General features: G+C 38.2%; 1 protein-coding gene and 1 non-coding gene across 2 annotated transcripts; one reads left to right on the plus strand and one right to left on the minus strand.

Moving 5' to 3' along the window:
- Positions 1 to 31,922: 31,922 nt before the first annotated feature.
- On the plus strand, positions 31,923 to 45,218 carry TLR4 (toll like receptor 4). Its single transcript, XM_054502255.2, has 3 exons — positions 31,923 to 32,328; positions 36,324 to 36,490; positions 40,138 to 45,218. The coding sequence occupies exons 1-3, from the start codon at positions 32,236 to 32,238 to the stop codon at positions 42,368 to 42,370; spliced, it is 2,493 nt and encodes an 830-aa protein (XP_054358230.1). The 5' UTR covers positions 31,923 to 32,235; the 3' UTR covers positions 42,371 to 45,218.
- Positions 35,758 to 35,864, minus strand: LOC129044854 (U6 spliceosomal RNA). The gene has a single exon (XR_008504829.1). It is a non-coding gene; the product is annotated as a U6 spliceosomal RNA (small nuclear RNA).
- Positions 45,219 to 72,089: the final 26,871 nt, after the last annotated feature.

A 72,089-nucleotide genomic window follows, 5' to 3' on the forward strand; every position in this document is an offset into this window, starting at 1 on the left:
AGATTTATCAGTTCATTGATAAACGAACTGCTTTATGTTCATTGACCATCGTTAAAGACTTTGGAGACTTATAAATAAAACCTAGGGAAAGAAAATTGAAGGAGGAACATATATTTACCAAAGGTAAATAAGATTTGGAAGAGGAAGGGGTGGGAGCCAATGGAGATAATTAACATGCTCATGAACATATGAGAATTTATTAGCTAGCTATTGTTTCAGTAATGATGCATAAAAAACCACTCCCAAATCTCAATGGTCTACAATGAATATTTATTTCTCCCTCACAGTTATCCAGGTCAATTAGGAGGCTTTAGTTCAAGCTATGGGTTGATTTAGATTGGCTCCATCTATCTTTCATTCCAGAACTTGGGTTTAAGGAACAGTGCCTATAAGGGTACTCTTATGGTACAGGGCAGAAGTGCAAGAGACAAAGCTAAACAACACAAGCCAGTGCAAAGCTTATGGCTGCTATGGTTTAATTTTCCTTCACATACATTTTACTGGCCAAGCAAGTCACATGGCCAAACCCCAAGTTGTCAGAGTGAAAAAACTATAATCCATCCTCAGCGAACAATGCAAATATTAAAGGGGAAGGAAAACCATATTCCAATAATACACTCAGGAAGTTCATCTGAAGTTTAAATAACTAAACCCTACTTAGTGAAAGGCAATGTAACTATCATTACTGGAGGAGGTAAGAAAAATTTTGATAGGAGAAAATATTAGACTTAATGGATAAACACATCACCACTGGGTGGTACTCGTATTCCAGGACAGCTTTGTGAAGAATAGATCTGTATTAGGATGGTCAGAAGAATAAATTTTTAATACAACATTTACAAGTTGAATTTTTATAACACAAGCTGTGAATATATTTTCATTTCTACTTCATTATGTTAAAATGTGTAAAGTAATTAAAACAGTGCCTCAAACTGAATAATGCTATGAGTGTTTGCTACAATGATGGATAATGATGGTGATGATGATGATGTCAAAGTTGTAGGGCATATTGCTCTTTGTATATTTCATTTCTCCTGAATTAACTCAGCAACAGGTTATGTAAGATAACCCAGAATCCTTATACCCTAGTGAAGGCACAATACCTTTTTTCAGGTTGCGGGTCCCAGGATCAAAAGACAAAAAGTAATACCTTCTGGTAGTACCAGACATTTTTAGTAACAGGATTTTTCTCTAAAGAATTAAAAATAAGCTACAAAGAGGTTTTGGGATTTAATGAGAAATGTGCAAGAAAGATTTGTTTCTTTGCCACCCACATTCAGTTTTAACTGCCAAGTATATATTGTGGTTGGGAATACTTTCTACATAAAGGGACAAAGTTTAGGAGAGAAGTTGGTTCTTACAATATTGGCAAAAATATGGCTAGGAATGACCCAATCTGGGAAGGGTTCATTATGTGCAGCTACATAACATATAATCTTCTAATTAATTTATTCAAGCAAGGTAATATCTTTAAAAAATTGTGTGAATCTTAAAAATATTCAAATTAAGTAGTTAATGTCAAAAATATTTAGCCAAATATTTTTGTTCCTGAGTGATCCACACATAGCAAGAAAAGAAAATACTTTTTTTTAAAAAAAAAAAAACAACTAAATATCAAGTACCTGATAGCACTGGGGGAAAAAAAAAGAATTCTTGGGATAGTAAGGGATCTATTCATCATGATATTCCCTTTCTGTTTGGAATACTAAAGGAGAATTTGTTTGGAAAAAAGAACACCCTTCCAATTCCCAATTATCATAGTTTGGGATTAAAGCCAGTATGATCTGTTCTTTATGAATGTGTCTAATCATAAAAGTATCCCAGAATCTGAGAATGTTTGCACTAGCAGCCCTTGATGACCAACCTGAGACAATGAGGTGAGAGAGTTTATGTTACTTTCTCAAGTTCACTGTTAGTGAGTAACCTGGCAGGGACAAATGACTCAGATCTTTTTATGCTAAGTCCAGGGTTCAGTTTATATGGTTTTTTCTCTCAAATGCTTATCTTTGAGAAGAATTAGCTTATGTTATTGTTTTCCTCGTCAGCAGAATGGAAGCATTGGATTAGACCAGTGGCTTTGCCAAGATTTTCCCTTCCACTTAGTTACTGAGATCCACTTCTTTTGAATCATTCTTCATAGGAAAAAAACGTTTCTTCTCCATTTTTGATTATTTTGTGCAGCAATTTCAAAGACTTACCGATCAAAGAAATCAAGGAAGGTATTGGATAGGAAAACTTTTGAGGGTTCCACATATAGCAGTTTCAACAATAATCAGATGTATTTCCTACTGGCCCTTTTTGCATTCAAGAATAATTATTTTTCTGAAAGAAAAAATTTGTTCTGAAATTTCTCAGAGAGCTGAGCTTTGGAAGCCATTCCGTTTAGGAAGATGGAGTCATGTCCTTCCTGTTGCATTTAGATAAATGTGGCTAATAGACAACTTTTTAACACATGCTTTCTGGTACATAAATCAGCACTTCCAGGTTTGAATCTCAGGGATTCGTAGTTTCAATTGTTGCCAAATATTCAACATTTGGCTCTCTTGATCTTTAGTATTAAACTTTTTTTGACTCCATCTTCTTTCTTTCAGCCACTGTTTTCATTATCTAAAAACAGACACTTAAAGAAATTAGTGATAATCAGTCTTTTCATAAAGCTGAAAAAGGCCTGAGATATTGTTTGGTTTCATTTTCAAGAGTGGTTAAATAACTGCTCAAGACTTCCATATGAATAATTTCTCCATTTGTAAGTTTTTATCTTTAACTTCTTGGTTTTCTCAATGCCACAAAGCCCTCTTAGTGACAGGTATTGGGAAAGACAAACTCTTTAGGCCTTCCTTCTTCCTTTGAGGACCAAAGACCGTTTCACTTTTAATCATTTTATATATTGTCTCAACACCGCCTGCCTCTTTATTAACCACCTCTGTGAAATCTATTGCTATTAATCATCAAACACATGTCTGAGTATTACTGGCAATTATCTCCGAATGTTTGTTACCTGTTGGTTTTATTACTTGTTTTCCCCCAGAAGAATAGATTGTTTCAGGTCCATGACTCTGTTTTATGTGTATGCGTTTGTGTGTATGTTTATATTATTAAATGTGATATACATTACATTTTAATTTATATTTTAAATTTAATTATATATTAAAAGTAATGGCAAAACTGCAATTACTTTTGCACCAACCTAATATTCTTACATTTTAAAATTTTTCTTTTAGATCTCAATTATCATTGCATGAGGTAAAACAATATTTCAACCAAGGATTACTAACACTTTGTTGCCTATGAAAGTACATTCTTCCTGTTGCATATGAAGGCAGAAAGTCAGTTACAATCTATGATTCCCCTCCATTTCATGTTATATCTACTGCAACAATTTTTTGAAGTCTTCCATAAGCTCACTGATTTTATTCCTCCAGAAATAAGAAGAGTGTGCATCTTGGAGTTTGTTTTGTTTTATTTTAATTTATTAGATACTTGGGGAAATCAGAAATGAAAGACACCAAAATATGTAATCATTACTTTTTCAGTCTGTTTTTCTTTTCTTTTCTTTTTTTTTCACTCTTTAGATACTGGAGATAACTTGTTCACTCTCTATTCTTCTAAGGGTAACTACACAACAGAAGGCTGTATACTCTCACTTTTGGTTGGGTTGGAGTAGAAATATAATTTCTGTGTCTTAATGGTATTTTACTCATAAATAGTGCCTGAAGTGTACTAAGCATAGAAGAACAAATGAAATAAACGCTCACTCTTCTCTGAGGAGGATATTTCACTATAGTGGAAGAGGGCCTATTATCAAAGAACTTTCAGAGATATTGTTAGGAGAAAAAAAGGGATGAAAAGAAAGAAACTTATATTTGTTGCATGTCTACATGTACTAATTTAATCTTTCCAACAATAGCTCTTATGTGTAGGTTTCAATAAATCAGAGAATTTGCTCAAGGATGCTCAGATGGTAAGTAACAGAATTGGTATCTAATGTAGGTCTGCCTGAATTCAAAGTCTACTGCCTCAAGATAAGGTACTGTGTATAGAAAATGTATACATGTAAAAATTAAAAGAAACATAGAGAATGTTCTTCTAGTACTCAGAAAAGGAGTTTTGATACTTGTAGATGGGTTATTTAGAAAAAGCTTTATGGAATGACCTTGAAACTGGATAACATGTAGAATGAAAAGATCTAAGTAACTCTAGTTTGTGCTCTTGTGTACACATGCATTGGAATTTTCTGAAAATTCTCTAGGCTTCAGTTTTCCATTGGAGTTTCTGAAGTCTATGGTTTATTTTAGTATTAATTGCTTAGGAACAAGGAGCATAGGCTTCTGTGAAGATGTGTTGTCTTCTTGTTATTGAGATATTGCCTGGAATAAGTACTGTTAATGCATGCACACAGTTATTTAAACTACTTGTTATTCTAGGAGGATATTTTTTCTTTGCTTTGCTGAAGACCTCTACTATTGAATATTTGAAAGATGTTTAGTTTCCAAAATATTTCTACTACTAATTTATCCATTTAGTCAGTATCGATTTATTGGGTGCATCCTTCCATACCTAGCACTGTCCTGTCTACTCTGGGATTTGCAGAAATGCACTATGGGAAATAATAGGCATGGTCCCATTTATCAAAGATCTTATAATTTACTCTGAGTTATAACTACTGCAGCTTATATTTATTGATTTTGCTATGTGTCCAGAACAATTCTAAGCAGAGTTCCAGATTTGTTATCTCATTTAATCTCATACTGTATAAGGAAACTACTGTTCACTCTACAGAAGAAGGTCAGGCACAGAGAGGCTTACTAACATCACTGAAGCCACTTGGTTAGTAAGTGGAAAAGTGGTAATCCAAATTGCACAAGTGAGAAAAGTTGATAGAAGTATTTAGTACTGCTGCAAGGTAACGGACATTACAAAAGAGAATCAGAAGAATACAGATGAAGGAGATTAAAAGATCAACTCAGGATGAGGAAGTGGAAGCCCATTATCCTCACTGATGCAGTAAATAGTGTTAGAGCCTGAACTAGAACCAAGATTTAAGACCTTATTTTGTACAGTTGGCTGATTGTAGCACTTCACAAGCTATGATATAATTTGCTAACCAGTGGTAGAATTAAGAAGTTCTGTGCAAATAGAAAATATCTCAAAAATCTCTGACCAAAAGCCTATACTTACCCATTTCAGAGGAGATGAGAGATATATTATGAGTGGGCTTAGGAGTGGTGGGGTACCTTTATTTCTATCATTGAGGTTGAATACAACTTTGAAACTTAGTCCTTCATGTTCAAATTTATTTTTTTCTCATTATTCGTCAGCGGACCATTCAAAGATATATTTCCCTGAATTTGGTTTTTTACCTCTGTCATGATATAAACACTGTGGACTTTCCTTAAGCTGGCATTTTAGGTGGTAAGTACCTATTCAATTTCAATGAAAACAACATCAATGTAAATCTGATGAATATCTATCTATTTAGTCCAGTCCTAAAATACTTTCACTTTTGCAGAGGCAGCACATAGGAATAGGACTCCATTTGGGAAAAACTTAAGAGTTAGTCGTATACCTTGGGCTCTCCGTTTTACTTTTGAGCTAGCATTCTACAAAATAAAGCTTTTTTTTTTTTTTTTTTTTTTTTTTTTTTTTTTTTCTGTTATCTGAGTTCTCTGTCCCAGGGTTCATTTTCTTACTTAGTCTGTTTCTCCATGCATCTATCTGTTGGCATGGGGGAGGGGCAGTTAGTTAACTTAATAAATAAAACAGCGTGAAAGGAAAAGGGAAGATGATCTCTTTCTAAAGTAACTGCACTGTTACTTTAACAGGTAAGCTGACAGCTAAAATAGAAAATAAAAAATGTACATGTGAGTACAATAGAAGTCTGATTCTCACACCACGATTGAGGACAAAAAGAGAGAAAGTGAGAATGAATGGTTGGCAGGGCTTATGATGAGTCAATGAATGTGAAATCTTTCTCAAAATGAGTTGGTTGGTAGAGCTTATTATGAGTCAACAAATGGGCATTTTGTCAATTGCAAATTACCATATGAACTTCAGGGAAGTAATGGGAATTTCCTGTAGGATATGTGGGTAATTTAGGATGCAAATCCAGGTTAGTAAAGTTCTTTTAAAAATCAGATAGTAGAGTGCAGAGCTTAGATTATGAGTCCCTATTTAAAGATGGGGTAATAAAGTTCCTGAAAGATCTAGTGATGTGCCCACTTAAATCTCCTGACACCGGAGCTAGGGCCCTTTCTTCTAATCTCAATACCACCAGCCAAGTACACATCCAAGCTAAAGGGAATGCCCAACAGGGTGTGGTGGGATGGATCATATAATTTCAGTCATGGTACAGCGTCATTATTTGCTCTAGCCCCACCAGTAGTGCTCAACAAATAAAATTAGGGCTATAGACAACTCTAAGTTATAATTTGAGGAAAAGAAAAATAAAGATAATAATATTTTACATATCTAGCACACACCTAGTGCGTACTAGGCTCTGTATTGGATGTTTTCTTAATCCTTTTTATGTCATCCTTTGGACAACCTCATAAAGACTGCAGTTTTATCCCAATTCTATAGATGGAAATAGAGTGGTGGGACAAAGTTACACAGTTGGCAAAACGTGAAGCAGAGATTCAAACTCCAATCTGTCTATTTCTAAAACATGCTCCATTTCAATTCTGCCATGATGCCTTCACTTGAGTGGAATGTGAACATTGTACTGCTATATGAATGCTATATTAATTGTTGTCTAGTTCTCACCATTTATTTCTCTCACATTTAAACATTTGACCAAGGGTTATGGAATCTTTCCTGACTAGTTCTGGGAGGAATTATACTCAGGAGAACATTACAACTTCCTCCCTTTCTCCTTAGAAATACATTCTTCCTTCAGTAGGTAATGTCACATGAATTTTGAGCAAGGAAGAAACTCTAGATGAAAATGTTTCCTAAGGTTAGACTTTGGATTCGATGAATGCATATCCCTTGAATATTCTTATAGGGTATCTTCTCTTCTTGATATCAGTGGGATTCTGAAATTTTATTGGCATTTGGCAGACATTGCGGCTGGCAAATGATTGTTTAGAAGTCTGGCTTAATTTGGGAGATTCCTTACTGTAAACCCAGGAGAGATGCATTCTGAGATCTGGGGGAAGTCCCAAGTGCTCCAGTTTCCTTTGTATCGTTAGATATTGAATTTTCAATCCCCCATGTAGAAATGTGATGCCTTTTGTTGTTGAATTATCTGTTATTGAACTTTTATGTGTTTGTATTTGGAGCTGATAACTTCTGACAGTCTCTGCTTAAATGAAGATTATGTTTTGTGCAATGAAGAAATTCCCTTTCTCTCAGAATTATTCAGTCTATCTTCTCATTTTCTTTTTATCTTGTTCTTATATCAACCATTTAATTGAGATGTTAAGGTCCCTCACAGTTCTGAGTGGCAATTTTAAACCAGATTTCTCCATAGACTTAGAAGCTAGCAGCATTTGTTAGATGAGGCTGATCCAATTATCTAGGCTGAAAACGCTGGAGAGAGAAGATTTTCCAAGCTGTGACGTTATGTCCAGGCTTCTCTCTTTGTTAAAAATAAACATTTCTAAGTTATACGCTCTTTGTTTGAGTTGGTTGTGTAATTGACGGGGGAGAAGGGGGATGTCCTTTAGGAAGCTGAAATGGAGTGTAGCACCTTATAGCTATAGTTATCTTCTTCTCTTCATATTTTTTCCTTTAATTAAAAAAACTGTCTTGTATCTAATTTTCAAATTTTCTGGGGATTTGTTACCCCTTTGATATTATTTTATCACATTCTTCTTTACATAGCATGCCAGAAACTCTGAGGAGGAAAAATTAAAATTTAGTTTAGCTCCTTCCTTTACAGGTGAAGTCACTGAAGTGGGGATGTAGCTGCTGTTTTGTGCTCAAGATCACATAGCAAATGTTAGCGACAAAGACATGAAAAATAGAATAGTTTTCCTGTTCTGTCTTTGTGTGTGTGTGTGTGTGTGTGTGTGTGTGTGTTGTTTTCCATATCTACTTTTATTTATTTACTTGTTATTAGTTAAAATCCTGAGGGGTACAGCATCACATGAATTCTCCATCCAATGGCCTTAGCAGGAAGGTTGCTTAAGAATTTGGCACGAATCCTGCCACTGTTTCCACGGGCATGAGTTACCTTTAACCAAATTACACTAGTTTTGCACGATTTGCTGCCAAGAGTCACTGCGCTGTTCTTTGCTTTGTATACATTAGAACACCTCTTGCCCAAACAGAATTCAGTTTCATCTCAGGCATAAATACCTACAATTTTAAGAAGAGCTATGTGCTTCCTTTGTTTCTGAAGCCTCTGCATATAGCCAGCAAAATTGGCCTTGTAACCATAGTCTTCTGGACCTATTTGCCTTCTAGACGTCCTGTTTCTAGCAGACATAGGCACCCATTCTCTGAGCATCAGGAGACCAGCACCATCAGTCCCTCATCTCCTCCCTCCTGTCCTCTCGTTTTCTGAAGCTGATAGAAATCATTTCGTGCTGTCTTTACTCCATTCTCCTCCAAGATTAGTGAGCTGTTCTTCTTAGTTTCCCAATATGATACTATGACCATTTCATTATTTCTGACATTCATTTATTCAATTCATTCATCAATCTTATTTGTTCATATGATGGACAAATAAGCATACGTCCATCATATGCATATTTGTTAAGCATAAGCATAACAAATATGATGGACAAATTTGTTCATATGATGGAAGAATATGAGCATGTCATTGTGCAAATCTCCCTCTGCAGTTGTTTTTAACATTTATATGTTTCCACTAAATAGGATTATTGAATGTAAGTATTCTTTGTCTAACATAAGAAAACAGAAATACAGTGAAAGGATCTTTGAGGGTATATCAGACAATCAGACTTGGGAATAAACAGGAGCCAAAACACTCTGGAGGGGAGAAAGAAAAGATAAATTTACAGTAGACATACAGGTAAATTATTAGGAAAAATTAGAAAATGGATAAGGCAAAAATCAAAGCAGCTCTGGGTAAATAAAAGGATGATTTCTGGAGGAGATAGCATTTGAACTAATCCTTCAAAGATACGGAGGATTTGTATATGTTGAGGAAAAAGGGGAAAAGCATGTATATATATATATATATATATACACACACACATATATATATATTTTGCAAGAACTCAAGATGACCTTTGGGAAATTCAACACATGAACAATCAAATAGTTGGGTGATGTTGGAAGGTAAGTCACTGTTTGATGAAAGGCCAGTATGAGGGTATCAACACATGTCAGTTGCTCCTCACTGACCAAACGCCAATTTCTTTTGACTTAATTTGGGTCAATTATGACTGTTTTGCACTTCTATCTTTTTTTTTTACCTTCTTCCTCTCCTTTCTTCCTCCATCAAGTGTCTTTCTTGCTGCTGCTGTTCTTTTCTTTTCTATACCCCATTTACCTCCTTTTTATTGCTTTTTCTTTCCCATCACTTATGCTGTGATTACTGTCCCTACTCTTTGGATATTAACTTTGGTGCAAAAAGTTCCATGTTTGAGCTCCTATGCTTGAGTTCCACTTTTGATATGGCAGCATGAGGAGCTCCGTGGACATGTTCCTCTCAGAAACTAGTGAAAATTAGTAAAATACACACACACACACATACACACACAACCATTCAAAGTCTGTGAAAATGGTTCAAAGGGCAAGTGATGAAACATTAAGAAAATGTGCTAAGACTTGGTGGAAATAGTGAGAGTCTATATTATCTGAACCCAGACTCACTCACTTCTCACTCCCAGCTCAGTAAGACAGAAACTGGACTCTAGGCTGATCCTTTCCAGAACATGGACCTCTGTTACCCCACAACTCCCAGCTGAGGAGCTACCTAGGGCAAGATGTCACCATTTCTCATATTACTTCCCCCTACCTGTTTCTGAGGCTAAGTTCTGGGCAAGTGAAGGCAAAGGTGGATGTTCCTTTTTTTCTGCTCAGTCCCCACTAAATAGAATGAGGGCTCTACCTTGGACATTCATCACTAAGTACTAAAATTCCAATCACCCATATCCCATTTGTTAAGGCAGTGAGTGGTTTCATGCTGGGAGAGGCAAGCCTAGAAGACCTGAGGCTATCCTCATCCACTGAGCACTCAGTTTCTAAAGTAGGGGGTGTCACTCATAGAGAAGTATACCATACCACTCACTGTCCAGAGCTGGTTTGGAAATTTTGCCTAGGTGGGAGAAAAGGCCTTAAAACAGATAGTTCTTAATCTCTTCCCCAAACAGACTGTTCCTAATCTCTGACTTAATTTGCAAAAGAATCAAGATCTCTCAAAGACAGTAGAGATTGTGATAAAATGTAATTGAGATGATAGTGGAAAGTATATTGGAAATACAGGCTAAACTGTAGGCCAGCTAGTTTTCTGGAGATAAATTGAGAAAGAGACAGCTGAGAGGGACCCTTTTGTGGTCAAAAGGGATCTTTAGCAATGACTTTAGAACTATTCCTTCAAAGGAGGCTGAACTTTATTGGATTAGCCTATATAGGAATTTATGCTCCAGGGCATTGTTGAAAACAATAGAACAGGAGGCCAGCAATTAGTGGAGTTTTACAGCTGGATATGGTCAGGAGCGAGACAGGCAAAGAGAGCCCTGCTAACTCCACTGTCTTTCTCTAGTGAATGCTGGCACACCTATGGCTCTACCCACTAAGAAACAACATCAGAGGCTTAACAGTGTAGGTGGGAGTAAATGAATAGATTTTACTAAAAAAAAAAAAAATGCAACCAGTTACAAAACAAATATACCAGCAAATTACAATAAGATTCAATGAGAAAGGTAACAGACCTAGAGTTGCTACAATATATTATCTGAAATATTCTGTTTTCAACAAAAAACAATGAACCATGAAAAAAAAGAAGAAGAAGAAGAAAAAAAAGTATGGCCCATACACTGTAAAAAGAAAAAGCAACCGAAGCTGCCTAGGAGAGTAGATGTTAGATATAATAAAGTGTTCAAAGTGGCCATTATAAATATGTTCAAAGAACTAAAGGAAACCATGATTAAAGATGTAAAGTTGATATTAAATAAATAATATCAATAAAAAGAGAAATTATTAAAATGAGCCAAATACAAATTCTGGAGTTGAAAAGTTTAACTGAAATAGAACATTCACTAGAGGGGCATGAGGATAACTTTTCATAGATAGAAAAAACAGTTAAGAAACTTGAAGAGAGATCAATAGGAAAGATTTCTTCCAAAGAACAGAGAGAAAAAGAATTGAAGAAAAATGAAAAAGAGTTTTATACATATGTAGGACACCATTAAGCCTACCAACATGTACATAACAGGAGCACATAAAGGAGAGAAAAAGAGGAAAGGAACAGACAAATAATATTTTTTAAAATGACTCAAAATTTCCCAAATTTTTTGGAAAAAAAACCCCAAAACTACACATTTAGGAAACTCAATAAATTTCAAGTAGGATAAATGCAGAGATCCACAGATGGACACATTATAGTAAAAATGTTGTAAGCTAAAGATAAGGAAAATAGTTTGAAAGCAATAAGAAAAAGATGATTTGTCATTTACAATGGATCGCCCCCCGCCGCCCCCACCACACACATAAGATTAACAGTGTACCTCTCATCAGAAACAATGGAGGCTGGAAGATAGTGGAACAACTATTTAAAGTGCTCAAAGGAAAAACCTGTTAATCAAGAATCCTATGCAGAGAAAAGGGAATATTTGTACACTGTTGGTGGTATTGTAAATTAGTATAGCCATTTTAGAAAACTGTATGAAAGATTCTTAAAAAACTAAAAATACAATTACCATATGATGGAGCAGCCCCATTTCTGGGTATATATCCAAAGGAGTTGAAATTGTGCTGAAGATATGTCTGCACTCATTGTTTGCAATAGCCAAGATTTGGAAACAACTCAAGTGTCCATTAACAGATGAATTAAGAAAATGTGATCTATGTAAATAATGGAATACCATGTAGCCTAAAAAAAGAAGAAAATTATGTCATGGGCGGCAACATTGATGAGCCTAGAGGACATTATAGTAAGTGAAATAAGATAAAGAGCAACAAATACTGTACAATCTCACTTATATGCAGGATCTAAAAAAGCCAAATTTATAGAATTAGAAAGTAGAATGGTGGGTACTAGAGGCTGAGTGGGAGTAGACAAAAAAAGGTCAAAGGATACAACATTTCAGTTAAACAAGAGAAATATGTTCTGGTGATCTATTGCACAGCATGATGACTATAGCTAATGTATGGTATATTTCAAAATGGCTGAAAGAGAGGATTTTAAATGTTCTTACCACAAAAAAAATAAATATTTGAGGTAATGGATATGTTAATTAACCTGATTTGATCATGCCGTAAGGTATACATGTATTGAAACATCACATCATACCCTACAAATATCTAATTATTGTTGTCAATTAAAAATAAGACTTAAAAAATAAAAATGCCCAAATTTAAATACTTTAAAAAAGAATCCTATATTCAACAGAGCCATCTTTCAGAAATGAAAGGGAAATACAGACATTTCCAGTAAACAAAAACTGAAAGAATTTATTTTTTATTAGCAGACCTAACTTACAAGAAAGGAAGCAAGTAAAGGATGCTCTTCTACTGAAAAGTGACTCTGGACAGTAATTTGAGTTCACATAAGAGCACGAAAAGGTAATTATGTAAATATAAAAACCAGTAAAAATGCATAGCTTTTTTTCTTCTTTTTTCTTAAGTGACTTAAGGAATTTTATAAAATAACATACATGTAATGCATTTTGGGCCTATGATGTGCAGAAATGTAATATATCTGACAGTAAGAGCACGAAGGAAGAAGATCAGAGGAAAGTGGTATAGGGCTAAGGAAATGTGGTATAGGACTCCAGATGAGAACTCTAAAGCTCAGATACAAGTGACGAGAACCAGAAAAATTAAAAGAGAAGGTTTTTGTAACAAAAGCAATAGTTACATACTTGTTCTCATTTATTATCTTAGCTGACAAATGTCATCTATAAGAAACTCACAGCCAACAACATATTGAATGATGAAAGACAGAGTAGTTTTCCCCTATAAGCAAGAACAACACAAAGATGTCTGTTCTTACAACTTCTATTCAATATTGTACCTGCAGTTCTAGCCAGAATAATTAGGAAAGAAAAAGAAATAAAAACATCCATGTTGAAAAAAATGAAGTCAAGACATCCATATTTATAACTGATAGCATCTCATGTATAGAAAATCCTAAGGAATGCACTAAAAACTATTAAAACTAGTAAATGAGTCAGCAGAGTTGCAGAATTTAAGATTATACATAAAAATCAATTGCATTTCTATATACTTGAACAGTCTGAAAATGAAATTAAGAAAACAATTTATAATTTTATAAAAAGACCATAAAACCTAAAGAAGAAGAATAATAATAATAATAAATAAATAAATAAATAATATATATAATATAAAATATAAGTATATATCAATAAGTATACATTTTAAAAGTATAAGTACAAAACTTATACTCTGAAAACTGTAAAATATCATTGAAAGAAATTAAAGAACATCTAAATGAATAGAAAATACCTTATGTTCATGGATTGTAAGACCTAAAATTGTTAAAATCATAAGATTTCCCAAATCAATCCACAGGTTCAATGCAATACCTATCAAAATTCTAGCTGGCTTCTTTGTAGAAATTAACAAACTAATTCTAAAATTCACATGGGATTTCAAGAGACTTGAAACAACCTGAAAAAGAAGAATATATTTGAATAGCTGATATTTCTAGAATTCAAAACTTACTGCAAAGCAACAGTAATCAAGACAGTGTGGTATTGGCATAAGGGTAGACAAGTAGATAAATATTACAAAACTGAGAGTTCAGAGATAAGTCTATGTGTCTATGGTCAACTGCTTTTCAGCCAGGGTGCCAATATCATTCAGTAGGAAAGCAGTAGTCCTTTTACAAATGATGCTGGGAAACTCGATAGTCACATGCGAAAGAATGATTTCTTACATCACACTATGTGCAAAAATTAACTCAAAATGAATCAAAGATCTAAATGTAGGAGCTATGGCTAGAAAACTTTTATAAGAAACTAAAGAGCTTCTGTACAGCAAAAGAAACTACCATCAGAGTGAACAGGCAACCTACAAAATGGGAGAAAATTTTTGCAACCTACTCATCTGACAAAGGGCTAATATCCAGAATCTACAATGAACTGAAACAAATTTACAAGAAAAAAACAAACAACCCCATCAAAAAGTGGGCAAAGGACATGAACAGACATTTCTCAAAAGAAGACATTTATGCAGCCAAAAAACACATGAAAAAATGCTCACCATCACTGGCCATCAGAGAAATGCAAATCAAAACCACAATGAGATACCATCTCACACCAGTTAGAATGGCAATCATTAAAAAGTCAGGAAACAACAGGTGCTGGAGAAGATGTGGAGAAATAGGAACACTTTTACACTGTTGGTGGGACTGTAAACTAGTTCAACCCTTGTGGAAGTCAGTGTGGTGATTCCTTAGGGATCTAGAACTAGAAATTCCATTCGACCCAGCCATCCCATTACTGGGTATATACCCAAAGGACTATAAATCATGCTGCTATAAAGACACATGCACACATATGTTTATTGCGGCATTATTCACAATAGCAAAGACTTGGAACCAACCCAAATGTCCAACAATGATAGACTGGATTAAGAAAATGTGGCACATATACACCATGGAATACTATGCAGCCATAAAAAATGATGAGTTCATGTCCTTTGCAGGGACATGGATGAAATTGGAAATCATCATTCTCAGTAAACTATCGCAAGAACAAAAAACCAAACACCGCATATTCTCACTCATAGGTGGGAATTGAACAATGAGAACACATGGACACAGGAAGGGGAACATCACACTTCGGGGACTGTTGTGGGGTGGGGGGAGGGGGGAGGGATAGCATTAGGAGATATACCTAATGCTAGATGACGAGTTAGTGGGTGCAGCGCACCAGCATGGCACATGTATACATATGTAACTTACCTGCACATTGCGCACATGTACCATAAAACCTAAAGTATGATAATAATAATAATAATAATAATAATAATAATAATAATAATAAAATAAAAAATAAAACTAAAAAAAAAAAGAAAACATAGTGATAAATCCTTGTTACCTCAGATTTAGTGATGGATTCTTAGATAAAATTCCAAAAGCGTTATGTGAAGAACAACAAGAGAAACAACAGATAATTTGGAAATCGAAAGCTAAAAGCATTTGTTTCAAAGGACACAATCAAAAAAGTGAAGACAACTCACAGAATGGGATAAAATATTCACAAATCATATATCTCATAAGAAATGAGTATCCAGAATATACATAGAATACTTCTAACTTGATAATAAAACAACAAATAACTCAATTAGAAAATGGACAGTGAAATTGAATGGACATTTCTCCAAAGAAAATATACAAATGGCCAATAAAAACTTGCAAAGATGCCTGGCATCATTAGTCATCAGGAAAATGAAAATCAAAACAATGAGATACCACTTTATATCCAGTACAATAGATATAAACAGACAATAGCAAGCATTGATGAGGTTGCAGAAGTTGGAACCTTGATACATTGCTGCTAGTAGTGTAAAATAGGGCAGTCACTTTGGAAGACAGTCTAAAAGTTTCTCAAATGATTAAACAGAGTTACAATATTACCCTGCAGTTCCACTCCTAGGTGTATATCCAAGACAAATGAAAACATGCCCACATGAAAACGTATTCACAAATGTTGTATCAGTATTATTCATAATAGCCAAAAGGTGAAAAGAAATCAAATATTCATCACTTAGTGAAAGGATAAATAAACTCTAGTGTATGCATATAGTGAAATATTATTCAGCTACAAAAAAGAATGAAGTAACTTATGCATACTATTAATATAACACAGATGAACCTTAAAAATATTATGCCACATAAAGAAGCCAGTCACAAAATGCCACATATTATATGATTCTATCTATATCAAATATACAGAATAGGCAAATTTATATAGAAAGAAAGTAGATTAATGTTTGCTTAGGGCTGTGATAATGAGATCTTTCCATTATCACAGTGGAAGTGAGTGAGAGTTAAAGGGTTAGGGGTATCTTTTTATGGTCATGAAAATGCTTTAAAGGTAGCTGTGGTTATAGTTGAACATATGAATGAATATAATAAACACCATTGAATTGTACACTTTAAGTTAGTAAGTTGTAAATTTCAATAGCTGTTTAGGACATCAGTGACAGTTTAGTAATATGTCACTATCAAAGTGACTCCCAGCTTTGGTATCAGGATGATACTGTTCTCATAAAATGACTTAGGGAAGATTCCCTCTTTTTCTATTGATTGGAATAGTTTCAGAAGGAATGGTACCAGTTCCTCCTTGTACCTCTGGTAGAATTTGGCTGTGAATCCATCTGGTCCTGGACTCTTTTTGGTTGGTAAGCTATTGATTATTGCCACAATTTCAGATCCTGTTATTGGTCTATTCAGAGATTCAACTTCTTCCTGGTTTAGTCTTGGGAGAGTGTATGTGTCAAGGAATTTATCCATTTCTTCTAGATTTTCTAGTTTATTTGCGTAGAGGTGTTTGTAATATTCTCTGATGGTAGTTTGTATTTCTGTGGGATCAGTGGTGATATCCCCTTTATCATTTTTTATTGCGTCTATTTGATTCTTCTCTCTTTTTTTCTTTATTAGTCTTGCTAGCGGTCTATCAATTTTGTTGATCCTTTCAAAAAACCAGCTCCTGGATTCATTAATTTTTTGAAGGATTTTTTTTGTCTCTATTTCCTTCAGTTCTGCTCTGATTTTAGTTATTTCTTGCCTTCTGCTAGCTTTTGAATGTGTTTGCTCTTGCTTTTCTAGTTCTTTTAATTGTGATGTTAGGGTGTCAATTTTGGATCTTTCCTGCTTTCTCTTGTGGGCATTTAGTGCTATAAATTTCCCTCTACACACTGCTTTGAATGTGTCCCAGAGATTCTGGTATGTTGTGTCTTTGTTCTCGTTGGTTTCAAAGAACATCTTTATTTCTGCCTTTATTTCGTTATGTACCCAGTAGTCATTCAGGAGCCGGTTGTTCAGTTTCCATGTAGTTGAGCGGTTTTGAGTGAGTTTCTTAATCCTGAGTTCTAGTTTGATTGCACTGTGGTCTGAGAGACAGTTTGTTATAATTTCTGTTCTTTTACATTTGCTGAGGAGAGCTTTACTTCCAAGTATGTGGTCAATTTTGGAATAGGTGTGGTGTGGTGCTGAAAAAAATGTATATTCTGTTGATTTGGGGTGGAGAGTTCTGTAGATGTCTATTAGGTCCGCTTGGTGCAGAGCTGAGTTCAATTCCTGGGTGTCCTTGTTAACTTTCTGTCTCATTGATCTGTCTAATGTTGACAGTGGGGTGTTAAAGTCTCCCATTACTATTGTGTGGGAGTCTAAGTCTCTTTGTAGGTCACTCAGGACTTGCTTTATGAATCTGGGTGCTCCTGTATTGGCTGCATATATATTTAGGATAGTTAGCAAAGCCGGGCAGAGACACAACCAAAAAAGAGAATTTTAGACCCCTATCCTTGATGAACATTGATGCAAAAATCCTCAATAAAATACTGGCAGACCGAATCCAGCAGCACATCAAAAAGCTTATCCACCATGATCAAGTGGGCTTCATCCCTGGGATGCAAGGCTGGTTCAATATACGCAAATTAATAAATGTAATCCAGCATATAAACAGAACCAAAGACAAAAACCACATGATTATCTCAATAGATGCAGAAAAGGCCTTTGACAAAATTCAACAACCCTTCATGCTAAAAACTCTCAATAAATTAGGTATTGATGGGACGTATCTCAAAATAATAAGAGCTATGTATGACAAACCCACAGCCAATATCATACTGAATGGGCAAAAACTGGAAGCATTCCCTTTGAAAACTGGCACAAGACAGGGATGCCCTCTCTCACCACTCCTATTCAACATACTGTTGGAAGTTCTGGCCAGGGCAATTAGGCAGGAGAAGGAAATAAAGGGTATTCAATTAGGAAAAGAGGAAATCAAATTGTCCCTGTTTGCAGACGACATGATTGTATATCTAGAAAACCCCATTGTCTCAGCCCAAAATCTCCTTAAGCTGATAAGCAACTTCAGCAAAGTCTCAGGATACAAAATCAATGTACAAAAATCACAAGCATTCTTATACACCAATAACAGACAAACAGAGAGCCAAATCATGAGTGAACTCCCATTCACAATTGCTTCAAAGCGAATAAAATACTTAGGAATCCAACTTACAAGGGACGTGAAGGACCTCTTCAAGGAGAACTATAAACCACTGCTCAAGGAAATAAAAGAGGATACAAACAAATGGAAGAACATTCCATGCTCATGGGTAGGAAGAATCAATATCGTGAAAATGGCCATACTGCCCAAGGTAATTTATAGTCAATGCCATCCCCATCAAGCTACCAATGACTGTCTTCACAGAATTGGAAAAAAACTACTTTAAAGTTCATATGGAACCAAAAAAGAGCCCACATCGCCAAGTCAATCCTAAGCCAAAAGAACAAAGCTGGAGGCATCACACTACCTGACTTCAAACTATACTACAAGGCTACAGTAACCAAAACAGCATGGTACTGGTACCAAAACAGAGGTATAGATCAATGGAACAGAACACAGCCCTCAGAAATAACGCTGCATATCTACATCTATCTGATCTTTGACAAACCTGAGAAAAACAAGCAATGGGGAAAGGATTCCCTATTTAATAAATGGTGCTGGGAAAACTGACTAGCCATATGTAGAAAGCTGAAACTGGATCCCTTCCTTACACCTTATACAAAAATCAATTCAAGATGGATTAAAGACTTAAACGTTAGACCTAAAACCATAAAAACCCTAGAAGAAAACCTAGGCATTACCATTCAGGACATAGGCATGGGCAAGGACTTCATGTCTAAAACACCAAAAGCAATGGCAACAAAAGCCAAAATTGACAGATGGGATCTAATTAAACTAAAGAGCTTCTGCACAGCAAAAGAAACTACCATCAGAGTGAACAGGCAACCTACAAAATGGGAGAAAATTTTCGCAACCTACTCGTCTGACAAAGGGCTAATATCCAGAATCTACAATGAACTGAAACAAATTTACAAGAAAAAAAACAAACAACCCCATCAAAAAGTGGGCGAAGGATATGAACAGACACTTCTCAAAAGAAGACATTTATGCAGCCAAAAGACACATGAAAAAATGCTCATCATCACTGGCCATCAGAGAAATGCAAATCAAAACCACAATGAGATACCATCTCACACCAGTTAGAATGGCGATCATTAAAAAGTCAGGAAACAACAGGTGCTGGAGAGGATGTGGAGAAATAGGAACACTTTTACACTGTTGGTGGGACTATAAACTAGTTCAACCATTGTGGAAGTCAGTGTGGCGATTCCTCAGGGATCTAGAACTAGAAATACCATTTGACCCAGCCATCCCATTACTGGGTATATACCCAAAGGACTATAAATCGTGCTGCTATAAAGACACAGGCACGCGTATGTTTATTGCGGCACTATTCACAATAGCAAAGACTTGGAACCAACCCAAATGTCCAACAATGATAGAATGGATTAAGAAAATGTGGCACATATACACCATGGAATACTATGCAGCCATAAAAAATGATGAGTTCATGTCCTTTGTAGGGACATGGATGAAACTGGAAATCATCATTCTCAGTAAACTATCGCAAGAACGAAAAACCAAACACCGCATGTTCTCACTCATAGATGGGAATTGAACAATGAGAACACATGGACACACGAAGGAGAACATCACACTCTGGGGACTGTTGTGGGGCGGGGGGAGGGGGGAGGGATAGCATTAGGAGATATACCTAATGCTAAATGGCGAGTTAATGGGTGCAGCACACCAGCATGGCACATGTATACATATGTAACTAACCTGCATATTGTGCACATGTACCCTAAATCTTAAAGTATAATAATAATAATAATAAAAAAAAGTGACTCCCTGACTTATATAAGCACTGGACCTCAATGTTGGCAATAGTTGTAATGATAAGAATCACATTGATTTGCTGTATTTCAGATGTCTTAGACTGTTTTCTCTCTGTGTGTGTCCTTTCCTAGGGTATTTTGTGATGGCTTTCCCCATTAAAGGTTTCCCCATTGCTTAATTGTTTGTTGATTTGTCTGATGGTACAGTGTAATGATAAAACTGGAATTTTTTTTAAAACTGAGTTTGAATTCCAGCTTTGCTGGATTTAGCTATATGAAAAAGTGCATGTGTATATCCAAGTTTTAGTTTTCACATTTTTTAAAGTGATTTCTTTAGCCTCATGGCAAGAAGAGCTTCCGTTCTTGGCAATTTGATTCCATATAATGGTAGAACATGATCAAACCCATACCAATTGGCCCAGCCAAGTTTTCTGGCATCGGACTTAATAATGATATTATCCTTTGTCTTTGCACTAATGGTGATATTGATAGTGGAGTGAGGTGGGCAGGACATGCTGTGGACTAGCATTTTCAGAGATATGTTCTCAATTGTCTACTTTCCTGTGCATCTGTTTTCTTTCTCTTTGATTTCTTATACATGATTTACCACTTTTCTTTTATAATGCCCTTCTCTTCAGACTTTTTAGCTTGTTAATAAAGTCAGTTTTCATGTTTTGACCGCAGAACCCAACTCTCTCCTTATCATCTCATTGTATTACCCGTAGCACAGTATCCTCCCTGTTTGCATGGGGCTGATTTGTCTGCACCTGCAGTTCACAGAGGCATGACTGAAATCTGTAGGTGAGACCTAGTCCAGCTGACATAAACTCACATTTTTATTGGGCACATTATACTTCCAGTTCACAGACTGAATCTTTTAACAGTTTACATACTGTTGATCGTAAGTAGGAGTATAGATATTCCTTTGCACCCCACAGCCACCATGACCAAAAAACCTAAAATAAGTTGATCAGGAATGCTGAATTATGAGTTTCATTTTCCCACATGAAGGACAGAGCAGTTCAAAATACAGAATTCCAATCTTACCATTGCCTCCTGTGTAAAGAGAGATGGAAGGCACACATACAGATTCTATAGATCAGCATTGAGCATTCTGCAACCATATGTTGCCCTCAGCTTTGCCATATGGCTCTGAGTCTAATTTCAAACTCACTTTTCAGCACATTTAAAGGTGAGGGATTTGGATACGAATAAACTACCTCTGTGGCAACCACTTTTCGAGAACAGAAGGGAGATTTTGGAATGGCCAGTCCCCTGGCATGTGCTTCTCAGTTGGGCTGAGACAAATCGAATGTTTGTGATTGGCGGAAGTGACGCAAATGCCTATTGAGAAGCTCCAAGGTAGCTGGGCCTATGGGCTTCACTGTGCAGCCTTGATAATGGCGTCCAGATCACCTCAGAAGAAGAAAATGGGGAGAGTGTTCACTTAAGCTCCTAGAGAATGAGGAGTTATTTTTCTTCTAGTTGCATCATTCTTGTGCTTCACATTGTACTTTATTATAGGGCCAAATCATTTTATTTTGTTTGGGGAAGTTGTGTTATATATAGTTTCCCAATATTTACATTTCAAAATGTATCCTGCTATCAAGTTCATTCATTCATTTTAGTCTCTTCCTCCCTTCCTTTCTCTCTCCTCTTTCATTCCATTCTTTATTCCTTCCTTCCTTTCGTTCTTCCTTCCTTTAGTCTATTTTTACTACAAGGTGACATGCTATGTAGATTACATATATGTGCAAGGCAAAGTTCATATCCTGAGGGAATTCCTGATTTGGGGGGAATATGAGATGTGATAAAATGCCCTTCAATACAGAAGAGTATGCATAAGACCCAGGACCATATTTCTGAAGAAAAGCAAGATAACTTTTACTTGGTATGCGTGAGTGTGTGAGACTGGGAGTAAGTGATGCTTTTTAGAAGGAACGGGAAGACTCTATAGAGGAGATTGACTTTGAGGTGAGCTTGAAGACAAGGAGGATAAATTTTGTTTTTTGTTTTTTCCAAACACCCTTAGTCAGAGGTCCCCAACACCTGGGCCACAGACTGGTACCAGTCTGTGGCCTGTTAGGAACCAAGCCACGCAGCAGGAGGTGAGTGGTAGACAAGAGAGCATTATTGCCTGAGCTCCACCTCCTGTCAGATCAGCAGTGGCGTTAGATTCTTACAGAAGCGTGAACCCTATTGTGAACTGTACATGCGAGGGATCTAGGTGTTGCACTCCTATGAGAATCTAATGTCTGATGATCTGAGGTGAAACAGTTTCATCCTGAAACCATCACAAAAAAAATTTGTCCTCCACGAAACTGGTCCCTGATGCCCAAAAGTTTGGGGATTACTGCCCTAGGTCACCACCCCTTTCCATAGTCAATATCAGGAACCCTGCTTAAGGTGATACATACTTATGTTGTGTTGAAAGTAAACTCCAACATACAAAGGAACAGGAGTTTTATCAGCTGTTTGCTGTGCGTTTTCTTGTCATGGAAACCTCCAACTGACTAAAAGATGTAGGATGTTAAGAAACCAACCTAGAATAAATAGTTTGTGATCAGAAAGATACGGTGGATATTATTTTTACATGAGTAATGAGAGTAATGTAAAATTACTTTTACATGAGTAATGAAAAGTCTATATTAAGCATTAACATAGACTAAACACATCTTAAAATTACCATAATCTTAGCCTATATAATCTCATTTTCTCCTTGCAACAAGTATAATACAGAGAAGGAAACTAAAGCTTACAATTTAAGTGATTTGTTTGAAGTCACACAGCTAGGAAGTGATGGAGCAAGTACCCGAAGCCAAGATTTCCAATCTAATGCAGAGTCCATGAATTTCAGTTATTATTCCATGCCATGTCATTGAGAATATTAGTTTATTGAAGCATTCACTGGACATTTACTGGACATCTGAGCAGTTCACTGGACATCTGAGCAGTTCCCTGTGCTGAGCTCTAGAGGAGCTAAAGAAAAAAGATATGGTTGCTTTGGCATAAATCAAAAGGGCAGAGTCAAAATTGAAGCATATTTATGTTTAGTACTCTCAACATATTTTTATGTTACCCTGAATGCAATTCCTTCCCATAATGTCACATCTAACCTTTTATTTTTTATCTTTATCTCTGTATCTTCCTTCTCACTAAAGCTTCAACCTTCTAATACCAAGGCACTAGGAGGGTTTTTTTGGTTTTCTTTTTTTAAATTTAAATATTGACTCAAAGAAAGAGAGGAGGCAGGTACTTATACAGCATAAAATACAAAAATTTTGGTGGAAGAGTTTCACCTTCAGTAAGCACCCCACCTTTTAGTTTACTTTAATTTTTCCGCTCACTTGGTGGTCATTCTACCAAGGCAGCCTCTTAACATCATATGCTACTCCTTAGAATTTGTAGATTCTCTGTCTTTCTACCCATTAACAACACCAAGCCAAGAAGAGAATAACTAACAACTCATGTTGAAGTTTGTGGCTAATAGAATGCCTGTACTTCAGAAGGAAAAGAAGAGTTAAGGATCAAAAGTCTGTCGGGGTGGGAGACAGCAAGTAAGGAGCAGAGTCTGAGAGGAATACAATTCTGTAGCAGAAGAAATAGCTCGCATTAGGTCTCTCACAAAGGCTAAGGATAAACCTGAGGACATCCCGAGGATCAATGAAAAAAAAGTTAATTTCATTAGGGATGTTGCTGTGAATCCTGCACCATTCTTTGGACTATGTATAGATTGGAATATATCTTTTGAACCTCAAGGAAATTGCACACTAGATACTTTTCTGTGCTCCATGTGTATTTGCCCAACTTGCATATTTGTCCATCATTTCCCAGTCTGATTACTTCCAGATTCATAGACTTCTCCAGAGTGGAAGGTAGAAGAAAAGAAGAGTAATTATGGAATAAACCAGCTACTGGACAAATAATGTAAGTTACTCATGTCCTGACCCCGTTCTTTCCAAAAACACGTGTCATACACCTCTTGGTTACGCAAGCATGTGCTGTCCACAGTGATGTGTTATCAGGTGACTTGCAAGTCTAGTCTAGGATTGCGTCAGATACCAGCTCAAAGTATTTTGTCACAGGTTGTCTTCTAGAAAAAGACAGAATAAATTCCTTTTAGATTTTTCCTTCTTTTTCTAAGTAGAAGTTGCTAAAAAGAGGAGAAATGTGATTGACCAGTCATCAAAAAAAATGGCTGATTATATATAATCTACTCATTCCTGCCTTCATTTAATGTTAATTGAGCACTTATCATGTACTGAAAACAAATAAACACTAGGGCTACAACTCTGAATGTAACAGATCCAATCTGTTCTCACTTGGATCTTATTAGCCTGTATATGAAATAAGACCCCAGTCAATTGAGACTATTGCCAGGAGTTATCTTCACAATCACTGATACAACTAACATGCATTAAACTTCTCCTAGGTATTATTGGGCACTGTGATAGGCATAGGGTGTACAGAGATGCACTAGATTTGGCTTCTGTCGTAAGGGGGCTAAAAGCCTAATGGGAAAGGAAGCTAATCCCTCTTGAACATGAGAGATGGTTGCTGTGGGATGACTGAAGAAAAAGTGACAAATGCCCACTTGGAGAAGCTGGGCATGTATTACTAAGCTGCAAAGTCTTAACAATGTCCTACAATGCCCTAAGTAATCTACCTGGCAACCTGTGCCTCTCTACACTGGTTGGTTCTAGCACTTTCCTGTCTCTGGATCTTTGCACTGGCTTATCCTTCTAACTCAGGGCTTCTCAACCTTGGCACCATTGATATTTTAGGCTGGGGGACTGTCCTGGATCTAGCACATGGTGAGATGCTTAGCAGCATCCCTGGCCTCTACTCAGTGGATACCAGCAGCAACACCTCCAACCTCCAAGTTATGACAAACACAAATGTCTCAAGAGATTGCAACATGCCCCCTGGGGCAAAATCATTTCCAGTTGAGAACTACTATTGTAACTGGGGTGTTTTTCTCCAAAGTATCTGCATATCTAGGGACTCCTTCCAGAATTGGCTCAAAATATCACTTTCTCAACAAGACCCACACTGATTGTCCTATATTTGATAGCAGAACAGGATGACTAAAGTCAATAATAGCTTAATTGTACATGTTGAAATAATTTGAGTGTAACTAGATTGTTTGTAACTCAGACAATAGGACTTGAGGGGATAGATACCCCATTGTTCATGATGTGTTTATTTCACACTGAATGCCTGTATCAAACATCTCATATACCCCATAAGTATATACACCTACTATGAACCCACAGAAATAAACAGATAAATAAATAAATAAATAGAGAGAAAATAAATACATAAATAAAACTCCAGTACCACACACCACTCTTCATTCCCCTCACTCTCTTAAATTTTTGTCTATAGATCCTAACATCTTCTGACCTACTATATAATGCATTTATTTATAATTATTATCATCTCTCTACTAATTAGAATATACATTTAACTTGAGTGAGAGGGACGGCTTTGTTCACTGTTGTAGTCTTCTGCCCAGAACAGTGCCTGGCAAAATGTTAACCATCCATACATATTTGGTGTATAAATAAATGAATGAATTAAGGTCAACATTTGTGTAAAGTTGTAACATTTACAAATACATCCACATACAAGATCTCATTTACCCCTCAGATAATATTATTAATTAGGCCATAGTGTTATTTTTATTGTATAGTTTAAGGAAACTCAATGACGTTAAAAATTAGTCACACCCACAAAAAATGATGATGCCAGAAAGTAAAAAGGATAATGAAATATTTTAAAGTATAGCCTTCAGATTTGGTTTGGCTGTGCCCCCACCCAAATCTCATCTTGAATTGTAGTTGCCATAATCCCCATGTATATCGTGGGAGGGACCTGGTGGGAGGTAATTGAATCATGGGGTTAGTTACCCCCATGCTGCTGTTCTCATTATTGTGAGTGAGTTCTTATGAGATCTGATGGTTTTGTAAGTGCCAGGCATTTCCTCTGCTTGCAGTTCTCTTTCCTGCTACCGTGTGAAGAAGGACATGTCTGTTTCCCCTTCCACCATGACTGTAAGTTTCCTGAGGCCTCCCCAGCCTTGCGGAACAGTGAGTCAATTAAACCTCTTTGTTGTTATTTTGTTTTGTTTTGTTTTGTTTTTAAATAAACTACCAAGTCTTGGGTATTTCTTCATTGTGATGTGAGAATGGGCTAGTACACCTTTTCTATATTACACCATGCTCTTCCAGGGTATGAATGAATAAGCTTGGATTCACTGGCCAAACGGAGTCAGAACAAAGAGGGAAAACCCTCTTGCCTGCAATCAACTGTCCTTTGCCTGTTTATTCATGACTAAATAGACAAAGAGGATTTTTCTACCTCAGGAAAAAACATAGTGTTTACTGCAACAGGACTTCCTTTCAAATCCACTTGCTATGACTCTGTCCTTCTCTATTGCTTGAACTAGGGTACATGAATCTCCATGTAATATAGGGATGTAGAAAAGTATAAGAGAAGCCCCAGAATAATCACTAGACCTCTAATAAGACAGTCACATTGCTCAGTATGCAAAGGTGACAAATACTCTAAGATACTCACTACATGTTAAAAATAAATGCAGATATATTGTTCAGGGATGTATTCATCAACTACTTACTATGTATCTACCCATGCATTTAATAACTGTGAGCATCATACCAGGCCTCCATTCTCATGGAGTTTCTATTCTACTAGTAGAGGCAGATAATAAAGAGATGAGAAATTCAAAGCAATTTAAAAAATAACACAGGAAAGGTCATAGACATTTTGGTCTGGGGAGGAGATGGCACTATGTAGGCTGATTACCTGTGAGGGTGCACTCACTCACCTCTTGTATTTGTGAAGAACATACTGAACTGTACAGGGTGTTTGGGAGGAAAATAATGAGATGCACAGGGCAGTACTTAATGTGAAGACCTCACCATAGAGACAGGAATTAAGTCACCTGGAGCCAAGAGAATACCCTTTATGCCTTTGTTTAAAAGCACCATTTTCTGTACTATATACCACAAGAGCATTGGGCCATGGCACATTAATGGATTCTGGACTGGTAATGGGTGTCCAGGATAAAAGAGGGTTGAATGGGTCAAAAAGTTGGGAAACATTGAGTACTCTATCTCCTTTCATAGATGCAAAATAAACATTAGTCTAATACATGTTCTAAGGAGTCCTTAGAAAATAAATCTGTTTTTCTCTGTTTAACTATTTGTTTCTTTTACTTACCTGAACAGAGCTTTTTTTTCTTCCTAGTAACAAACTGTTGTTGTATATAAGGTACCACTGATTATAAGGTGTACCGTTACTTTATTTGCCACTAAGAAAGAAAAAAAATCTCTGCCAATTATAATTGTACTATATTGTCAATTATATGAGAACCATTCTGATTTGAGAGGTGTTGACATGAAAAAAATGTGAAACTTAAAAACTTGAGATGGTTGGATGGAATGAGGTTTGGTTTTTAGATATGTCAGGTTAATGGGACCTTTTTTTTATCACTATGCAATGGAAATTATACGATTCTAAGGTTGTGGCATAAATACAGCCTGCTGATCAACAGAATTTTGTCTTCCTCTTCCACAGTATAGCATTGGTGCTGTGAAGTGGTGCTCACCATTAAGTGTGTGTGTGTGTGTGAGTGTGTGTGTGTGTGTGTGTGTTTAAGTTTTGGGTAGGGGGAAGAGCCTTGAAGCTTAGAAGACAGAGATCCTTTGCAACTTGATATTGTGTTGGGTCTAGTTTTGGTCAAATTCAATGAGAGCAGAGATAATGCATGTCACTTTTTAGCAGAGGTAGTTAAATACATGATATCATCCCCTACTTTCTTCACATTCTGCAGTAAACTTGGAGGCTGCATGTTGAATATGAAAGTATAATGAAATAAAAGAAGCCTAGAACCAGGAATCATACCTGGGGTACTCCAATCAGAAATATCCTCATTGAGTGTTTCATGAGCAAGGAAAACTTTTATTGTGTTAAGTCACAATAAAATTTGGACGTTTGTACAGCAATTAGCTTAGTCTAACACTTGTCAGTTTTGTGCATATTTCTTACAGCATATGCATTACCTGCCAAATAAAAGCAAACACTTCTTCTAGGTCCCTGGCAAACATGGGATTCCTCCCTTGACTGACTGATTATGGGTCCTGAGTTGAACTTGCTCTGCATGAAGAATATAGGCGATCAAGTGGCTTCTTTTGCCTCTGGCCAAATCTCTACCACTGTGCTTAAGATGTGATTAATTATGTACAACAAACCCCCATGACACACGTTTACCTATGTAACAAACCTGCTCATCCTGCACATGTACTTCTGAATGTAAAAATAAAAGTAAAAAAAAAAAAAAGAAAACAAGATGTGATTATTATTCTACTGTAGTAGAAATTATAGGCCCATAATGGTAACTAATTACCACGGTCTTACCTCATTATAATACCGCATCGGTAAGTTCATCAACATAAACAAGTAAGATCTGAATAACCAAGGGGCTTACAGTTTCTAATTTGTATTTGACACATGGTCTGCCTTCTGGAAGAGCAACATAGAACCTAGATATCTTTGATTAAGGTCAGTAAATGATTGAGTGTTAATCCCATTCATTTCCCAGGAAAAGGAAACCTCTTTACAAGTCACCACCAGGGATTCTCCAATCACACATAGGAAAAATTTCCAGGAAGACTTCTATAAAATACATGTATTAACATCTCAGAAAACATAGTTGAAAGGACTTCCCTGGGCCCTTTTCCTTAGTTCCTCATCTAGACTATCAAGCGGTTTCCTCTCCAAATGATGGGAAGAAAGTGCATTTGTCTGTTACACACTTGTATTACTCTATTCACTTAAGCACTGTGTCCCAGTAATGGGGTGTAGTTATGTCTGGCTTGAAATGACATACATATTTGTTTCTCATTCTTAGGAAGTGGAGTGTTTCTGTATGTGTATATGTGATGGGGGTAGGCCAGGAGATTTTTTATCTAGGCAATACCCAGCCTGAAATCATTATTAGCATGACATAAGGTAAACGTATTTCTGTTTTAGAAAGATGTTTTCAACTGCAGGATGAAGAATCAATTGGAAGAGCTGATACATTGAAAGAGGTAAATCTAGACTTTGGGAGGCTTTTAAAGTATATTGAACTAGTCTAGGCCATGGGATATGTTCAATAGTAATGCTAGTAGAAATGGCGACTGACATTTTGGAATTATTTTACAGATACAATTTCTAGAACTTGGTGGAACATTTTTTTAAATGTAGGTTTTATTATTTGGCTATGGTGAAAACAACAGATCATAAGATGATGCCACTGGAAATATAGTTTGTTGTTTACACTTCCTAAGAAGGGGGGGCATGGCATACCATGCAGGGCCACATGGGTAGCACCAGAGTCCGTCAGGAGGCAGAGGGAGCAAGAGGAAATTATAGGTACAAGCTTTTATTGTTGTTACTGCAGAAAAGGCAAGGCAAGGCAGGGTAAGCAGGGATAGGACTGGCTAGTTTGAATAACCTCAGTGGGCTCTGGGATAGAGGGTCTGTCTCTAGTTGTCTGGTACCTGGACCTGTGATGATTAGGGCTGAATAATGGTGTCTACTCGGGTGTAAAAGCCAGGTAGAGGAGGTGGTTCAGGGTAAGGGCTCTGGATTGGTTAGTGTGCATAAGAAAGGCATGCTCCAGGGCAAATCTTTTGCTGTTTTTTAGAACTAACTAGCCCTGGTAAGTGCAGTCTCTTCCCAGATGCCAGAACATCAAGAACACAGAAAAGAAGAAAATTGGGTTAATACATGTTTAGCATGAGAAATGAGGAAGTAAGCGAAATAAAGTCAAAGAGATTTTCACGTTGGATGACTATGTCAAAGTGAAACACCATTAACTTTCCAGGGAACTAAACTTTATTGAGCACCTATTCTGTGTCAGGCACTGCTCTAAAATCTTTACATGAATAATCTCAATACTCAGAGCAAAGCTTTGACATGGAGGTTGTTTTTATCTTAACTCTACTGGTGTGTTGATGGAGTCTACAAGAGTTTGTGCCCAGTCCACAACAAAATGGTCCCTCACAGCTTGGTTTTTGACATGTTGGATTGGAAGTGCTTGGAGGATATTACAGTAGAACTATCTAGGACTTAGCACCCATAATATTCCCATTAAAAATCATGTTCTTATTTAACAGAAACTTACACTGCACTTGCTACTTTCCAGACACTGTCCTAAAAGCTTTACAAATGCCAGCTCATTTAATCCCAATACAATACTTTGAGATACATATTGTCGTCTTCATTCTATCCACATTTTCAATCCTCATCATAGCTCTCATTTATGGAATGTAATGATGATGCTCTAGACTAGACATTTTATGTAAGTTAGCTTAATTCGGTAATTCAAAACACGTGATTATCTTCATTTTAAAGACCAGAAAACTAAAGGTTGGTAGGTTTGTATAATTTGATTACCATTGCATATCTTTATTTTAATATATTTTATAAATGCAAGCTTCTGCTATGATTAAAAATGATTACCACATTTTACAGACCAGAAAGTAATAATAAGTGTTGGTGAAGATGTGAAAAAATGAGAACACTTGTACACCATTTGTGGGAATGTAAAATGGTACAGATGCTGTGGAGAATCATGTGGTGGTTGCTCAAAAAATTAAAAATAGATTTACCATATGATCCAGCAATCTCACTTCTGAGTACATATCCAAAAGAATTGAAAACAGAGACTTTAAGAGATATTTGTACAGCCATGTTTATGGCAGCATTATTCACAATAGCTAACATGTGGCAACAATGCAAGTGTCCATGAACAGAAAAATGGATAAGCAAAATGTGGTATATACATACAATGGAATATTGTTCAGCTTTAAAAAGGAAGGAGGCTTTGATCTATACTACACAGAAAAGAACCTTGAGGACATTATGCAAAGTGAAATAAGCCAGTGACAAAAAGACACATACTGTATGATTCCGCTTCTAAGAGATGCCTAGAGTAGTCAAGATTATAGAGACAAAAAGTAGTGCATAGTTTCCAGGGCCTAGGGAAAGTGGAAATGGGGAGTTATTTATTAATGAATAGTGGTGATGATTGCACAAAAATATGAACGTAATTAATGCCACTAAATTGTACACAAACAAATGGTCAAGATAATAAATTTTATGTTATGTCATGTTATATGATTTCACCACAATACAGAAAATGAAAAAAGAAAAGAAAGTAAAGCTTAGCGGTTTACATGACTTGACCAGTGTCTCAAGGCCATGAGTCACCCAGCTGAGATCTGACCTTCAGTACATTCCATTCTGAAATCCCAGACTTTTCCCAATCTTCTTGTACTTTTCAAACTGTGTTTCAATTGAGGTTTATTTTCAGTTTTGTATGTGAGTTTCTTCACAAGAAGAGGCGGGCCAAATTGTGTCCTGCAAAAACTTATATATCAAAGTCCTGACCCCTCTACCTCAGATTATGACTGTATATGGAGAGAGAGGCTTGAAAGAGGTATGTAAGGTAGAATGCGGTCATTATGGTGGGCCCTAATCCAACATAACTGGTGTTGTTATAAGAAGGAGAGATTAGAATTCAGACACACTTGCTGACACCTTGAGTTCAGACTGGAAGCCTCTAGAATTGTGGGAAAATAAATGTCTGTTGTTTAAGCCACCCAGTCTGTGGTATTTCCTTATGGCAGCCCCAGCAAACTAATACAAATAGTTTCCACAGCTGAAACAAAATTGGAAAATCACCATCATCCTAGAGAGTTACAAGGGCTATTTTAATAGAACCTGATTGTTTTCCTAAATTCACCAAGCCCAGGCAGAAGTCAGATGACTAACTGGGATAAAAGCCAACTAGCTTCCTCTTGCTGTTTCTTTAGCCACTGGTCTGCAGGCATTTTCTTCTTCTAACTTCCTCTCCTGTGACAAAAGAGATAACTATTAGAGAAACAAAAGTCCAGAATGCTAAGGTTGCCACTTTCACTTCCTTTCACCCTTTAGCCCAGAACTGCTTTGAATACACCAATTGCTGTGGGGCAGCTCGAGGAAGAGAAGACACCAGTGCCTCAGAAACTGCTCGGTCAGACGGTGATAGCGAGCCACGCATTCACAGGGTCACTGCTGCTCACAGAAGTAGTGAGGATGATGCCAGGATGATGTCTGCCTCGCGCCTGGCTGGGACTCTGATCCCAGCCATGGCCTTCCTCTCCTGCGTGAGACCGGAAAGCTGGGAGCCCTGCGTAGAGGTATGTGGCTGGAGTCAGCTCCTCTGAACTTTCCCTCACTTCTGCCCAGAACTTCTCACTGTGTGCCCTGGTTTGTTTATTTTTGCAAAAAAGAGTTAAATTACCTTAAAGACTCAAGAAGCCACAGAGATCAAATAATTCATTGTTACAGGGCACTAGAGGCAGCCATTGGGGATTTGTTCCATTTGGAAATTTTGAGTGCTAACAGGGGCATGAGATAACAGATCTGCTTAAGGTCCCTGCTCTGCTACCTTGTGGCTGTGTGAAGAAATTATCAAACCTGTCTGAGACTAGTTTTCGCATCTGTAAGAGAATTATAATACCTTCTTCACTAGAGAGTAAGCAGACTGCTTCAATGTCATTTCTTCCTACTGGTGGTCTTTACACTCAGCTTCAAGCAGTCACCCTGCTCCTTTCAATCTCAGGAAAAAGATGGCTTTTGTGTGTGTGTCTCTAGAGAAAGAACTTTCTAAGTGGGTGTCAGACTTCTGTATGCAGTAATATAGTTTAGTCCAGAGGATGAAAAAAATAAGAGAATTAAAAAGGAAAGGAGAGAGAGAGAGAAGAAAAAAGCAAGAGGGAAATATGTATGTCAGCTAATGCAACAGTTTCTTTCTTAGTGAAATACCCATCAGCTGGTTGGTAATCTTATTCATGATGGATCTCTTTTGTTTTTCCCCTGCGCAGACTTCACAGTTGCTTTAGAAACCCATAGTAGAGCCGGACAGCTAAAAACATGATTTACAGTGAGGCAGGGTCAGAAACTCAAGAGAGGAAAAGCCAGCTGCAGTCCTGAAGTTGAGGATATAGGAGAAAATCAAGCAATACTTAGCAAAGACTAATTCATTATCTCGAAGCCATCCCTTCCCTCAATTCCCTGCCCATAGTCCTCCTCCTTGTCCTCTTCTCTGTATCCCTCTGCTGTTAGGTTAATGGAGATAGATTTTCTAATTAGGCTCACTGCGAGATAAAACCACAGCCAAACTTGACTTCTTTTCCCCATGTACCTTTTCCTGTCAGTCCCTGAAGCCTGTCCATCCCTGCCCATCCTTAGTGCCACTGTAAGGCAGGCCCTCATTTCCCCTGGCATTGACTCTTACACACTAACTGCTTTCCTGATTCCAGTCTTCTTCCTTTAATTCATTCTGCACGTTCTTGTTTTTTATGTATTTGTATTTGTTGTTATTATTTTTCCTTAGGCTTCGATCTAACAAATTACTCTCCTTAAAAACTTTTAATAACTCTCCATTGTCATTAGAACAGCTTTCTACCACAGGGCCTTTGCACTGGCTATTTCTTCTACCTAGAATGCTAGATCAGTGCTATCCAGTGGCAATATTATGTGAACCACATATGTACTTTTAAAGTTTTTGGTAGCCTCATTAAAAAAGGAAACAAGTGAATTTAATTTCAATAATATTTTTATTTAACTTAGTGTATTTAAAATAATGTTTAAAATTTTAATATATATTTACCTATTACTGATATTTTTACATTCCTTGTTTGGTACTAAGTCTGGAATTTAGTATATATTTTACATTTACCACACATCTCAATTTACACTATTCACAATTCTTGTGTTTGATAACTGTATGGCTAGTGACTACCATATTGGTCAGTGCAGCCCAAGTCCTTTTCATGCTTTAATCACTGCATTCAGATCTTTGCTTAAATGTCCCCTCCTCAGGGCAGTCTTCCTTGATTTCCCCATGTAGAACTCTCCAACCTCACTTATTTGCCTCAAATCCCCTTATACTGATTAATTTTTTTTTTCTAGAGCACAACATTTTATATTTTTGTTTGTTTATTTTCTCTCTCTCCCTTTGTAATGGAATCGATAAGGAGGCAGGATCATTGCTGGTTTTATCTACCACTATATTTCCAGTGGCCAGCACACATGAGCCGCTAGATGTATATGTGATAAATGATTGAAATAATTGCTGCAGGACAAAGTCTGAGGCCCTCCTGATCTGGCTTGCCCTCTTACTTAGGTTTCACCACTCCCACCACTCACCAGCTAATCTGAGTTTGTTTTCCACTCTTTCTGTGCTCACGTTGTCCTCTCCTTAGGACATGTTTTTCTTCCCCTTTCCACATGTCTAAACTTTACTCATCTTCTAAGACCCACTTTAAAATCTTCCTTTTCTGGGAAGACTTTCCTGAATCCAGACTTGATCTCTGCTTTCTCTGAACCACAGGACATATTTTCTAAGCCTATTTTATGGCCCCTTGAGATAGTGTTAGCTTTGCTCCTATCTAAACTCTTACTCTAGACTGTGAGTCCATTGAACTCTGGAGCTGCATCATATTTTTCTTTGTAATGCCCACAGCGCTTGGCAGGAAATGCCTACAATTTGGACTTAAGTAAACCTTCATTTAATCAGTTATTCAATCAGTTATTGATTCAGCAAATATTTATTGAGCATCAACCATTTGCCAGACACCATTCTGAGTGCTGGAGACAAAGCAGTGGGCAAACCCATCAAACTTGCAATGGAATACAAGAGATGAACAATACGATGAGAACAATCAGACAACATAATGTTAGATGGTGGTGCATCCTGTGAAAGGGAATAAAAGAGGGCAAAGAAAGAGTGCCTGGCACTGTTTCTATTAGACAATATTGTCTTTAAGGCTCCATGGCTTGCAACATTTAAGTGGACATACGAATGAAGATCTGCACGTTTGAACTCTGACTTTGCGCATATTACTTCATTTCTTTGAATTTCCATTTTCCTCATCTTTAAATGCATATTTGAAGATTAAGTGAAAGTATATAACAAACAAGAACTATGCAGGCATATGATAAGGGATTAATAATAGATAATAATAATTAATGTTAACATCTGTTGATCACTTATACTGTAGCGGGCTTTTAAATAAATTCTTTAAACACCTTATCTCATTTAATCCTTCAAACGGATTCTATTGGTTTCAAACAACAGGAAACTACAATTAGCTGGCTTTTCCTAACAAATTTGCAAGGAATTTTGTTGGAGGAAATGAGAGCATTCAGAAATTAGATGGGAGCATTAGAGAATTAAGCTTACAAAGAATGTGGGAAAGTAGGCTAGAAAGCAGCGTAAGAATGAGGACAGCATAAAGCACTTGACTTTATTTACTAGATTCCACCATGGGAATCCATGCACTCTAAAGATTTCCCCCTATTTCTACATCACTCTGCTCAAGGGTCAACGAGCCAAGAAAAAGAATGGAGTTGTCAAAACCTGGGCCATGACTAAGGAAGGTCTGGACATCTTGACTGCCAGACAGTCTCCCCAATGATATGGAGTATTTAGAATGATACTGGATATTTTATTTATTTTTTGTATTTCCAACTTTTATTTTAAGTTCAGGGGTACCTGTGCAGAGCATGCAGTTTTATTACATAAGTAAATGTGTGCCATGGTGATTTGCTGCATAGATCATGAAAACATGGAACGCATCATGGATTTGTGTGTCATCCTTGTGCAGGGGCCATATTCATCTTCTCTGTATCCTTCCAATTTTAGTATATGTGCTACTGCAGCAAGCACGATATTGGATATTTTATTACCTACATTTTACATATGATAAAATGAGGCTCACTGAGGTTTTTCTTTTGTTTGCTTTGTTTTGTTTTTAAAGACTTGGCCCTAAACCACACCGAAGAGCTGGCATGAAACCCAGAGCTTTCAGACTCTGGAGCCTCAGCCCTTCACCCCCTGATTCCATTGCTTCTTGCTAAATGCTGCCATTTTATCACAGAGGTTAGAATGCTGAGCATGTAGTAGGTGCTCTTTACTTTCTAATCTAGAGTAAGACAATTTATAAGCGTGAATTGAGTGAATGGATGGATGGATAGATGGATGGAAGGATGGACAGATGGATGAAAAAAGTTGACTGAATTTTGTGCTTGCAGAAAAAGAGGCCTCCCTCCACCATCTCTGGTCTAGGAGAGGGGAGTTGGGAGACCATGCAGTAAAGATACTTCATTTCATGTGTAATCATTGCAGGTGGTTCCTAACATTACTTATCAATGCATGGAGCTGAATTTCTACAAAATCCCCGACAACCTCCCCTTCTCAACCAAGAACCTGGACCTGAGCTTTAATCCCCTGAGGCATTTAGGCAGCTATAGCTTCTTCAGTTTCCCAGAACTGCAGGTGCTGGATTTATCCAGGTAATGAATCCACTTTTACATACTGCACAAGGTGAGGTGTTCATTGTCCTATCATTTCATTATTGGACTGGAAAGCTTGGTGCGTGGAGTCTCATCTTCATTCACTTATTCATTCATACAACAGATGTCTTATTAACTATATAACCTTGAGCAAGCTACCTCTATTCTCCAGGTCTCAGTTTTCTAATCTGTGAAATAGGCAGTTGGCTGAGACAGCTTCTAAAGGCAATTCTAATTTTAGGTTTTCTTTTAAGACAGGAGAGAAAATTAGCTTAAATTTTTTCATAAGCAGCTATTTATTGACTGCTTGCTATATGTTGTACACTCTATAAGAAGACAGGCATATATTGATATATAACACACAGTCCCTGTTGTTAAGGAGGCATATCTTCTTGAAAGAGTTAATACCTTAAAGTCCTGGGTGTGGTCCTGGGTACATAGTATATATTCAACACATTTCAATTATGATTTTTTGGATCTGGAAACTGATATAAAGATAGTGATATATAACAGTAGATGATAAACTATGTTTAAACTAAAGGTAACAAGTTGTATTTTTCAGAAGAGGGGCCTTCTCTGTGGCAGATAGTCAAGAAAGATTTCATGAACTGCATAAGATTCAAACAATGTCTAGAATATTAAAAGTAGTGTAGAGGATAGGGAATTAGGAAAAGACAAGTAACCCAAGGAGAAAGATGTCAAGATTAAAGGAAAAGATCTGCTGTGGGCAGGGAATAGTGGCTAAGATTTTCTTTTCTGATGCAGGGAAGTATATCGTTTGTTGTGGCAGGTGAAATTGTCATCATGACATTTTAGGGGAACCAAATTCTAAAAGGGTTTACATCATCGGGGCCTTATTTGCAAATAGAACTAGATAATGGATCATATTCTCTGCAATGGTTTGTAAAACATTTCAAAACATTTTACATATTTTTTATTATAGAAATTATTGATAAAGGCTAAGGTCACAGCATAAAAATCCTTTTTAGAGCAGACATTTCTGTAGAAGAGTGAACATATGACCTATTATACTCTAACTTGGATATAGATAGGATGTAACAAAGGGGTGATGGAACAATTCAAAGGCAATGGGATAGTGCATAGAGCCCTGTTGGGGTCAGAAGACCTGAGCCAAGTTTACCCCCAACATTTATAACCATATAACCTTAGGCATATTACTTCATCTCCCTTAATCTTAGTTTTCATATCTGATCAATGGATATGATGAATTATCCTGCTGGATTAAATGTGATAATAAATATTAATATGCTGTATATATTTAAATTTTTATAAAATATATTTTATAAGCATGAAGTATTATTCTTACAGAATTTCATTAGGTTTTTAAAATAATTTCAACTTTTATTTTTGATTCAGGGGTTTACATGGTTATATTGTGTAATGCTGAGGTGTAGGGTACAATTGATACCATCACTCAGGTAGTGAGCATAGTACCCAATAGTTAGTTTTTCAACTCTTGCTGCTTTCTCTCTATCCCCTCTCTAGTAATCCCCAGGGTCTATTTTTGTCATCTTTATGTCCATGTGTACTCCTCGTTTAGCTCCTACTTATAAAGTGAGAACACATGGTATTTGGCTTTCTGTTCCTTTGTTAATTTGCTTAGGATAATGGCTACCAGCTGCATCTATGCCATTATGTTCTAAATTTCAGTTTTCTGCATGAAAATTTTGTCAAGTACTCTATTAAGGTAGACCACCTCTCTCTCTCTTTTTTTTTTTTTTTCAAACAAGAAGTAGTTTTTCACCAAACAATGTCTTTTATGTAATTCATCTTCAATCCACTAGATACTCAATAAACTTGCCCCAGAAACCTTAAATCTGTGCTTACAGAGAGGCCAGCTTCCCTTCTGGTTAGCCCATAGGAGGTTCTGAATTAGGGCAAGCACAAATGATAGCACAATAGACATCCTTTGCCTTTTCATACAGTGTTCACATACAGTGACTCAACTAGTCTTGTAAGAATGCTTTGTGATAGACCAGGCAGCCTTCTTTCCCCTATAGAAATATATATATATTTCTTTTTATAGGTGAGGAAACTGAAGCTTGAATAATTTAAGTGACTTATATACATTATCATTGCTTGTTAGCCACAGACCAGAGATTTAAGTTCACATCTCCAGAATCCAACTTAAATGTTCTCTTTGTTTTAATACTCTACTTCTCTAAAGTGATCATCACCAGTGTAATTATATAGACATACAGCAAGACCCTTTCATTCTCACCTGATGTATAGAGCAATGCAGAGATAGAATGATGGGCTATAAAAATCATATAATTGAAAGAAAGAACTTCAAAAATAATCAAGTTCAGCTGTTTGATTTATAAATGTGATAACTAAAACCTAGAGAGGAAAAGAGGTACTCAAGATCACACAGTACGAGAAGACTGCAGAAGCACCAAACCCAAGCTCTTTTGTCCACTCTTCCAGTGTTCTTTCTACTATACTGCCTATCCTTTATCTAGTTACCAATAAATAACAAAAGCTTGGACCACAATGCTTTTATTATCTAGGAAACTCCTGAAGAAGCTAAAACGGGTGGGGGATATTGTAAATGTAATTCAGGCTGGATTAAGAAAGAACTTATTTGTACATTGTAACTGACAAGCACCTGCAATGCTGAAAGGAATTTTTCATTGGCTTGCTGTTTGCTGGCTGCATCAAAGCCCTGTCTCTAGGACATGTCTCTGAACATTGTGTGTAGCATGGCTTTCATTTCTTTTAGGATAAAATTCAAAACCCTTTATCTGGTTGGTAAACCTCTGCCTAATTGGAAACCTTCTTTCTCCACAACTCCATATTGTACACTCCAATTTCATCTCTGTTCTCCAACCATGGAAGCTATTTATCGTGATTCTTCCATGTGTCATTTTTTTGCTGTCAACCTTGGGGCTTTTGTGTTTGCTGTTCACTTCACCTCCTTTTATCGTTAACTTCTACTCATCTTTCAATTTTCAACTTAAGTGTTCTCAGAGAAGCCTACTTTGATTCTCTTGGTCCACAACAGTTCTCTGGATGTGAACTCTTGCAGCACATAATTTTCACTTTTTTCCACAAAACTCGCTCCTATCACCTGTTACAAGCATTTACCTCTGATAACAACTTTCAAATATCTAGCTATAGTGTAAGCACTTTTCATAAACATTAAGAGTATCTGTGACACTTATGTGTAATTTTTCATATCTCTGAAATTGATATTTACCAGTCATTTATCTTGGCTAACAACTAACAACTATCCATATTATCTGTACCAATCAGATGTATAATCACAATTTTGTGTGACAGAAAATGGCTAAACTTGATCCAAGGTTATTACATGCTTTATCAACTGCACAATCTTTATATATGTCAGTTATTGATCTTTAACTGATTTCCTTCTTATGGATTTTCTCCTCTGCTTATCATGTATGCCTAACATGACAAAAAAGAGCCAGTATGATAATACTCGATCTGTTGGGCTTCTTATTTGCTCATGCCATCATCATCTGTCCTGCTTGATGTCTTTGCCTATGCACAATCATATAACCCATCACATCTGTATGAAGAGCTGGATGACTAGGATTAATATTCTATTTTAGGTTCTTATTCAGCAGAAATATTAGATAATCAATGTCTTTTTATTCCTGTAGGTGTGAAATCCAGACAATTGAAGATGGGGCATATCAGAGCCTAAGCCACCTCTCCACCTTAATATTGACAGGAAACCCCATCCAGAATTTAGCCCTGGGAGCCTTTTCTGGACTGTCAAGTTTACAGAAGCTGGTGGCTGTGGAGACAAATCTGGCATCTCTAGAGAACTTCCCCATTGGACATCTCAAAACTTTGAAAGAACTTAATGTGGCTCACAATCTTATCCAGTCTTTCAAATTACCTGAGTATTTTTCCAATCTGACCAATCTAGAGCACTTGGACCTTTCCAGCAACAAGATTCAAAGTATTTATTGCAAAGACTTGCAGGTTCTACATCAAATGCCGCTACTCAATCTCTCTTTAGACCTGTCCCTGAACGCTATGAACTTTATCCAACCAGGTGCATTTAAAGAAATTAGGCTTCATAAGCTGACTTTGAGAAATAGTTTTGATAGTTTAAATGTAATGAAAACTTGTATTCAAGGTCTGGCTGGTTTAGAAGTCCATCATTTGGTTCTGGGAGAATTTAGAAATGAAAAAAACTTGGAAAAGTTTGACACATCTGCTCTAGAGGGCCTGTGCAATTTGACCATTGAAGAATTCCGATTAGCATACTTAGACTACTACCTCGATGATATTATTGACTTATTTAATTGTTTGGCAAATGTTTCTTCATTTTCCCTGGTGAGTGTGACTATTAAAAGTGTAAAAGACTTTTCTTATAATTTCGGATGGCAACATTTAGAATTAGTTAACTGTAAATTTGGACAGTTTCCCACATTGGAACTCAAATCTCTCAAAAGGCTTACTTTCACTGCCAACAAAGGTGGGAATGCTTTTTCAGAAGTTGATCTACCAAGCCTTGAGTTTCTAGATCTCAGTAGAAATGGCTTGAGTTTCAAAGGTTGCTGTTCTCAAAGTGATTTTGGGACAACCAGCCTAAAGTATTTAGATCTGAGCTTCAATGATGTTATTACCATGGGTTCAAACTTCTTGGGCTTAGAACAACTAGAACATCTGGATTTCCAGCATTCCAATTTGAAACAAATGAGTGAGTTTTCAGTATTCCTATCACTCAGAAACCTCATTTACCTTGACATTTCTCATACTCACACCAGAGTTGCTTTCAATGGCATCTTCAATGGCTTGTCCAGTCTCAAAGTCTTGAAAATGGCTGGCAATTCTTTCCAGGAAAACTTCCTTCCAGATATCTTCACAGAGCTGAGAAACTTGACCTTCCTGGACCTCTCTCAGTGTCAACTGGAGCAGTTGTCTCCAACAGCATTTAACTCACTCTCTAGTCTTCAGGTACTAAATATGAGCCACAACAACTTCTTTTCATTGGATACGTTTCCTTATAAGTGTCTGAACTCCCTCCAGGTTCTTGATTACAGTCTCAATCACATAATGACTTCCAAAAAACAGGAACTACAGCATTTTCCAAGTAGTCTAGCTTTCTTAAATCTTACTCAGAATGACTTTGCTTGTACTTGTGAACACCAGAGTTTCCTGCAGTGGATCAAGGACCAGAAGCAGCTCTTGGTGGAAGTTGAACGAATGGAATGTGCAACACCTTCAGATAAGCAGGGCATGCCTGTGCTGAGTTTGAATATCACCTGTCAGATGAATAAGACCATCATTGGTGTGTCAGTCTTCAGTGTGCTTGTAGTATCTGTTGTAGCAGTTCTGGTCTATAAGTTCTATTTTCACCTGATGCTTCTTGCTGGCTGTATAAAGTATGGTAGAGGTGAAAACACGTATGATGCCTTTGTTATCTACTCAAGCCAGGATGAGGACTGGGTAAGGAATGAGCTAGTAAAGAATTTAGAAGAAGGGGTACCTACCTTTCAGCTCTGCCTTCACTACAGAGACTTTATTCCCGGTGTGGCCATTGCTGCCAACATCATCCATGAAGGTTTCCATAAAAGCCGAAAGGTGATTGTTGTGGTGTCCCAGCACTTCATCCAGAGCCGCTGGTGTATCTTTGAATATGAGATTGCTCAGACCTGGCAGTTTCTGAGCAGTCGTGCTGGTATCATCTTCATTGTCCTGCAGAAGGTGGAGAAGACCCTGCTCAGGCAGCAGGTGGAACTGTACCGCCTTCTCAGCAGGAACACTTACCTGGAGTGGGAGGACAGTGTCCTGGGGCGGCACATCTTCTGGAGACGACTCAGAAAAGCCCTGCTGGATGGTAAATCATGGAATCCAGAAGGAACAGTGGGTACAGGATAAAATTGGCAGGAAGCAACATCTATCTGAAAAGGAAGAATAAAAACCTCCTGAGGCATTTCTTGCCCAGCTGGGTCCAACACTTGTTCAGTTAATAAGTATTAAATGCTGCCACATGTCAGGCCTTATGCTAAGGATGAGTAATTCCATGGTGCACTAGAAACGCGGGGCTGCTAATCTTAAGGAGCTTCCAGTGCAGAGGGAATAAATGCTAGACTAAAATAGAGTCTTCCAGGTGGGCATTTCAACCAACTCAGTCAAGGAACCCATGACAAAGAAAGTCATTTCAACTCTTACCTCATCAAGTTGAATAAAGACAGAGAAAGCAGAAAGAGACATTGTTCTTTTCCTGAGTCTTTTGAATGGAAATTATATTATGTATTATGTTATAGCCATCATAAAACCATTTTGGTAGTTTTGACTGAACTGGGTGTTCACTTTTTCCTTTTTGATTGAATACAATTTAAATTCTACTTGATGACTGCAGTCATCAAGGGGCTCCTGATGCAAGATGCCCCTTCCATTTTAAGTCTGTCTCCTGACAGAGGTTAAAGTCTAGTGGCTAATTCCTAAGGAAACCTGATTAACACATGCTCACAACCATCCTGGTCATTCTCGAGCATGTTCTATTTTTTAACTAATCACCCCTGATATATTTCTATTTTTATATATCCAGTTTTCATTTTTTTATGTCTTGCCTATAAGCCAATATCATAAATAAGGTTGTTCAAGACGTGCTTCAAATATCCATATTTATTTAACCAGTATTTTTCAAGGAAGTATGGAAAAGTACACTCTGTCACTTTGTCACTCGATGTCATTCCAAAGTTATTGCCTACTAAGTAATGACTGTCATGAAAACAGCATTGAAATAATTTGTTTAAAGGGGGCACTTTTTTAAACAGGGGAAGAAAATTTCCGCTTCCTGGTCTTATCATGGACAATTTGGGCTAGAGGCAGGAAGGAAGTGGGATGACCTCAGGAGGTCACCTTTTCTTGATTCCAGAAACATATGGGCTGATAAACCCGGGGTGACCTCATGAAATGAGTTGCAGCAGAAGTTTATTTTTTTTCAGAACAAGTGATGTTTGATGGACCTCTGAATCTCTTCAGGGAGACACAGACGGCTGGGATCCCTCCCCTGTACCCTTCTCACTGCCAGGAGAACTACATGTGAAGGGATTCAAGGCAGGGAGTATACATTGCTGTTTCCTGTTGGGCAATGCTCCCTGACCACATTTTGGGAAGAGTGGATGTTATCATTGAGAAAACAATGTGTCTGGAATTAATGGGGTTCTTATAAAGAAGGTTCCCAGAAAAGAATGTTCATCCAGCCTCCCCAGAAACAGAACATTCAAGAAAAGGACAATCAGGATGTCACCAGGGAAATGAAAATAAAAACCACAATGAGATATCACCTTATAACACGTAGAATGGCTACTATAAAAAAATGAAGTGTCATCAAGGATATAGAGAAATTGGAACCCTTCTTCACTGTTGGAGGGAGCGGAAAATGGTGTAACCATTATGTAAAACAGTACGGAGGTTTCTCAAAAATTAAAAATAGAACTACTATATGATCCAGCAATCTCACTTCTGTATATATACCCAAAATAATTGAAATCAGAATTTCAAGAAAATATTTACACTCTCATGTTCATGGCGGCACTCTTCACAATCACTGTTTCCAAAGTTATGGAAACAACCCAAATTTCCATTGAAAAATAAATGGACAAAATATGCATATACGTACAATGGGATATTATTCAGCCTAAAAAAAGGGGGATCCTGCCATTTATGACAACATGAATAAACCCGGAGACCATCGTGATATGTAAAATGAGCAAGTAACAGAAAGACAAATACTGCCTGATTTCACTTATATGAGGTTCTAAAATAGTCAAACTCATAGAAGCAGAGAATAGAACAGTGGTTCCTAGGGAAAAGGAGGAAGGGAGAAATGAGGAAACAGGGAGTTGTCTAATTGGTATAAAATTATAGTATGCAAGATGAATTAGCCCTAAAGATGAGCTGTATAGCAGAGTTCCTATAATGAACAATACTGTATTATGCACTTAACATTTTGTTAAGAGGGTGCATCTCATGTTAAGTGTTCTTACCATATACATATACACAAGGAAGCTTTTGGAGGTGATGGACATATTTATTACCTTGATTGTGCTGATGGTTTCACAGGTATGTGACTATGTCTAAAGTCATCAAATTGTATACATTAAATATATGCCATTTTATAATATCAGTTATGTCTGAATGAAGCTGTAAAAAAGAAAAGACAACAAAATTCAGTTGTCAAAACTGGAAATATGACCACACTCAGAAGTGTTTGTTACTGAGTGTTTCAGAGTGTGTTTGGTTTGAGCAGATCTAGGGTGATTGAACATCCCTGGGTGTGTTTCCATGTCTCATGTACTAGTGAAAGTAGATGTATGCATTTGTGCACATATCCCTATGTATCCCTATCAGGGCTGTGTGTATTTGAAAGTGTGTATGTCCGCATGATCATATCTGTATAGAAGAGAGTGTGATTATATTTCTTGAAGAATACATCTATTTGAAGTGGATGTCTATGGCTGTTTGAGATGAGTTCTCTACTCTTGTGCTTGTACAGTAGTCTCCTCTTATCCCTTATGCTTGGTGGATACGTTCCTAGACCCCAAGTGGATCTCTGAGACCGCAGATGGTACCAAACCTCATATATGTAATATTTTTTCCTATACATAAATACCTAAGATAAAGTTCATCTTCTGAATTAGGCACAGTACGAGATTAACAATAACTAATAATAAAATCGAATAGTTATAATAATGTAATAAAAGTTACGTGAATGTGATCTCTTTCTTTCTCTCTCGCTGTCTCTCTCAAAATATCTTATTGTTCTGTACTCACCTATTTTCAGACCATAACTGACCATGAAACCTGGGAAAGTGAAACTGTGGATAAGTGAGGAACTAACATATATACATGATTGTTTATCTACAGATGCATGCATCAGTTTCTTAGTATGCTTGAAAATGTATGATTTTGTGTATATCCGTGCTACATGTAAGTGTGGTTCTATTCATATTTGAATATGAATTCTGCATAAGTGTGTTTATTCAAGCAAATGTACAAGGCTCCGAGAAGGAAGATCAACATACAACTTGAGTATTGCAAGGCGGAAATATTCAAGGCTGACATTGGCCTCCTTCCTATCAGTTCCCTCTCCCAGATGGAAATTCTAGAAATGGCAGGTGAGGTGGACAAGCAGGGAAAGAAATTATATGCATAGAACAGAAGGAGAAGAAAGAGTAAAGTCAGGCCTCAGACAGCCTCTTTTTAGCTCTTTAAATCTTCTGGATTTAAGAGGGATGAAGGGTGGAATAAGGAGAAATTAATGCCAATTATAATGCCTTAAATTTGTGTGATATCTTACAACTTGAAACATATTCACAAAACTATAACTATATTTGAATATCTCATTAGCTGATTAAGGCAGCAAATCAATAATTAACTTGTTCCATTTTATTGATGGGAAAGCTGAAGTTCAATGAAGTAAATTTTTCAATAGGCCACAGAGTAGGAAAGTGACAAAACCTGAGCCTGGGCCTCCAGGTCACTCAAGGACACTTTCTTTCTTCCACACCCAATTGCTTCATGCTTAAAGTTGGCAAAACAGGAAGTGAAACTCCTGCAGTTTTCTGTGTGGTTGACACTAGCAAGGGTTTCTCAACTGAAGCCATGAATCATTAAGCCAATACATATGCATGTATGTTATACATACCAAATGATTTATTATAACCCTATCTTTCCATAAAGGACTTGAAGGAGCTTCAAACAAAGGATATGTGAACAATAGGGTTAATCAATAATAAGTAGAAAATCTGGACATAGAACAAAAAGAGGAGAGAAAGACACCGAGAATGAGCGTTAACACAGTGCTTTCCATTTTTCTGGTGTTTTGGGTAGTGTGGCTTTTGGAGAAAGCCAAAACTCAAATTCACTCCTTACCAACTGTGTTCCTTGGGCTCCACTTCTCTGAGAGTCTACATAGCTCAAATGTAAAATAAGAACAGAACTATGACTTTGTAAGGTTGCTCTAAGGATTGAAAATCATGTATTATGTTCAATACGGGGACACTGTTCTTATGGGTGAGTACTCCTCTAAGACTTTATTAAGAGGGCACTAGGAGAAGCACTGGGAGGTCTTCTCAGTAACAACGCTAAAGTAATTGCTGTTTTTCCAGCCCGTGGAACCACAGAAGTGACTGTAACTAAAATTAGGCATTTCTTTCTGGTTCAGTCTCTACTCACAGGATTGTGAGACCCCAGTCTTCGTCTGGACTCTATAAACTTTTTAGAAATCATCAGCAGGCTCCTGGAGAGGCTTAAATGAACTCACACAATATGTGACAGTGAACTCCCTGGGAGAGTGAAAACCAAAGTCTAAGCCAGTGTCTCCATTTACTTGTGTGATTGTGGGAAAGTCATTCAAGTGCTTTGAGGCTCAGGTCTTAATACATGAAATGGAGGTAATAATACCTTGTTGGCAGACCTCACTTGGTTAAAATGATAATGTTGATAGTTACAATAGTTACATTTAATTGATCAATTGTTTTATGCAAGGGCTTTATTTGTGCTATCTCACTTAGTTTGTCACATCAATGAATTAGAAAGATACTGAAGTATTTCCAATTTACAAATGAGGAGTCTGAGTCTGGGAGTCATTCTATCATGTGTCCACTGTCACCTGCTCATTGGTGGCAGCACTGAGATTAGGATCTAAGTCCACTTCACTGCAGAGGCAGGGCTTCTAAATACTGTTGTATGCCAAGGGCATCCTGCTCTCACAATGCATAAAACGTCGTATCTCACCATTATAATTTTGACTGATATTAAACAAAGAGAAGTATTATTATTGTTACTTGTTTTTATTTAGATTACAGCTGTAATAGCCAGGAAAAATAAATCAAAGAGCTATGTGATTAAAGATTTTTTAACAGTGAACAAATCAGGCCCACTAGATGATGGCCTTTCTTTGAACGACATGCTTAGGGTTGCTCTATCATGTCTATAGTTGGTCTGACTTCCTGATGGGCATCACAGACTTGTGATTAAACACGGAGGTTATGGGGGAAGTTCCAAAAGCTTAGGACTTTCCAGATGGTTGGAATAAGATCACACACTCTGGCTGCCCTTATGGAGATCACCGAACTTTTCAACTCAAAGTAAAATCTGTGGAGTAAATGGTCGATCAAAAGGAACCAACTATATTGAGCACCATGTGTGATCATCTGATCGTTACTGCTACCTTGCAAGTTAAAGGCTACTCTTCTCATTTTAGAAATGAGAAAAGAGATGCCCAGAGGGGACGAGTAACTTGCCTTAGGTCACACAGCTTATATTAATCACAATAACATTTGCCATATCTTCTGTAATTTTTTTGAAGTTGCTAAGCTTTTAGTGCATGTCTGGCACCATTTTAGTTGTATATTATTTCATTTAATTGTTAAAATGACCTTCTGATGCAGGTATTTGTAGTTTTGCCATTCCACAGATGAAGAAACTGAGATGAAAGGACTGAATTGTTCAATTGGAAGGAGCAGAATCAGGATATGAACTTGGATTGGCCTGATTCTTGGGGCTGCATTCTTTCCATAACATAATTGCTTGCTGTGATGTCCTGGGCTACTCTCCCAGGGATGGTTAGTGGAGTGAATGGAGAATAATTTAGACAAGGTCAGTAACTCCCATGCCATCTAGAAATTAAAAGTTTAAAAGGCAGAGTCTGCAACTCTCCTTGATTTCTACAGAAATAAAGATGATCCCTCCTGTGACAGTGCTAAGTGACAATTCTGAGTGTAAATGTGCTTTTTGGCACAAATTGTCCTGTCCTAATAGTCTTGATTATAATTATAAAATAATGGGTTTCTGAAAGGCTGCAAGCAGTTCTGGGAATGGCAATAAGGGTTTAGAAACGACGTGATGTTTATAAGAGAAGTGTTTTGTTGAAAATTAAACTCACGTTTAGGAGAAAGGATTGTGTTGTATGCTCCTAGGAAACTATCTCACTATGTAATTAAATCAAAACCAGCCAGTTACCAATTTGAGCTCTTGACTCATACTAAAAACACCCCATTTCCCATGGGCCAAGCAAGGCAGGACTGACCTGAAATAACCCAGCCTGACTCTATCCACAGCCACCCCAGGACCTTGCCCCTCCGTCTTTCTAGGGCTTGGCCGTGAGATGCTAGTGCATGACCCTTCTTCTTCCTGGGACTCTCCTTGTCTTTCCCTTTAGACTCTGGGAGGTCTCTTCTCCTCCTCAGAAAGGAATAAACACTCTTTCTATTTATGGGATTCCCTAGGAGACACTATATAAAAATATACAGTTAAAAAATAACTACTTAAAAAAAGACAACTTCATGTTGTCTCTACTGACTTCATTTTTTTTTAAGATGGGTAACAAAGACTCTCCAAGGTTAGAAAATTTTATTTTAATTTTTATAGGTTTGGAGAGTGCAAATGCAGTTTTGTTACATGAATATATTGCATAATGGTTTAGTCTGGGCTGTTAGGGTAACCATGAACTGAACAATGTACTTTGTACCTATTAGGTACTTTCTCATCCCTTAACCCCTTCCAACCTTTCTGAGTCTTCAATGTCTATTATTTCATTCTCCATGTCCGTGTCTACAAATTATTTAGTTTCCACTCATAAGTGAGAGCATGGATGGAACTGGAGAAAAGTATTTTCTATCCCAAGATCGGTTCCTAGATTTTGTGTCTCCAGATCACTTGCTCTCTCTCTTACATCTTTTCTATCTTCTTCTAGCCTCTTTTTGCAACCTTCATTTTGACAAAGAATTCCAGGCAGTCTACAGCTGATTTTATTTCAATAGAACTATTAAAATGGAAATCATATATGAAGATGACAAAGTTGACCAGGTCCCAAACTCTCACTTTTAAACAAATGCTTGGCTTAAGAATCACTTAAGGACTTTAATTCTACTATCTATGTGTCTATGTATCTACGTACTAATTATCTATCTTTATGATCTTTATTGCTAGAAATTCTGGTTTAATATCAGAGGTTAGTCCTAAGGAATTTATATTTTAAAATATTCTCCCAGTAATTTTCATGCACAGACAGATTTGGGGATTACTGTTATAATGGAAAATGGAGAATAACCACCCACATTTAATATGGTTATTGGTTTTGTTCTTGAGATTTATTGCTAAGATTCATGATAGCCAAGGCAACGTCAGATAATGTATTTTTATTTTACACTGTATAGTTGATTCTTCTCAATCCCACTAGATCAGACTGTTTGGGATACTAGGATTGGCCTATTTGATGGTGAGCTCACTACATCCATTTAGATGTGCCCATGCAATCATTTTAGTTCTCCTAGTTTCTACCTATCATGTTGTCATTTTCCCTTCTTTATCATCCCGGGTAGCTGAGACCCCACATAAATATATACCAGAAAAACGTCGTGGTCTTCTCTAAACTCTCTGAGGTATCTGTTGTCAATGTGATGTTGTTTTTTGTTTCCAGTCCAAAATATATCAAAGTAAAATTTAACTCCACTTTTGCTAAGTATTCATCTTGCCATGAGTACTAAGATTCCAAAAATGACTTTCCCTAAAAAACACAGGATTTCCTTTCAAAGACTTGCTGGGCCACTGCCAGTCTTCCCAGAAACTCCTTTTTCCTTGTCATTGAGGGGAATTGGGGAAGTGATCACTGATGGTTGAAATTCAGTAGTTTTGGTCTTTAAGCTGAGACCCTGAGTCTTCTGAGGAGTCTACTGCTCCCCAGTGGGAAATACCTGCTGTCAAAATTTTCCTGCTTGCAAACAGCACTTTTGAAATTAATGGCAGGGGATGAATATCTGGCTAGTGCTGTGCTCAGCTGAGTTATTACTGGGGCCTTCTGAGTCCTCTCTACACATCATCTTTGGCTGAATTAGCTGTGGTTTCAGCACCTGAGAGTCTAGCACCACTAAAGACAGGGAATACCTCTGCCAGTTTCTGGCATATTAACAGCTGAGATCAGATAAGTGAGCAGAGATAGAGGTAGTGTGGTTTAGGATTCAGGTCTGCCACTAGGAGTGCACCTCTAGGCTCAGGTCTCTCATCTGTAAAATGCGACATTTAGGTCAGATCAGACTTTCAAAAGTGTGACATGTTAGTAAATAAAATGATTTTATGTGGTTGACAGATGAATGTATTACCTTTAATGGTTATATGTTTATTTTCATGGTTACTTTTATTTATAATAAATTTTGTGACTAGCTAAGAATCAATTATCTCTTTAAAATATATTTAAGTTTACAATGTGGGCCAACTTAGGAAAAAAACGGGACGAAATGAATTATATAAAATGTATGCAGATTTGGAAAAATTTTGAAGGTGTCACAAGAAAGACTGGCAGTCAGAAAGCAATGAACCAAATGGCTGCTGAGGGTCAGGCCAGCTCTCTGACATTCTAGCATGTTCACAGCTCCAGGGCTGTATCCTTACCTATAAATTGTGGCGATTGGAGTAAATGTCCATTCCAGGAATTCTATTCTATGATTAGAGATGTAACTCCATCATCCAGATTTTCCAGCATCCTTAACATGTGGTTTTAGCGTTCTAAACCTGATGATCCTATATCAAAATGGGAGACTCATTCATCAAGTCATGATGTATCCATGTATTTATAATATTTCCCATGTTCCCTCATTTCTGAAAAGGATTAAGCTATCAACCTCATTGAGTTGTAGGTGAAAGGCTGTGGAAACAAGACATTGATAGTGAAATGGCTCCACCACTAACAGGCTGTTGAACAAAGGCAAATCTCTTGATCTCTTTGCTCTTTGATCTCTGTGTCTTTATCTATGAGATAACGTTATTTTTATGCTGTCTTCTGTGAAGATTTTGAGAATGAAATGAGACAGAGGCTCCGATAAAATTTAGGGAAGTGCTATATAAATGCAAGGAGTTATGATAACAGATTGAAAACTCCTCCAAGGACGAGTTTCTCTTTTGCCCCATGTTATAAACACAAGAATATCTTCCGTTTTGCCTACGTATTCCAAAAGCTTTTAAATTAAGCTATATGTCATTCTTACAGGAGTCTCCTCTATTTCAGCAATGTGTATACTTGGTCAGTTTTAATTATCTTAAAGGAGAAGAATACAGTTTCTCTAAACTCAAGCACTTTTGTGGATTAATCCTTGCAATTATTCTTTCTTCTTTCCCATACTTGACATTTAAAGTGATATCTCCCAGGCTCCTACACTGTTAGTCACAGAGGTACCATTCGACCCCTTGTGCCTCTTACCATATGTGAATTCTTGTCAGTTGAGAGTAAACTTTCTTCATAAATTTCACAGTTGTGGACTGATAAAAACAGAGACCTCTGGTTCCTCATCCCTTCCTGCTTTCTTTCTTGAAATGCCATTCATGATGATCCCTTATATCACTATAGGGCTGCTATCATCCTTCATCCATATGCCACTGCAAATAGCAACCAACAGTGTCCTTAGTGCCAGCACTCCCAGGCATGCCCCTTTTCAAGCAGCAGGGTCAAGCCGCTCCCTTCCTGAGCTGTGGCATCTGTCTCTAAATCATGCTTCCTCTTTGCCTGCTGCAGGCCCTTGTCTCTGCCCTTTACTTTTTCTGGCTCTTGCCACGGTTTAGAATAAAACTCTTCCAAATATCTGAAGCTCAATTCTGTTGCCATTCTAAGCACTCTAAATGTCATCACAATCCTCCTTCCTTTGCATTTTCTTATTGGGCACTAAGTTAGTTCTTGCTTAGTAAGTCTTGTCTTTCTCTCTGCTTTGACCTGTCAGTATTCCAACTTCCTTATTTTTTGATGTTCATTTTCTCTTTGCTCTCTTTCTTCCTTTCTTGTCTGTGAACTCCATTAACCGCTTCTGCATGTGACCATTAATGTGCCTGTCTTTCTTCTCATGTGTTAGAGAGAACAAAGGCTTTGGGAATCAGACAGATCTGTGTTCTGATCCTGTCTTATGGTATTTGTCTTGTTTGTCTCGGCTTAAATTGGGGATAATATCTACCTCTCAGTTTTGTTGGCAGTTCAGTACACGGAAATAAAGTTCTCACTTTCTTTTTCTCCTTGAGAGTGTTCTTTATTTTACTCATCTGGCCATCTAATATTTATGAAGAAGCTACCCTGTGGTTGAAAAGGCACATGAAGCTGCAGAAGTAAATGAGCAAGAAGTGCCCTCAAAGTTATGGAGTTCAGATTCATTTTGGCAAGAGAGGCATGTCAATACACACACACACACACACACACACACAATGTTATGCCAACATGAAGGGTGGTGTGGAGTGGAGGGTTGTTCTTCCTAGGAGCAATCAGAGAAGGCTTTACAGAGGAGGGCCCACTTGAGCTGGAAATTGTAAAAGAACAGCTCTGCAGATGGATCTTTAAATTCTTAACCTAAAAGAAGAGCAAAAATGTAAATGATAAATCTGGGAAGTAATAAGTAGAAGACCATGCATAGCAGAGTGAAGGAAAGAAACAATATAGTATAAATACTGAATTACATGAAAGCCAATAGTTAATTGGCATCAGCTGACCCTGGCAAAGACATTTATCTGGACTATGTCTCAATTTGCTTATCTGTCAGTTAAGGATGATATATTAAATGAGTGCTTATACAAACAAAGTGCTTAAAACAGTGCAAGGCACTTCACAGTCATCAAAAATACTAATTTTTTTATGTGCTTTCATTATGAAATGGGGAGCATACAGCCAGACAGAAGCCTAGGTAATTTCTTAGCATTAAGCCCACTGGTTTGTGCTGCCTTGCATTTAGGAGGCCCAAGTCCTCATCCTGGTGTTGGTACAAACTTGGTGTGTGACACTGGGAAGTTATAACTCAGGCTTGACATAATACAACTTGTTCTTCGGCTTCAAAAACTTTCCCGGAATTGGAGTGACCCTACCCTCCCTTTCAAGAAACAGACAAATCTCCTAGAATGTTACAACATAAGGGTTGAAGAAGCTGTTGTTAAGTGATCATCTTGTTACTGCAAAATTGTTAAACTGCATAACAGAGTTATGCAATTTCTTCTTCCCCTATTTTTTATTTTATTTTTTCCATAAGGTATTGGTATTTCATTACATAAGTTCTTTAGTGGTGACTTGTGAAATTTTGGTGCACCCATCACCCAAGCAATATACACTGCACCATATTTGTAGTCTTTTATCTCTCTCCCTCTTGCCACTCACAGTATTTGGGGTGTCTTCTGGGTCCTGCAGGAGCAGTCCACTTCCTTGAGAGGGTTTGTGGGTCCTCTCGGGAGTGCTGGTTTTTTCTTGCAGTCAATTTGGAGCTAAAATTCACAATGCAAGCCTCTGGATGCTGCTCTGTCTGGAGCTGCAATCTAGTCCTGACTCCTATCTGCCATGATCCCCTCCATACACCTTCTTCTCTTATTTTTATGCCAATACTCGCTTCCCTGGAGTATACACTCTAGATGGATAGAATACATCACCTAGAAATTAGCAGCTATATAAACAGAAATTAGATTATTCCTTGAATGCAAAGTGTTATACCTGATGGTGAAAAGAGAAGATACAATTGCCTCCTGCCCTCAAGGAGATGCCAAGTGATCAGGCAATCAGTAGAGACATAATGTGAAGCACCAGAAACTGAAACCTTAGAAAGAACTCTGTACAATGGGGCACATTGGTGCTACAGACTCAGCCTGGCCTTCCCTGCCTCTTAGCTAGCCTCCTGTTCTGCCTGATGTCACAAGGACAGTGAGAGGCGTGGTCTGAATTTGAACCAGATCTACCTGTCCCCACTGCACCATGCTGACTTTGTATGAAGAAGCCACCAGGCCAGTGGTGGTGGTGGTGATAGTAGCGGTAGTGAAATTCTATTGCTAATACTACCTCTACCAATAATAATATAAAAGGGGAGAGATGGAGGAAAAGGGGTGGGGAATCAAGTGAGGAATCAACTGAAGCAGTTCTACTTGATTCTGTTTTATGTTTTCGGTTTTTTGTTGATGGTTTAGCTTTTGTGATCTCAATTTTTGTTCTTTTTTGTTTGTTTTTGTCATTTCCAAAACTTCTGCTCAGCTTTCTATCCACTATAGTGATTCTTTCTACTACCATAAAACAATAACAATAAAGATCATAATAATGAAAAAATACAACATTCTTAAGTCCATTTATACCAAGTGAAACAGTCTTTGAGCAGTTTCCATGAACCAGGCACTATGTTAGGTGTTTTACATGCATGATCCCATTTAATATTCCCAACCACCCTGTGAGGCAGGTGTCTTCATCATCGCCATTTGGCAGAGGAGGAAACTGAGGCTAAGGGAGGTTGAACCGATCCATCCAAACAACTTAGCTAGTAAATTACAGATAGTAAGATGGAAGATTAGAGCCCATATGTGCCTAATTCCAAAAGCTGAGCTCTTAAATCCTACCCTGAAATATCTCCTAAGCATGATTGTTCAGATTATGCTAAAAAATCCAGTGACAGGGCTGATTATTTCCTCAAATGTCTCATTTGTTGTTTGGCAGCTCTGATGAGAGATATAAAGATGGAGATACATAAACTGACCATATCAGTCCCCCTATGCATGAGAGTTGGCCCATTATTTTCACCTGTGATATGGAATAAGAACCAAGAGTTGTTTCTTTACATGCATTTGGATATGATATAAAGGCTTGTTATTGGAGCTGGATCCTGCCCTTTTCTCACCAGGAGATTCTGGCTGGCTTGGAGCAGAAAGCCTTTGTTCTGGGATAGCAACACCAATATTCTGCCTAGGAGAAGCCTCCTGCAGGGTCTTTCTCTTTTTCTCAGCTTTGTTTGATCCTCAGTAAGGTGCTACTTGAGCTCTCTGGGAGGTAGAAAATGTTAAATGGATGTACACAGATATCCCCTCCTCTGTAAGTTCCATGGGAAATGTTTTAAAATGGGTTCATTGGTGTCTCCCAGTACACTGGGGTACTGGAATACAATGTGTTTTTATGAAATGGGTGATGGATGTCATATACTCAGCATGGTGCTTGACACATGCTGTGTGGTCTCAACATGTGGTCAGCTTCAGTAACTAGCTGATAAGCAAGTGTTAAAGAAGGCAGTAGAATGAATTTCTCATAGGCATGGAAACTAGAAAGGCAACCAAGAGGCCGGGCTCAGTGGCTCACGCCTGTAATTCAAGCACTTTGGGAGGCCCAGCCGGAAAGTTCATGAGGTCAGGAATTCAAGACCAGCCTGGCCAATATGGTGAAACCCCATCTCTACTAAAAATAAAAAAAAAAACTACCCAGGCGTGGTGGCACATGCCTGTAGTTCCAGCTACTCAGGTGTCTGAGGCAGGAGAATCGCTTGAACCTGGGAGGCAGAGGTTGCAGTGAGCTGAGATTGCTCCACTGCACTCTGGCCTGGGCGAAAGAGCATGACTCCATCTCAAAAAAAAAAAAAAAAAAAAAAAAAATAGGCAGCTGAGAATCTGAGAATCCCTATACTGCCATAGCATGGATGGTAGAACAGGCATTACCCAGAACACTGTCTATTAATTTAAAAATGTTGACCGAGCTCATACTACCTGCCAGGCCCTGAAGAGGAATGCCACAAAAATCCAAATAAAGTATGACCTCCATGCTCAGGAGGGTCAAGTCTAACTGTGCAGACAGGGAAGAGCAGTATCCTGGGTACATTCCTAAAAGTGTATGCAAAGTATATTGGGTCATCTGGCAGCCAACTGACAATAATAGTTTGCATTTCTGGAGAGCTTCCTCCCTGCACAGCGCTCTTCAAAGTGCTTAAGTGAATTAATTAATCTACTCCACTCTAAAGATAGGAAACTTAGGCACAGTGCAGCTAAGAACCCCACCTTAGAGCATTACAAATCCAGAGGTCACAGAAGCAGGATTTGAACTCATCTGAGACAGATTTGAGCTCTTACCATACTTCTATCTACTTCTAGGAAATAGAATAAAATAAAACACAATTGGGAGGCCAGGCATGGTGGCTCACAGCTGTAATCCCAGCATTTTGGGAGGCTGAGGCGGGCAGACCACTTGAGTCCAGGAGTTCAAGACCAGCTTGGCCAACATGATGAAACCCCGTCTCTACCAAAAACACAAAAATTAGCTGGGCGTCATGGTGCAAAGGTGGCTGAGGCAGGAGAATCACTTGAATCTGGGAGGCGGAGGTTGTAGTGAGCCAAGGTTGAACCACTGTACTCCAGCCTGGGTGACAGAGCAAGACTCCATTTCAGGAAAAAAAAAAAAATCTTCATATCAAGCCCATCCATTGGCAATATTGCCTTCCTCTTTTTAAAATAAAAAATGTTAAAATTGGGGAAATATATACTGCGTGGCTACCATGACCCTGTTCCAGCTAGGGACAAAAACAATGGGAAAAAAAAGCATGATTCTTAATCTCTCGGTAGGAGTTGATGATTTAGGTGACAGAGGGACAGACATATAAACATGTGGTTATATTGTAGTGTGACATACATGAGGTAAAGATTAGTGATTTGGGGTTTGGTGACAGACAGACCTAAATCACTGATCTACCACGTAGAAGCTGTGTGACCTGGGGCAGGTTACGCTACTTAACCCTTCTGTTTCTAAGTTTCATCATCTAGTCTGGTACATTGAGGATAATGCAGATATTTGCCTCAGAGAATTATAATGGGATAAAATACATTAATATGATGAATAGAAATTAATTGGCACACCATCATATAGTAAGCACTTAAATTTGTGATACCTATTATTACAATTGTTTTTAATAATAAAAATAAGGGTGAGATAAAGAAGAAAAAAATTAGAAGGACAGCAGCGGGGAAGACCCAGAAGGGCCTGGAATGTCTCTTAAGGTGTTTAGAAATACTGAAGTTCTTTATTCTAGGGAGGGAAAAGATTGGAAATGAGATGTAACTCTTGTTACTCAGGGGATGGTGTGGTGGGTGGATTGAAACAGAAAAGACTGGCCCTAGGAACCCATCAATAGAACGTGGAGACTTTACCCTCAATTGCTTTGATGAATGTCAAAGAGATTCCTGATCTTGTTACAAAAGGAACTCAAAAATCACGAGACATGGATACTGTAGTCCTTTTTAGCTCTGTCCCACAAAGCATGGAGTGGGACTTTCAGGGCCAGAAACACAATCTGTTCTTTTAGAGAGTTGGTAGCAACTGTGATATCTCCTGTGGCCTGACCCAACAACTTGGGCTCCACTCATTTATCTCAATAGCTCAGGCACTAGATATATATAGAACCGTGGTGACAACAGGCAGAAGGTAATTTAATTTGAGCAAAAGCCTCAAGTGGAAGAGACAGGAGGTCCTTCTGAATGGAAATGCCTAACATGTACGACTTTGGTTTTTTTTTTTTTTTTTTGTATCCCCTAGCAAAGGCTCAGTCTCATCACGTATCAGGTTGTATTTGACCAAACACCAGAGGGAAAAGAGAAACAATCTAGGCCAGTGGTTATGAAAGGAAAAAAGAACCTCTTCTGAAAAAAGAAAAAAAAATACATGCGTCTTAGTCCCTTGGTAGGTTTGAAAGAGGAGAGTAAGATTATCGGTAATTCTCATGCTATCATTTACTTCCTATGAGCTGACAAGTCATTCTCTCTTAGATCCCCTAAACTTGCCCCAGAATATATTAGCCAGAGGATGAGGGGACAGGCTCACTTAGACTGTAATTGTGTATGTGTGTTTGTGTGTGTGTGTGTGTATGTGTGTTTCTCTCCTATTTTTTATCTAGATACTCTCTTTGCTTCCTCTGCAAATGGCTACTCTGTCACCATTTCCCTTTTTTTAAAAAAAATCTGTGGTTTAATTACGTGTCTTACTGTTCCTGTTATGTAGAGACAAGCCAGTCTGGGTGCAAATCGTGATTTTTACCACTTCTTGCATGAATAGCTTTAAGAAAGTCATATAACCTTTGTCATCTTCAGTTTGTTAACATGCCAAATGGGGATAAAGATGCTTACTTTCTTAGATTAGGATGGGGAGGGAGTTAGATAGTGGAGGTAGACCACTGGCACACAGTAGGGGTTTAATAAATGCTATTTCCCCACTCTGTGACTGCATGGCCCCAGCTGCCCTCGTGGCCTTCAAATCCTCCCACCATACTGTGCCCATTGGCTTCTCCCTGTGTGCATAGACCATGCAAGGGAGGTTTCTTACCTCCCGTATTCTCCCCTTTAATCCATCCACCACACCATCCATGAGTGACAGATGTAAAAACTCATTTCTGATCTCATCCCTTGCTAGGATAAGGAGCTTCAACATTTCCCAACACCTAATTTCTATCTCCTTAAGTCCTTTCTATCCTTCAAAGTCCAGCTAAAACTTCATTTCTTCTGGAAGCCTTCTCTGACCAGAGCATCAACCAGTGTTTGCTATTGCACTGAATTCCAGTAGGATTTCGGGCCCATAGGGGTCCCTTGGATATTCCCAAGCACTCACAGGATGCCAGGTTGTGTGCTGGCATATGCCCTCCATAGACTCTACTTGACCCCAAGCAGAGCGGTAGATGGACATTACAGGGCATAAGCAGGTGTGGAGTTAGCCTAAGCCTGAGTTTTCAGGGGAACCAGACCTAACCAACACTGAATGAACTTCCTTGGGAGGCAGTGACTTCCCAAACTGTGACCAGCCTTGATGGTTAGGGACCCCCAATTCTGGGGCAAGGAGCTAGTTCAAGAGAAACATCCAAGGGTGGGGGCTGGGCCTGCAATTGGATAGGTAATAATTTTATCTTTGGTTGACACATATAGAACTGAGATGTAGTTAAGTGGTCGTCAAACCTAACTAATAACCAAAATCTCCTGGAGAGGGTGCTTTGAAAAAGAGAAAGGTTCATGGACCCCAACCTTGAAGGACTTAATGAAACTCTTCTAAGTTATGAAGAGGAAGTGCATATTTTTTGAAATTCCCTGGGTGATTTGATCATTAAGAAGATTTGAGAAGCACTGATAAAGCCAATTCACCTTGTTTCACAGGAAGGAAGCTGATATCTCCACTATGTGTTTTCTGTCATCTCCAAGGATCCCCTATGTGTTATAGTCAAATATTTCAGCATTTGAGGAATTCATTGCATTTGTTACCCTAGAAGAATCAGAAAAGAGGGCAGTGTTTCCTCTCTTACCATCTGTACATACACTGTAGCAATTTCCCAGGTCCAGTTTCTGGCTAGGTATAGCTATGGAAGCCAGCGTGTAATGATGAATCTGTGTCTCAGGCACTGTGCAAATTGCTTCGCCTGCACTGCTTCACCAAGTCCTGTGGACTTCCTCTGAGAATTAGTGTACTTATCCTTATTTTACAGATGAAATTGCAACAAAGAAGTTAACTAATTGGCCCAAGATTCCATGGCTAGCAAGTGGCAAAGCCAGAATTTAAACTCCAATGCATTTATCCCAAAAGCTGTTCTCATACATGCTCTATGATGCTTCTGAATTTTAGCACATGTATCTGAATATCTGTTGTCCAGATCCAAGTTTTAACATGCAGCTTCACAGGTCATACATAGCCACTTCCTTACATCATACTTTTTCCCTAAGACATTTAAAATCGTCTTTCAAATAAATTCTTTTTCTTGTTTCAAGAAAAAATCTTGTTCCTACAAGCATATTTTAGTGTGTGTTTTGAGGGGAAGGTAAATTTATTTAAAAACATGCTTTTTGAACTTTCCTATGGTATAATTAAGATCATACATCTTCCCACCCAGCCACCCAGATGGGACATATAGACTGGTATGCTGGTAAATATTTAACAACCAGCTCTCCAGGGGTAAGATGGGGGGAATAGAAAGCCTTGATTCTGTTTGCCAAATTCTATGGTGTAAATACATCCACCATGGCTAATTTCAAGATACCAACATGGTGTCAATAAATGTGGGATTGGGAAAAGATGCTTACCATCAGCTCTCAGCAGAGAAATTGTAATATCTTTCCCTCTATCTTTTTAAATCTCTATTCTTGCTCACACATAAATCACATCAATTTTCCAGGTCCAATTTCTGTCTAGGCATAATCATTAAAACCAACATTTATGGAGTGATCTCTGTGTTTCTAGCACTGTGAAAATCACTTGATATAGTTTAATAATAGCATTTGTTGTATTTTAACATCCGAGAATATACTAAATAGGATTTCCAAACATGTTGCTCTTTACTGACCGATGTGTAGCCCACCGATCTTGATGAAGGCTGGTTGAAATATAGGTAAAGGAGTGACTCTGGACTTACGCACAGCTCAATCCTTACCCTTGCTCTAGCACTGTGAGAGGTGTGACCTCGTTTAAAGCACTTAATCTCTCCTGGATCAGGAACATATGTCTAAACATGCTGACAACACAGAACTGTTAGGACAATTAAATAATAGACCATATATAAAATACTGGGCACATTACAGATGATCAATAAGTGTTAGCTATCGACCCCTGCTCCCTTCATGAATCATTTATAGTTTATCAATCCACATTGCCTTCTTTCTTATACTCAAGCTATCTGTACTTGCTCTTCACTCAGAGCTCATATTCTTTGTTTCTTAGTTGTGTTATATACCCCCTATGATAACTTGTAATTTCTCTGTATTTGTGTGATTCTATTGTCATCCTTCAAGGCTTCCTTTCTAAGCCTCTAGGCTTTTCTCCTTTGTGTTACTACTTTTTTCTTAGACTCTATCTTTCTCAGTTACGCTTTTCTCTTTCTTTTTGGATGTGTGGTCTATAACCAGTGGGACTCTTAATCTCAACTCTTTGCTTTTTGCTCCATTAATTTCTTAGAATACTCCTCCTCCTCATTTCTCCTCTGGATTTCAGACAAAGCCGTCTTTACTGATGTGTGTTCTGTTTGCTTCTCTACACAAGAGCAGCCTTCACTGTCCTCTTTATTTCTTGTATCTTGTACATTCCTGGCTTCTGCCTACCCTCTCCTGCAACTCCCAGGTGCTCCCACTGCCTCAACCTAAAATCTTCTGCCTTTATTTTGCCATTTCTTCCCAAAGGACGTCTATATCCTTCTTCAGTCAGCCCATTATTTTTCTTTCTCTTTCATTTTTTCCCTGAAACTCCTCCAGCTGAGTATATTTTCCCTTTCATGATGCAAAAGACTCAGAGGCAATTTGTATTGATATCTCTATTCACACCATAAGGGTAACATTTATTTTTGAGGCTGTGTAGCTCAGCTCTTGTCACTAAGGTGGAAAAACAAAACAAAACAAACATTTCTGTCTCCACACTGAAATCTCTTTCATGAGTCCCTGTACAGAATGACAGGGTGGGGCAGCGGATAGTACACAGACCTGACCTAGTTTTAGGTTCAACTGTCACAGCCATGTGATCTTTGAGCAAGGGAATTCACCTGCTTCAACCTCAGTTTTCCCATCAATAAAATGAAGCAGCAGTGCAGTATAGGGGCTTTGGAAATGGACAGATCAGTGTCCAATTACTGGCTCATCTTACTAGCTATGCTATAAGAGCAATTGTAGGTCACCCACTTCTCTCAATGACAAGAGCTTCTTCATCCATGAAATAGGTAAATCTCAGCACTGAAGGGAGGATTCAGTAATATTGTGTGTGTAAAATAACCCATGGCTTAGTCCTTCATAAGCAATCAGGACTGGAATTTATTATTATTAGGATACTATTAGCTTTCTTAGAAGTGGCATGGCCTCTTACATATGTCTGACTTTGCTCATGCTGCTCTCTCTACCCAGAGCATCCTTTCACTTCCTTCTAAAGTCTCTTCCATGCCTCTTTTTTGGCATCTTTTGCAAAGCCTTCTCCAATCACCCCATTTCGCTGAATAGAATCAGTCACTCCCCACGGTCTGTTCTCAGAGGACTTTGTCCATGTTCTGTTTCTAGGTCTAATCACCTGATTTTGTAGCTGTCAGTTTATTTACAGGTGCACTTCCTATACTTCAATCTGAACTATGAGCTTCTAGAGAGCTAGACTATGCCTTTTTTTCTCAATCTCTCAGCACCAGACACAATGCGTAACAAATAGTAGGTGCTCAATATATATTTGCTACTAAATGGAAGAATTGATGAGGACAAATGATAGGTGCTCACTCTCAGATTGTGATGAGTGAATGAAAGAGGAAAAAACCCTGTTTCTATAATTAGGCCATATGGCAGGGGCATAGGCACAGGCCATCCAGGGAACCCCAGTGTGTAGGACCAGGTCAAAATTGGCTCAGCAGCCAATTTTGTTTTTTCTTCCTACTTGTTTTCTAGAACAAAGTAGGTTGGGTTTTTTTTTTTTTCTTTAACCTCTAGGGTTGAATGGCTCCAGATTAAAAAATAAGAACAATATAGGGCAGGAAGACTAGCAACTCCATAGAGCAATCTCTTTATTTGGCCTCCTTAAGCAGAAATTCCCAGACAATCTGAAGTTTTGACACCTTATCATCTTTCATTTTATTTCCTCATATTTGCACTTATTTTCTCATACTTATTCTGATGAAAATGGCACAGGGAAACAATAAAGTATAATGTTGTTTCTGTTTCAAGTGAACTAAAATTACAAATGCTCCCCTACTCCCCTTTTCTTTGCTGACATTTTTGTGGGCGAGACTAACATCTACCTTATTACAATGTACCAGGCTTTTATCTGTTTCTGGGAACATGATTTAATCTATGAAACACAACAGTTCAACTATTCACTCAATCAGCATTTATTGAATGCAAAGTATGTTCTAGGTATCATATGATATACCAAGAATAATAAAAAATGATGACTTGAAAGACAGTCCTAAAAGAGCAGTCAGGGATTGGAATTTCAGTCTGTACCATCACCCCGTATTAGCCCTGTAATTGGGGCATGTCATGTGGACTTCCTGAGTCTCAGTTTGTGCATCTCAGAAATGAGCATGAAAAAGTTGCCTTCTCTCTATCTCACAGGGCTATTTTAAAGCTCAAATGAAATAGTGTACTCAAGAGCTTTGAAAACTGAAAAGTGTCATGGAATGGCACAGAATGACATTAAGAGTTTTGGGTTTTTATTTTTCACATTGGATATCATGAGACTCATTTTGAGGAAATTGGTATAAATCAAGCATGAGACTAGAAAATGAAAGCTGGTAAAATGAGCCCTGAGATGATTCCTTGAGCTCCAACTCTGGTGCAAATTAATCAGTTTGTCTCTGCTGTCTGGGACTCACTTTCCTTATCTTATAAAATGAGATAGCCAGAGAAGATAAGCTCAAAAGACCCTTCTAGCTCTGAGAGTGTTCTTCTGTGGTTCTATGAAAATGACTTCTGCTGGCCTGAACTTTGTGGTAAGTTATGTTTAGAACTCCACACACCTGGAAAGGAAAGAGAGCAGGACAAGATTGAGTTCTTTAGGTCTGGGAGCACAGTTGATGGATGAAGGACTCAAGAACAGACAAGTTCTAATCTAAGGGCAGAGAAGGCTGAGTTATAGGGTCACCTTTCTCTAAGCACCTTTCCCTTCATGAGTTCCTTGTGGTCCATTAAAAAAAAAAAAAAAAAAAAAAAAAAAAGAAGGCTGGGCATAGTGGCTCATGCCTGTAATCTCAGCACTTTGGGAGGCCAAGGCGGGCGGATCATGAGGTCAGGAGATTGAGACCATCCTGGCTAACACAGTGAAACCCCATCTCTACTAAAAATACAAAAAAAAAAAAAAAAAAAAAATTAGCTGGATGTGGTGGCACATGCCTGTAGTCCCAGCTACCCAGGAGGCTGAGGCAGGAGAATTGCTTGAACCCGTGAGGCAGAGGTTGCAGTGAGCCAAGATCACGCCACTGCACTCCAGCCTGGGTGACACAGCGAGACTCCATCTTAAAAAAAAAAAAAAAAAAAAAAAAAAGCAATATTTTATGACTATTTTGGAATAAAGATAATATAATGCAAAATCTACTCTATATTTTTCTTTTAATATCAAAAATTTAAAACTTATTGTGGCCCTCTGAAAATATGGATTTTAGTCCCTATGCCTACCATACCTAAAGGGTAAGTTGGCCTGTTAGATTCTCCTAAAAGTAATGGTACATTTTACTCAAAGAACATGTAGCCTGCCAGCCACTGAAGCTGTACTTTCTTCTAGAGCAGGTTTTCTCAGCCTTAACACTATTGACTTATGTGCTGGATAATTATTTGCTGTACAGGGCTGTCCTGTCCATTGTAGGATGTTTAAGAGCATTCCTGGACTCTATTCAGTAGATGCTGGTAGCATATCTGCCTTGATTGTGAGAACAAAAAATGTCTCCAGACATTGTGAAGCATCCCCTGGGAAGCAAAATAATCCTCATTTGAGAACCAGTATTCTAGAATATTTTTTCTAGATTATGTTCTACTTCATGCTGAGCTTTCATGAACTTCTGGGGCAAGGGCTCCTTACAACACACTTGATAAAACTGAAGTCCTTACATAGACCTATAGGCTCTCCCTCACCTTGTTCCGGCTTCATTTTCTATATTCTTCCTGTCACCTATGTACCTCCAGCCTCAATGACCTCTTTGGTGTGCCTTGGACCTGCCAAGCACATTACTACTACCTAGAGCCTTTGGAATGGATCTTCCTGCTTTCTGGAACATGCTTCCCTCAGATAATCCACTAGGATAACTCACTCACCTTTTTCAATCTTGCTTTTAATATTACCTTTATAATGAGGCCTAGACACCCTTTTTAAGATTACAATCCTGTCCCTTGACATGCCTCTTTTCCATTCTCTGTCTCTCTTTTTTCCATAGATTTTTACATGCGTTTTTACCTATGAAAATGTTCCATAGCTTATCACCTTCTAACATACCATATGATTGATATTATGTAATTATTTACATAATAAATTATTTATTGTATCTATCATTTATTGTCTTTCTCCCTCTGCTAAAATATAAACTCTACAAGGACAGGGATCTTTGTTTTGCTTATTTTGTTCATGGATGTATCCACAACTATGACACAGTAGGTGTTCAATACATGTGCACTGGATTGAATTGAATTGAATTGAAGGACCTCCCTCCGTCCAGGAACTTATTTCTTCTTCTGATCCCAAACTTGCATCTCTGTGGCTCCCTTGTCATGAGACCATTCCTTGAGATATGGTCCATGGAGTGGTCCATGAGACCACTGAGACAGTGGAGTTTTGTATCTCTTCCTGACGCCCTTTCACCCTTTGTGAACATATTTCTGTTTGTTTGTACCCCTCTGTTTCTCTTTTGTCCCTGGGCTGCCTGGAAAAGCAGAGGGGACACTTGGGTGCCTGGGTTTTGAAACAGCTGATTCTTCACTTTCTATAGCTGTTCTATCTGTGAAAAGGAAGCATTCAAAAGAGAATTGAAAAAACCACGACCTTGTCATCTTTATGAACACAAAGAATGACCGAGAGAACAGAGGAGCCCTTTTCAATCTTGTAGGGAATTATTTACCACTGGAGCTGCTAAATACAAAGGCCAAGCTACAGGGTTATTACATCCTCCTCCCAAAGCCAGCTGGGGAGAGGCAGCCAAGGAGTCTTTGCAACCAGGGCTGGCATGTGGGGACACCAGGATCCCACGTCTTGCCAGAGAGACAGCCCTCTCTGACCCAGTTTTAGCACAACATCACCTGACACAGCACTGCAATCCACAACTTTAATAACTTGGTGACACACAAAGCAGTTTTGATGCAAAGTGGAGCTGACAGAGCAGCAGAGGGAAGGCTCTGCTTCTCACTGAGCTGCGTGGGGAATCCACTCAAGGTGACTGCAACCTTTGCAGCCTAGCGACAGTTTGAGCCTGCTCTTGCAAACGAGGAAGGCTGATTTGTTTTCCAGGAGGGCAGACACAGGGGTGGCAGACAGTGAGTGGAAGCTACTTGGAAGGATTGGTTGATACAGCCTGTCTCTTACACTTTTGCACTATGTCCCTAATATCCCTGCTCTTCATCATCCCTCCTGCCCCTGCCTTAATTCAGGCCTCTTTCACCTGGACTGCTGTAGTAGCTGCATATTTTCCAGGCTTGTTTCCTCCACTCCATCTTGCTTATAGCCAATAGAGTAAATTTCCAAATGCATATCAATAATCATGTCACTTTCCACATCGAATCCTTCCACGGTCCCCAATTCCTACAGAAAAAAAATGCAAAACACAGTTTTCTGTGCTCAGTCTGTAAGCTACAGTTTTAGCTTCTCCCACTCAGTTCTGCATATTCCTCATCTCTTCTGGCCACTGCCACCTCTATAACCTCAAACTCCAGTTTTCTGTCTGCAAACTATTAAACACACATCATATTTTTCATCCCCTTATGTCCTGATATATTTACTCATGCAATGCCCACTTGAATGCTCCTATGCTGGGGGACTCTCTATCTCACATGAGAGCCTTTTCTTATGTTGAACAACTTTAAAGCTCTGCCTATGTTTTCTTATGAAACACAAACTCTGCTCCATAACTTTTATTCTCCCCCTGCACCTGTTCTCTGGAGTCCTGCAGGACATGTTCTGTCCCAGGACTCTCTTCTGAGAAGTGAATTTAGAAAAACATATCTTTTGAGCTTCCTATTTGTGCCAGAAGTTCCAGAGTCCTTTAATCATTTTTTAAATGGTAAGGTTTCTCCCATCCCAGCCCTTCCATTTCCCCTTTCTGCACCTATCTCACGTATTCAAGATTTTCCTTTGAAGCAACAAGGGAAAGTTGAATATTGTGCGTTTGAAGGTAATCATAACAATTAGCAACATTAATAATAACATTAGCAACTGTTTTTTTACATGTGGAAATGGATGTCTTGATCTAGATTGTGAGATTCGAATTATTTGTACTAGAATGTTACATCTATGGCAATAAGGGTACACAAAGTAAAACAGCCCCTTGTCTGCCAGTGTTCCATAGTCTGGAGATGGGTGGTCGTTCTGTAAGCAGCAATTACAACTTAGTGTAATTAATCATGATGGGCCTATTTGAGCATAAAAGAAGCATCCTTAACCGAGCGTGAGGAAACTGGAAGGAGGCAAGGAATTGAGAAAAGCACTGCAGAGAAATCACTGTCTACATGGAGACTTGGGGGATAATAAGAATCACTCAGGGGAAGGGAGTGGGCAAGGATGTTCCAGGTGGCATGAACAGCAAGAGCAAAGACACAGAGATAAGCCAGCACAGAGTAGTCAGTGACCTCAAAGGTTCTTCCGGTTCCTTTCCAGGACAGTGTATATTAAGAGGTCGATCCTGTATCCAAACTGCAGTTCAAATGGAGTTCCAGAGGGGAGAGATTACTGGGGCTTGAAATTGTCAGGACAATTTCCCTGGAGGTGGACGGTCCGGAGGTGGGCCTGGAAGGAAGAACACATTATGGATAGCAGAGAGGAGGGGAGATGGATATCTATATGCAAATATGTCCGCACACATACATCTGCTTCATATGCATTTAAACCTTAAGTTGACTTTCACTTGCCTTCCGCTTTGGTTTCCATGGTAACCCTGGCCACTTATTTTTCTTTTAACCTCCTTTTCATTGTTTCAGAATGAGGTGGGCTGCATGAGGGTTAACCAGTTGGGGGAAGAGAAGAGAATTTAAAGCAGTTATTTGGATTTGTTTTTTTTTTTTTTTAAGAAAACTGCCAACTTTGCAATTTAATGCAAACTGTCTCTGGTATATTTGCCCTGAAGGATGCTGTAGGGAGAAACAGGAGCCAGAATCCTTTTCGTCCCCTCCTCCCTGACTTCTATTATTATCGTGCACTTACTGCTAATACAGCATCTAAACTTGCAATCTCGGTAACTATGGCAATAAAATAGGTGAGATTCCCTTCCATTATGACTTGAATTGTTAGATCTTTGCAAAGAGCACGTGCGTTTGCACAGGGGAGGAGGAAGATGCACTCTGGGGGAAAATAGTTATTTCAAGTCCCTGTGGGGAGTTGTCTATCAGTCCACATCCACATGGAGAATTATCACTGTCCCTGTGTCAGAGGATGCAGAAATAGGGTTGCAGCCTGGCAGTTGCAGTGCACATTCAGAGCTAGCAAAACATGCCTGTGACAGCCTGTAGAGCATGAAGGTCAAGGTTGTACTCATCCTGAAAGAGATGGCAGGGAGGAGGGAAGAGAGGAGGATCTAATCCAGGGCCCAGCAAACTTTCTCTGTAAAGGGCCAAAGACTAAATATTTTAGGCTTTGAGGACCACACAGTCTCTGTTGAAACTATTCAACTCTGCTGTTGCAGCAAAAAAGCAGCTACAGACAAAATGTAAATGACTGGGCAGCCGGTGTTCCAATAAATTTTATTTATGGACACTGATGACTGAATGTGGAATACTTTTTGCCTGTCATGAAATTGTGTTCTTCTTTTGATTTTTTCTCTCAACCCTTAAAAAATATAAAAGACCTTGTCATTCATGCGCTGCACAGAAACAGGTGGTGAGCTGGATTTGGCCTGTAGGCCATAGTTTGCAATTTCTCATTTAATCTATGCAACCAACTGTGCATGCTACACTGGTCGATTTGATTTTCTTATTATTATTACCTCTGTTAGTTTATCATTATTACTACATTATTGCTACATTAGTAGCATTAAATACTGCTACTGTTGTTGACAGTGATTTTTATCATTTATTGTGTGTCAAGTACTATATTAAGCAATAAATATATAACCTTACTTAATCACCACCAAAAGCTATTTGATAAATAAGAAAAACAACGCTCACAGATTGAGTTGCTCAAGGTCATGTAGCTAGTAAGAATGGTTGACATTTAAATCCAGGGTCTTTCTGATTCTTACAGACAAAGTATGGCTTTTCTTCTCATCAACTATCCAACCTTCTGACCTGGGAGAGTCTCTATGTCCACCAGGTTCTCAAGCCCTATTGTCAGAGGGCTGGGCCATCAAATCTAATGGTCCACCTGTGGGATAGGTCCCAGGACTTTCAAGAACTTTCCTATTGCAATGATTGCAATGATCCAATGTCCACAAGAATTCACTTGGAACCGACTTATGCCAGCCTAAGCCTCCCGATAAACCCTGTTGGTCCTAGCCTCTGACTTGCCCTTTGCCTTGGACTACATAGGGCCACATTCTCACTCAGTCTCCTGACTACAGCTGTTCCCTTAGCATTCCAGCCTGCCTTTAGTACCTCTCCGGCTTGCCTTGCCTTTGCCTCCTTACCTTTGCTGATCTGCTTAGATGCTGACAGTTTAGCCCAATGGTCCATAGACATTTTTCAACGTCCCGCTATTCTCAAGCCCCGACTCCCCATCTCCCACCCACTCGAGGCTCTTTAAGGAGAAGTTCTGGGAACTTGAGAGCTCAGTGGGGAGAGAAAAATGCTCCAACGCTCTAAGGAGAGAATCACTGTCTTCTAATCTCCAAGGAAGCAAGAGATTTTAATTTTTCAGTAGATTCATGGAGGGAAAAACTAGGAACCATGAGTAGAATTTATGAAGTGGCTGATTTCTCTCGTACATGTCTTATTCTAGGTCACTAAATATACCTTCTGCCACGGGCAACTGTGATACCATAGAGAGAAGACTGCCTGGGGATCTAGGGTTCTGGATTCAGGGTTTTAGTCTCTTCAATTTTAATAGTTGAGCCCACTGTCCCATTGCTCTTTCAGCTTGAGCAAAGCGACTCTATGATTGTGAAATGTGAAGTTTGGCTGCAGCTGGCCTTGATTTTCTAGGCAGGTTGTGTGACCTTGGAAAAATCAGATTCCCTTCTCTGGGCCCTGCTTTTCCCATCTGTGTGGAGAAATCCTCTCCAGCTCCAGAGACTGCCGACTACAGCCCTTTCTGCTCATCTCCTGAGGAACAGGCACATCTGGTTCTTTGGATCCATTACTGTGCAAACTTTTAAGAGATTTTCTCTCCCTCTCAGTCCCTTGGAATTACTACAGCTCTTTCTCTGGAAAGAGCATTAGCCAGGCCCTGTGCTAAGCAAATGCATTCAGCTTCTCCCTATCTGATTTCTCTTCTTCTCATTTGTCAGCAAAGGAGAAACCTCCCAGCTATTAATCAAACTCCTGGCTGTGGATAGCTTTAATTGCTGAAGCCATTGCTGGATGAGGAATGAACTTTCCCAAAGAAAGCCGGCTGCTTCGCACAGAAGAGAAACAATTAATTACCTGCTTCTCTGGTCCCCAACAGGGATGCAGATGAACTAACGATATTGCTGCTGGCACTGAATTCTCCCTTCCCAAGGTGGAAGAGAGCTAATACAAACTCAGACAGCATTCATAAAGCTAGAATGCTCAAGTAGAAGTTTAGCTATAAGGCTCTGGTGGGACCAAAAGTCAGCCTTTGTATGGCATCTTTAAGGTGGAGACTGACAAGCTCTGTACATTATCCAGGGGAGTGTTTGGGATGTGGCTAAAAGCCATATTCTCTGAGGAAGAATCTAGTGTAACAGAGATGTTGAATAAAGTCAGGGAATGGGTGTAATTTTTTAAAAAAGAGTCAGAATTAAAGAGATCAGATTTATTTTGTGTATCCTAATGGGCAGAATTAGAATTGTGGGTGGAATTTACAGTTTAATATAAAAAGACATATCTGGGACTTGGAATTGTATGCCTATGGAAAGGGATGCTTTTTCAAATGTGGTTAGTCTCTTGTCTCTAGAGATATTCAAGAACCATTGAGGATGTTGTTAGAAAAGTCTTTGTATTAGATGGGAGGTTTATTAAAATAATATTGGATAAGTAACTTCCCATCCTTAGGGTCCTTGTCTTACTATTATCTTTGGCTTACTTCAAAGATTTCAATCTAGTAGATGACATAGGAGGAGTGGGTGGGAGGAAGGCAAACTGGCCCCAAGATTAAAGTCTGTTTGAAGTAAAGGCCATGTATTGGAAAGCTATGGGAGCTAACATTGGAATACTTAAAAAAAAAAAAATCTTTAATTGCCACAGGGATATGACAGTTATGACATTCTCTTTGGAACTTGGTGCTAGAATCTATGTTGTTTTTCTCTATATCCACAGTAAGCTAACAGATAGATACCTGGCATAGGGAAAATGTTAAATCAGGTTTGAAAACCTTTGGATTGAGTAAAATTTAAACTTGCAGTTCTGGTATGAGTCCTGGGAAGCAATGTTTTACAGTTATAAAGAGAATGAACCTGAATTAGACTTCCCTGAGCCTAGAGCTTAACTCCTTATTTACTAGGTGAGTAAATTTGGGCAGGTGGCAGGACCTCAACGCCTCAGTTTCCTCATGTGTAAAATGAAGCTACTTTCATATACCCCATGGAACTGTCACGAAGACTGAACAAGGTTATAAATGCAAAGTGTTTGCAACAGGGATTACAGCAGGTTATTTTTTCAGTACTTAAAATGTGCCAATAACTGTTCTGTGCATCTCACACATATTATTTATTTTAATTCTCATATGATACTAAAGAACTGAGAAGTTAACTGATGTACCCAAGGTTACACAGTGAGGAAATTGTAGCAGTAGGACTCTGAGCCAATGCTGTTGACCACTGTTCACCTAAGCTTTGATCAGCATTGGCCATCATTTGTGTTTTACTGTCACTCCATCCTTTCTCTCAATAAATGCTAGCTTCTACTCTTTGCTCTCCTTCCTGCCTTGGCTATAGGTATGACTGCATGTACTACCTCTCTACTGAGTTCCCAGAGCTCTGAGATCAACCTTGTTTGATTTCATAGTACTTTCCCTGTCAAGCGCTGTATGGCCTTTGCATATAATAGATGCTGTTCATATGCTGGGTGATAAATGAAATAAATGATTCTCCCTTATTTAATGGAGCCATGC

Source organism: Pongo pygmaeus, chromosome 13, assembly GCF_028885625.2.
Source record: "Pongo pygmaeus isolate AG05252 chromosome 13, NHGRI_mPonPyg2-v2.0_pri, whole genome shotgun sequence".
In the NCBI taxonomy this organism is placed as follows: Eukaryota; Metazoa; Chordata; class Mammalia; order Primates; family Hominidae; genus Pongo; species Pongo pygmaeus.

What these genes read in the sequence shown, in the direction of transcription:
- TLR4 (XM_054502255.2), top strand. Translation starts at nt 32,236, where the DNA reads ATGATGTCTGCCTCGCGCCTGGCTGGGACTCTGATCCCAGCCATGGCC. An exon ending in GCTGGGAGCCCTGCGTAGAG is followed by an intron (nt 32,329 to 36,323) that starts GTATGTGGCTGG and finishes TAATCATTGCAG; the next exon opens with GTGGTTCCTAACATTACTTA. An exon ending in CAGGTGCTGGATTTATCCAG is followed by an intron (nt 36,491 to 40,137) that starts GTAATGAATCCA and finishes TTATTCCTGTAG; the next exon opens with GTGTGAAATCCAGACAATTG.